This window comes from Myotis nattereri (genome assembly GCF_964212035.1).
Source record: "Myotis nattereri genome assembly, chromosome: 3".
NCBI classification, from domain to species: domain Eukaryota; kingdom Metazoa; phylum Chordata; class Mammalia; order Chiroptera; family Vespertilionidae; genus Myotis; species Myotis nattereri.
In genome coordinates, this window is record NC_138077.1 from 99,792,930 (window position 1) to 99,865,018 (window position 72,089).

Sequence of the window (72,089 nt, forward strand, 5' to 3'; positions counted from 1 at the left end):
AGTACACTAATGATTGTATGTTCAATTAAAATGTATCCAAGTAATTATGTTTTGTGTGGTTTGAGCATTAACCTTCTTATTTTTAATTTGAGTTTCAAGTCTGTTACTAAATAACATGATAGTCTTTTTGATCACTACTGCTTATGCAGTGAGAAAGAGAATCAGAGGCTGGGGCACAGAAACCAACGAGAAAGCCCAAACTCCTTCTAACAGTGTTTGGCAAACACTATTAAATTTGGATTTATCTTTCAACAACTGCTTTTATAGTAATAGAAAAGCAGATGATTGCTCTTGGGAACCTTGTTTGTATTACATGTGTTTAGTATTTCAGTTAAAATGTATTCTAAGTAGATTGACAACTTGTTATCAGTTCTTAGGGCTTCCACAGTCATCTATCAGTAACAGGTCTAAAAAGTCATTTTAAGTTAGTGTTGTCCTCTTTACAGCACTCTAAAATCTAACTGCCTTCACCTGTAACTGCTCCCCTGAGACATTTTATGCTACAAAAAACATACTTTTCAACACCTTTGTCAGTTTCTCAACAAAAGTGTGTAATGATAATAAATATTCTCATTGAGTAATTGCTCAGTCCAACATATGCAAATGAAAATTTGTCATTTCCTCTCAGTTAAATGCATTCTGAAATGTGCTATATGCCATGTTCATAAATATAAATATTATTAGAGAACAAATCAATAAACTATTGATGAAATTCTGTCATTGCTGAGGATAAAGACTTTCTAAATCATTATTAGTTATTTTTTCTTAACACATCAACAAAATTCAAAAATGGATCAATAATAGAATTAATTTTAAAAAAGTATGCTTATGTGCAGATAATAAAGCAAACCAGAAGTAAACTGATATAATTAATTTTTGGAGTTAAGAAATAATAATTGAAATAAGTTTAGGAGCCAGTTTGGTTTCAATGGTAGAAAGAGTTTTTAAATATAAAATAATCAGTTTTACTGATTTTTTTCCACTTTTCAATAAACTATTCGAGCCCTGGGAAATCTAAGATCAAAATTAATTTACAATATTTCATTTGACTTGAACTCAGGACCTCCTGTTACATAATGGAAAGTTCATGATTCTACTCAGATAAGCCAAGTTCGCTAATGTTTTTATTGTGCAATTATATACGGAACGATATTAAGTTACTTTGAAAATGTTCTGCAACAAATCCTAATCAATAAATCCCATTCACTTGAAATAATTATCATCATCCAGGACATTTGTGTCACACTGAACTAACCTCACCTAATAATAATGGTTAAATTGCCTGATTAAAATTTGATCATCACTGAGAACTTCAGCTCATAGTCCAATTCCACAACCAGATGAGGTAAATGTATTTAAACATTGTACCTGTTATATACTAAGCATATGAAAAATTAAAAATTCGCCACAGATACTTCAGAATTATATTATACATTGTATACCATAGAGTGAAATGTTAATATTTATCTTCTTAACACTTTGAAAAATATCTATAAGTTCTATATTTACAAAAGTTGGAAAGGAAAACAAAATAGTTCAATTGGGTGGAGAATACACACACACAAACACAAACATATTGGATAAATGAAATATAGTTAGGTTTTAAGAGCACTACTAAGTTGTCTTGGAATTTGGGTACAAAGATGAATTATAAATTTTTTCACACACTGATATGATATAAAAATAACTTTATGGCTTAAGCTCAGAATCTTGACCATTGATAATATCAAGAGCCAAAGGCTGTGACTTCACTGTGAAAGGCTGGATATGGAGATAGAGGAGCCTTACTCTTAAACTGTGAAAATATTTTACACTGAGCATATTTACCTGCATTGTCTCACTATTATTTAAAAACACCCATGCTGTTGGAATTTGGGTAGAATAAGGCATTTTTATCTGGGGACATGAAAGAGAGGTGTCAATGGTCTAGGTCTAGGACTTGAGAATGTCAGTTTAGAGCAATGGTTCTCAACCTTCCTAATGCTGCGACCCTTTAATACAGTTCCTCATGTTGTGGTGACCCACAATTTCATAGTTACAAATTGAACATAATTAAGGCATAGTGATTAATCACAAAAACAATATGTAATTATATATGTTTTTTCCAATGGTCTTAGGCAACCCCTGTGAAAGGGTCGCTCGACCCCCAAAGGGGTTGCGACCCACAGGTTGAGAACCGCTGGTTTAGAGGATATACTAGAGGGAAGGCAGCGATATTACAGCCTGGGCACCACATTGGGCATCAGACATGATTAGAATCTTAGGTCAGTTTCTTGCTATGTAACCTTGGGCATATACTTTAACTTCTTCAAACATTAGGGTTTGTTTTTTTTGTTTTGTTTTGTTTTTTATCTGCAAAATTATACAATAGCATCTAGTTTGCTGTGTTGTTGTGAGGATAAAAATCTATAATAACAAAAGCATAGTATGCTAATTAGACAGGATGTCCTTCTGGACAACCTCCTGGACCAAGCCTTGGCAGCGGGGGCCAAGGCAGAGGCAGAAACCGCCATGGCGGAGGCCGAGCCCACAGCACAAATTTTATGCATCGGGCCTCTAGTAATATATACAAAGTGTTATTTGAAGGTGTGCTGTTGTTATTAGGACTGAAAACGTAGGCAGCTAGTGATTACAATGAGAAATGGAGGTAAGAATACAGACTCTGAGAAGAAAGAATCAGGTATGATCTAGCTTCAGTTTCTGTCAGCACACTGAAAAAAACGGTTCTATCACATAATCTGTGACCTCCTAATCAACAAATCCCATACAATGCCTCTGCCTCACTCAATTTACAGCTGCAGCACTTGACTGTTGACAATCTTTGTTTCTAGTACCCCTCCTGATTCTTTCCATCTGACTTCACCTGGGTCCCATGCTGGCTCTGAGTTCTTTATTGCCTTCTAAATGTCACCACTTTTTCCCCAAATATTTTGTTCTTGGCCACCTTTAATTAAATTTTATTTTATTTTATTCAGCTCAACTAACTGAGCATTCATTGAACTTATTGATGTGCAAGCACTGAGGGCTGCATGGAAGTCTGGAAGCATGTGTTTAAAGATATGTGAGAGTCAGTCTTGAACCTTAAGAAAGTTTTATTTTAGTGGAAAGTTTTATTTTATTTTATTTTAGGCTGTTAAATTGCGTTGTTTACCCATATCTTCAGAAAAAAAGTCACTTCTGCTGTCGTGGTAAACAACCTGCTTCCCTATTTATAATGGTCTGGCCCTCTAGCAACTTCAGTGCAAAATTATAGCTAATTTGCCTACAAACGTCAGGTGGTCATAATAATCTGGCCACTCAGCGTATATATAGATGATCTGAAGGTTTTTTAAAGCACCTAATCAGGGTGAGTTTTACATATTTATCTCCAGCCTTAACTTCTATCCCAAACTCCAGAATTCAGATTTCAAATGCCCTCTGGACATGTCAAATGAACTATTTTCAAATGTGATCTCATTACATCTCCTTCTAAACAGTGCTTCCTTTCCGTATAACTGGGTGGTTAGTAGTCACATGGTTATCCCTGTTATCAAGATTCACCTTGAATCAGTCCAAACACTTTCAAAATCTTCCAAAAGACTCCCATTTTACTCTCTATTCCATTTCTACTACTTGCTGCCTAACATCAGACCCTCAGTCAGACAATTAGAAGAAACATAAACATGTTTCCCAATCCCTTTTATACAAGTTACCTGTTCAATTTTTACAAAGTACAATTCTAGTCATGTCTCTCACTATTCAAAACTCCCCCATGGCCCTGGCCAGTTTGCTCAGTAGTTAGAGGGTAAACCCACAGACTGAAGAGTTGCAGGTTTGATTCCTGATTAAGGGAGTCTACCTTGATTGCAGGTTCAATCCCCAGCCCCTACGTGCGCCTGAGGGACAACCAATGGATGTGTTTCTCTCACATCAATGTTTCTCTCTCTCCCCCGTTCCCCATCCTCCCTCCTTCCCACTTTCTCTCTAAAAACAATGGATAAAATATCCTCAGATGAGGATTACAACAAAAAAAAGTGTATAGCTCATAAAACAAAATCTGGTCTCTTTTTTGCAGAACTAAAATGCTCCATCATTTGGCCCAACTCTATTCATACTCTTTTCTAACGTTCTCATCATGCTCACTATCTCAGCAATAATTATTAATTCCAGACCTTTAGCAGCTAAATGCCTTTTCTTATGTAATCTCTTACCTCAGCTAACAAAGTGTTTGACTTATTCTATATAATTAAATCATAGCTGATATTTAAGTCCCAGCTCAGATTTCAATTCCACTTGGAGATTCTACCATCATTCCTTTTTTTAGAGTCATAATTAATGGCAAATTTATTTTTTCATCCTATATATTTTTCCTATCTTTATTTATTTAGCTGTAGGTTATGATTAATTATCTGTCATTTTTAGCTCTTCCATGGAAAGGCAGAGCCCTATGTGTAGGTGTATAATAGACATTTGTTGGTCAGGAAAAAAACTAGTAAGTGATGCCCTAACCAGTTTGGCTCAATGGATAGAATGTTGGCCTGCGGACTGAAAGGTCCCAGGTTCGATTCTGGTCAAGGGCATATACCTTGGTTGTGGGCATTTCCCCAGGAGGAGGTGTGTAGGAGGCAGCTGATCAATGTTTCTCTCTCATCGATGTTTCTAACTATCCCTCTCCCTTCCTCTCTGTAAAAAAATCAATAAAATGTATTTAAAAATAAAAAAACTAGTAAGCGAGGAGTACTGGAATGCTAAATAATATTTTGAAAGACCTGCTAAAGAATGTGATACACCCTCACCTCTCACTTTTCCTTCTCCCCAGACAGCCTCATCTATAGACAAGGTTTCAGTTAGCAGCCATATGCTGAGAACAACAAAATATATCCTGGAGCCCAGCTCTCTTTTCTCAACCTGCTTAAAATTGAACTCAGCTTCTTCCTTCCTAAATCTGACTTCTCTTCTTAATATTCTCTCTATAGATGGTACCATTACTCAACCAGTTGCCCAAAGAAAAAACTTGGTGCCATTCCTTATCTCTTCTTTTCCTTCATCTCCTACATCCTGCAGTTATTTTACCTCTTAAATATTTCTCAAGCATGTCTATACCATTGAATGTTTATGTCCTTCCCAAATCCATACATCAATATTCTAACCCACAATGTATTAAGAAGTAGGGCTTTTGTGAGATGATTAGGTCTTGAGGGTGAAGTCCTCATGAATAAGATTAGTGTCCTTTTAAGAGACTCCAGAGAACTCTCCTGCCCCTCCTACCTTGTGAGGACACAGCAAGAAAACACCTAGCTATGAACCAGGAATCACATCCTCACCAGACACTGGATCTGCCAGTACCTTGATCTTGGACTTTCCACCCTCCCGCATTGTAAGAAACAAATATCTACTGTTTATAAGCTACCCAGGGTATGCTATTCTCTTATAGAAGACAACAACAGATAAATCCACAAGTCCACACTTTTTTCCTCTAAAATCTGTAGGGCTGCTACACTGCTTTACATAAATGACTCACCTTCTTTATAACTTCTTCTGCAGTTCCCTATTCCTCTATGAACTGAATCGGTTTTTACAACACATAGTAAAAGACATTCCATGTCCTTTCTTACTGACTTCTCTGGGCTCATTTATGCTACTCTGTGCCTCATTTTCTGTGTTCCTTCTATCCACTGTATTTCCCTCTTTCACTTTGGTAATACATGCCTTAAATATAGATGAGTCATTATATTCAAGGGGAAAATCTTCTACAACTTTCTGAAATTGGTTGTTTCTCATCTTTTTCTCATTAGCAATACCCTATCTTTCCCTTTTGATTATGTTTATCTTCCATAAAAAAACACACAAAATAAGCAAATAACAAACAAACGGAGTTTATTTATGATGGGGAACATATCCAGCTATGTTTGAATTTATTTGTTCTATGGTGACATGGTCAGTTAGCTTGTTAGAAAATTTACTCTGGCCTCAAATAAGAGCTGTCCAAATGTGCATTTCATGGACCTTACACTTTAATTTTAACTAGCTAGTGAATTTGAACTACTTATTCTTGTTTGTCTACAGTTGATTATTCAGGTGCCCTATAATATCACATTCTAACACCCTAAACTGGCCCATTCAAAACCAAAAACTTCCAGAAACTAGATGAAGCATTGAAACTACTTCAGAGAATTTTCTCTTAATCAGTTTATTCTAACCAGACAGGTTCAATTAACATGCAAACAAAATTGATAATATGAATAACAAGGTAATTATAGTTAAAAGGAGTCTAGCTTCCCATTTAAAATTTATTGTTTTCATGGCTAATCAGACATTCACTTCTTACTAGTTGAATTGGGAATTTTTTTGTATCTTAAATCCTACAAAAAGCTCCATTATTCTTTTCATATTTTAGTATTTTTAAGAAAAAAGTTACATATCCTCATTCATCACAAATATATCTACACAAGAGAAAACTTTAATTGATGAAAAAATTAAAATGAATAAGACCATAAACATTCAATAGCTATAGATTCTTTTTGAATGTCTAAATGTCAAAATAGCTTTGATTTACATAATTAAATTTGCCAAATCATTAGCCCATAATGTAATGGCTCTTGGTAATATACAGGGGGAATGAAACAACTAAGCACTTAATGTTCTAAAATTGACTACAACACTAGAAATGATTTCCACGTAATTGCTAGAAAGAGCTAAATAAAAATGATTTATAGACAGTACATTTGAGTGGGTAACAGTTTGTATAGGTCTTGCTTTAAAACATCCAATTAATGTTTCAATTTGGTGTAGCAATTATAGCAGTTTCCCTGGAAAGCATTGTGGCTTAAATGAGGGTATAGCCCAAACTTCAGGAGCACCCTTTCATACATCTGTTCATACACAGTTTCATACAGAATGTAAGATGGAATTTTGATCTTCATCCTTGAAAACTGAGTGTTCACTTGGGAATTAAAGTTTTAGTCTTAACCTTTTAATTCATTATACTTTATGCATGCTTCCTCTGGGATATCCTTAGCACATCTGATACATTCAGTGGTAAAGGACTAGTCACTTTTTTTTTAAACATTTCAAATTCCTTACAGATTATATTTTTGTCAAATATTCTGAAAATGAATTGCAAAAAAACAAAAAAAAATACAAAGACTAACTACACATCAAATTTTTAAATTGCATTTATTGATTTCACAAATATTAAATAACTGGCAATGTGCTATAACCTGGCCAAGGTTTTTCTAGCTCCCACTCTTACAATTGTTAATTAAAACTCAGGAATGGCAGTGTTTTTTATTTACTTACTAACTCTGCTCACTTAATAAAGTACTTCCTTCAACCCAGACAAGGTTTTTGTTTCCTCAGCTAATTATTTAACAAAAGCATTTCCTGAATTTTCTTACATTTGCATTTCAACACCTAAATATTAGGCTTTGTTTTCAAACCTGTATTGCTCTAGGACTTGTCTATCCTGGCACACTAACTATTATGTGGGGAAACCGGGAACCACAGTGCAAAGGCAATGGCAGGAAGAGGAGATACACCTGAGTTAAAAACATACACAGAAAGTACAGCTCAAGACAATACTACCAAGTGCCCATTAGCTGAAGAAATCACAATACAGGGTCAGCCAGTTCTCACTGGCCAACAGTGTACAGAGCAAAATGCTGACCTACTCATATATATGTGGATATATAAGTAATTATGCAAAGCTCTGTAATGGATTATGTAAGTTACATACTTTATATATGAATTATATGTCTATGTAGACTTATGTTTATGTGTAAAAATATGTATATGTATAAATATATGCAAACATGCATTCACATACAAGTTCCTAACAACTCCCCCTTCCCAGAAAATACATCAGAAACAAATAATATTATAATAAACCATTAGAGCATAGATTATGTCAAATGTATATCTTAAATTTAGAACATTTCTCTGAACTCCAAACTCGAATAGTCAAGTGTAATTCTATACTCAATGACTCCCTTAGATTTTTTAAAGGAGCTAAAATATCAAGGTGTCCAAAATTGAGTTCATTTTTTTAACATTATTTTTTATTTTTTAATTACAGTTGACATACAATATTATGTTAATTTCAGGTGTATACCCCAGGGATTAGACATTATAAAACTTACTAAGTGATCATCCCAAAATATTCATACCCACCTGACACCATACGTAGTTATTAGAATATTATTGACTATATCCCATATACTATACTTTACACCCCCATGACCATACTATAACTACTCATTTGTACTTCTAAATCTCTTCACATTTTTCACTCATTCCACCAACCGCCCTCCAATCTGGTAATATGTTTTCTGTATCTATGAGTCTATTTCTGTTCTGCTTGTTTGTTTATTTTGATTTTTAGATTCAGTTGTTGATAGGTATGCACTTATTGCCATTTTATTGTTCATATTTTTGATATTTTTTTCTTCTTTTTCTTAAAGAAGACCCTTCAACATACTGGTTTGGTGGTGATGAACTTCTTTAGCTTTTTCTTATCTGGAAAGCTCTTTGTTTGATCTTCAACTCTAAAGATAGCTCTGCTGGGTAGAGTATTCTTAGTTGTAGGCTTTTGTTTTTCATTACTTTGAATATTTCTTGCCACTCTCTTCTGGTCTTCAAAGTTTCTGTTGAGAAATCACCTGATAGTCTTATGGGTGCTCCCTTATAAGTAACTAACTGCTTTTCTCTTGCAGCTTTCAAGATTCCTTATCTTTGACTTTTGAAATTTTAATTATGATGTGTTTTGGTGTGGGCCTCTTTAGATTCCACTTGTTTGAGACTCTCTGTGCTTCCTGCACTTGTATGACTATTTTTTCATCAGGTAAGGGAAGTTTACTGTCATTAATTTTTCAAATAGGTTTTCAATTTCTTGGTCCCTATCTTCTCCTTGCTGCACCCCCATCATGCTATTGTTGGTATGCTTGGAGTTATCCCAGAGTCTCCTTACACTATCTTCATATTTTCTTAATTCTTTTTTTCTTTTTGCTCTTCTGATTTGGTGTTTTATGCTTCTTCAAGTTCTAAATCACTGATTTAATTTTAGGTGTCATCTACTCTACTATTGATTCCCTTTAAATTATTCTTCACTTCGGTTAGTATATCCTTCACTTCTGACTTTTTCTTTAATGGTTCCTACCTTTTTTGTTGTAGTTATCACTAAATACCTTTAAATTCTCACTAAGTTCCTTGAGCAATTGTATAACCATTGTTTTGGACTCTGTATCTGGTAGTTTTCTTGCTTCCATATCAGTTAGTGCTTTTTCTGGAGATTTCTCCTGTTCTTTCATTTGTGACATGTTTCTTTGTCTCCACATTTTGGCTTCTTCTCTGGGTTTGTTTCTTTATTTTATGTAGAGCTTCCATGTCTCCCAGACTTGGTAGAGTGGTCTTGTGTAACAGGTGTCCTGTAAAGCCCAGGGGTACAACCTCATCAATCACCTCAACTCGGCACCCCAGGTGTGCCCCTGTGTGGGCTGTGTGCACTGCCCTGTTGAGCCTTGATTGCTGTTGGCATCATTATAAAGTATTGACCCCCAGGCCAATGGGCTGTGAGGACCAGCTTCAACTACAGCAAAAGAGCTGCTGTGCAGGTGATGCTCTTACTTATGGAGCAGGACTTGCTGCAGTGGGGCTTTGGTGCACTGGCGCATGTGGAGGTGGTAGGGTTGTAATCTGTTGTGGTCTAAAGCTGTCTACCAAGTGCCCTGTCTCTGGGGCCTCCCAGGAGAAGTAAAGTCAGCTACTGACTGTCCCCTGCCTGGGGCCACTCGGCACAAGCTACTGAGCAATCTGCAGATGGCTGCTATTTGTAATGGGCTTGGAGATGCCAGGAAAGGCCAAGCTGTGAACCAAGGCAAGCTGCTGCTAGTGCCAGGCCTGGGGCTACTTAGTGAGAAGTACAGAGACACTGAGGCCAGCTGCCACTTGTTTGAGATAATTTAGGAAAGTCCAAAGCATGAGGCAAGTGAGACCAGTTGTATGTAAAAGCCAATGGAAATGGCTTGGGTGAGGTGCAGCTGAGTGGGATGGGACCTCAGAGAATCACTAGGTGGAGTGAACAGTGTGAGCCAGATTGAGAGAGACTGAGATATGGTGCCTGCCTTTTGGTGCTGTGGTTGGAAGAGCTCAGCAAAGGAGCAATGGCCTCTGCCAGCACTATTATCTGGAATAAAGCTGACCTCCCCCAGCTCTTGCCCTGATGCCAGACATTTCAGTTCCTCCCTGTATGCCCCTGGTTATTTCAAGTTTCTGCTCCAATACTGGAGCTCAGAGGGAGTGAGTCTGAGTAAATCCATGCATAAGCCCTTTAAGAGGAACTGCCTGATAATCTAGCAGCCTCTGTATTTCTTAGCCTTAATTCCCACTGGTTTTTATAACCCAAAGTTATGGGTACTTGTCTTCTGGGCCACGGACCCTGGGCTGAGAAGTCTGGTGTGGGGCTGGGACCCCTCCCTTCTATGGGGAGATCCCACAGACATAATATCTCTCCTGATTAAAATACACCACACATGGGTGTTGTATCAGCCTGTTCTGCACCACCGCACCTCCTAATAGTCTTCTTTAATGCCATAGTTGTAGGATTTCCATTCAGCTATATTTCAGGTGGTTCTGAATTATGGTTGTATTGTAAATTATTTGTATTTTTTATGTGGTTGTGGGAGAACTTTAATACTACATTTACCTACACTGCCATCTTGACTGGAAGCCCAAAATTGAACTCTTAACTGGCTCCTTGAGCCCCACTTTTTCTAATGAAACCTGTCAGATTGCCCCACTTTAGCAATTTATCTTATGGAAATTCAGAGTCAGTTCATCTTTTTTTATGGAAGCATAATAACTACTGGTAAAAGATTAATTAAATATCTCTATAGCTACTCAATGGGATATTATTCAACTTTTAAATGAAAAAGATAGGTTTTTGTATCCTGACTTGTAAATATATGTTTCAAGATACAATGTTAAGTTAAAAGGCAAATTTCAACATAAGTAAAGTATGATTAAAATTATGTATAATGATAGTAGAAATCTAACCTCTTAATATAGATATAGGTGAAAAACATTTGTAAGAAAACATGTAAAAAGTTCATAGTGGCGATGTCAGGGTACTCAGATGATAGAAAATGTGCACTTTTAGAAGTATTTCTATAATAAATGACTAATTAATTTTTTTTTCATTTTGCAATCAGAAAATTTTTTAAAAGTTCATAAAAGAGGGGAATAAAGATATAAAGAAGTAAAGTGAGCAGTGAGGAACACAGTAAAAAGAAGAGAAACCCAAGATAGGAAACCCATAGAGAAGAAAAAAAATATTAAGCAAAGTAGTGCATGAGACTTAGTTATCATTTGAATTGTGGTTTGCCCAAAGAGAAAGCCAGGTCAGAACCAGAGCTACCATAATGCTGCTAATTTTTAAATGAGAGGCAAATTATTCTTTAAAATGATAAAGAAGCCTTTTGAATTATAACACACATTTTATTGGAACTTCACTGAGTTCCTAATACCCTCAAGCACAAGTGCTCTGTACACTAGTTCAAAACTGCCAAAATGTCTCAGAGGTATGACATTTTCAGTGAGTGAAAAGACAAATGATGAGCATTTAGTCAAAGCTTGAAGTCTCTAAAAACTTGGAAAAATAAATAAAAGGAAATGAGCTCTACAATTGCTCATTACCTTTTTTTTTGGAAAGATGGCCTCATTTTTGGGGCAATTTTAACTGATCTTTATAAGTAATACGTTCAAAATATGGGAAGGTAATGTGTGGTGAGTGACATGATTAAGAGGGCTATGTGTGGTATTTTTGAGAGTGTTTTTTTGTTGGGTTTTTCTTGTTTGTTTGTTTAGAGATGTAAAAGCTAAGGGTACTGACTGTACTTCCTGGAACAAAATATATAATAATGTTTTGATAGGAACGCAATATAGAAAATATTGTTATGCCAATTTTAAGCAACTTTGACCTTACATATAAACATAGAACTTTTAGCTACTGACAGCTACTGTGCTATTTTGGCTTCTACAAGCAATGGGACACTAAGCAAAAAGCAACAAGCCCAGGATTTGTACTTTTAGTCACAAGAATTATTATTTATTTATTTATTTATTATTTATTTATTTATTTATTTATTTATTCATTTTGCAGGGCCCACATTTCACATTTTATTGCACTTTTTCCACAATCACTGAGTCCTGCTGGGCTGTGCCCAGGGCTCTGGAGGCAGGACCTGGAAGGTGAAGCTGCACAGCAAGCCATTCCCGGGAGGGGCTGCCCCAGGGACCCTGTGAGTGTGACCTCGTGGCCATGGTTGGGAGACCCGTCGAGGACTGAACCCCACACCCAGCGCCCACTTAGGTGGCCCTCATGACTCCCATCCCACTCTGCACACCGCCTCCCGGATGCTGAACCCAAACAGGGAAGAATTATTTTTTTTTACGTGCTATCATTAGTTTATTGTACCCATTTTACTATGTTTTATTGTTTACTCTTTGCTGCTTTTGCTTAGTATACTTAAAATTGAGCTGTTTAATAACAAATCAACATGTATTTAGACAGATGCACCAATAATTATTATATCAAAAGCAAGAAGAATATGTCATCATTAACCTAAAAGTTCTAAGAAATTGTCCTGTTTATATTTAAAGCAAATCTTTTTTAGAAAAACTGTAATAATGCCATACAATAAAAACTTATTTTTAAAGAAATTTATCTTAAAATAATTATATTAATCATAATCTTTGGTTCATGACACATTATCAACATCAGTCCATGACTCCCTTCTTTCTTCCCTTCTTTCCTTCCTTCCTTCCTTCCTTCCTTCCTTCCTTCCTTCCTTCCTTCTTTCCTTCCTTCCTTCCTTCCTTCTTCTTGCTCTCTCTTTTTGTTTCTTTCTTTCATCATTTTTTTTTAAATAGTGAAAACAATGAACTCAAACTCAAAAATTAGATTACCAAAACTTATATGGATCTATGTGTTCTTTCCCTACCCTTTGTTTGCTTCTATCAATGAAATAACTAATATTCTCAATTTTTCATTATTCTTTCCTTAAAGAAAAATCAACATATACTACATATATGTATTTATTCCAAAACAACCTATTATTTTCTAAAAAGGAATTTATTTTAGTAACAACTAGCATGTAGTTTTGTAGGAACTGATTTTTTAATTCAACTTCATATTAAGATTATCATTTATTGCTTATAGTTAGTTGTAGTTCATATATGTATAATATTTCACTGTGCACTAGCCTATAGCTGATCTCTTCACTCTCCTGTTGAAAGACTGAGTATTCTCTAATGGCAAAACCCAGCATTTCACCCCTAGGAATATTAACAAGATACATTCTTGTGCATGTGTAGCAAAAATGTTTACAACTATGCTATAAATAACAGCAAAAAAAAAAAAATCAGAAATCCTGATTTTGAACTTTAATCTAAGAAATTTATTTACCACAACTGTCTAACATTCTCATGCAGGTGTCTGTTGTGAAATCAATTGAATATTAAGTATCTTTATTACTATTTTAACATTAATTTTTGGATAAAACTAACTATATTCAAGGAAAATTTTTCTGAATGTATTCACTTATCTTCTCCTACTTTACTAACACTATTGTTACCAATACTATTGTAATTAATCAAGTTACTGACATCAGGAAAGAAGCAAAGGGAAGACCAAATATTATAGACATATCATTTGGGTAGATTGGCCAGGAAGCTAAAGCTTTATACTATACTGCCCAGGGTGCCACCAGTTTATTCTCCTGCAGATCACTGGAGGAAGGACAAGATAGGAGGAAGATGGGCTCATGAGCAGTAAGTTAGGGTGAAGTCAGAAAGGTACTTGCTTGTCAGTCAAAACTGAGAACAGGTCATTGGCCAGAATGGGTGTGGCCACTGCAAGGGCATGAAATTGGGATATTTAATCCCAAAAAAGGAGTTCACTCCCTTGTGTGTTGTGCTTGACTCCTGGTCTGGGAGGCTCTCTCCTTGCTGCTTCCTGGCTGTGGGCCATGGGACACAATGGACTAATGAACTGCTGCTGACCTGATGCCGAACTGGAACTGGATGAAACATTGAAGGGAAAGTCTGGTCACTGGCTCTGCTTCTAGCTCTACTGAAACCCCAGCTACACTTCTTCTATGACTGGAATGGGACTTTGGGAACCAGGGATGTAATTTCATACAAATAAAAACCACTTATCCTCCCATGCAAGTCTCAGACAATTCTTTTTCTAGAGGTATCATAAGGACCCCAACCCAGCATCCAGTTGGGAAGAGGACACCCCAATTTCCCCAACAACATTACCACTATACAAAATGTACAAAATTGATACCTGGTAACCCTATAGCTGTGTTTGATTCCTTGGCATAGACTTCTTATTAATATTTTCCTTGTATTTGATGATTTTCTATCTTTGTACACCTGAACACCACTATATATATCATAACACTGAACAGTGCCTTGCACACAATAGATGGTCAGTAGATATTTGTTGAATGGCTAAGGTATGACCAGTATAGTGTGAATGTATTACAGTGGCTTGATGTTCTCCACACTTCTGTGTGGCTGAAGAGTATTTACTATTTTAGGAATGTAGACACAGTGTTTAAAACATGTTCTGTAATAACAGTATATTCTAACTTTATCAAATATAGGATTCTAACTTCATCAATACAGTACTAGTATATTCTAACTTGATCAAATACAGGATTCTACAATCATCAAATACAGTATTCTTATGTTCAAGTCTGCTAAAATGCAAATAGAATTTTTTTCATCATTTATTAAGTACCTCCATAATTAACTCACAACACTTCTTTTATATTCTGCCAAAAAAATAATAACGTTTTTGGCTGGAAAATGTAAAATTCAACCAAAAGTGGAGCATCTATCTATTTCAGAGGCCTTCTGGTGGTGATTATGGCCTTAATTAACACAGGCTTTCTATAGTGAGAGGGAATTGCTGACACACACAATGGAAGGGGCTCTGTGAGAAAAATGAACAGTAATAAATGTTCACTTTGAAGTTTGCTTGACAGAGTGCTTAGATTATGGAAAGTTGAAACACTATCCCGAATATGGCTGATAAATGGGATTCCTTTCCTGACCCTTGTTTCAATTTTAATGCTGCAGTTTGGGAGCCTTGCCTCTGAAAGTCAAAGATTTATGGTGAGTGAAAAATGTCCATATTAAAAGGTAAGAGGAGAACCGGATGATATTCACTTTTGACCACTATAATTAATAGCTGAATCTTCAGTGGTAACTAATTGCATGGAGGTCAGTATGTTGCCATGGTAATGTCCTAGCCAAGCAATTTTACCCATTTTCCAGTCTGTTGCCCCTTTGCATAACTGAAGTTATAAAATGCTTTAATTGCAAGATTTGCAAATGATGCAACATCTGGGCTCTAATTTACATATAAAGGGAGAAGTTTAGAGGTGTTATTAGCATATCTGTGTGAACTCCTCAATTTTTACACTTAGTTACAAAACCTTCAGTTTTACCAATGAAGTCTGTGTATAATAATAATAATAATAATAATAATTAATAATAATAATAATAAAGCATAATTAGATCTGAGAATCAGGAAGTAAGTTTCCACCATTTTATTTTAGGAAATACAATTTTTTAATGGCAAATTTACTTTGACTCTCTCTTAAGTAATTTAAGAAACTTGGTAAATGTCAGAATTACATAAACATTTAAAGACCTGCATAATTCTCATGACTATATATTACAATAAAAATTTTAAAAATGTGTATAGTGCCCTGGCCAGTGTGCTCAGTGGATAGAATCTCAGTCCAAATGGGTGATGGGTTCGATTCTTAGCCAAGGGCACATACCTGGGTTGCAGGATCAATCCTTGGCCCCAGTTGGGATGTGTGGTAAGCAACCAAATGATGTGTGCCTCTTACATCAGTGTTTCTCTCTCTCTCCCTCTTATTCTCTCCTACTCTTGTCACTCTCCCTTCCACTTTTTCTAAAAATCAATAAAAAATATCCTCAGGTGATGATAAAAAAAAAATGTCTATAGAGTATGCTTTAGAAAATTCAGCAAAAAAAAAAAAAGAAAAAAAAATGTAAACTAATGAAACAATAATGTGATTTATTATTTAGTTATAAGCAGGTGAGAATTCCTGTAACAGTGTTTTACTAAGATAATAGAATATGGAATTTATAAATTAACTAAATTAACTAATTCCAGGTAATACAGATAAGTGGTATTTCTAAAATAATGTTCTAAGAAATAGGAGTAGGTTAAGTGTGTTTATAAGTTTGGTGTTACTGGTGTTTTATGTAAAATAAACAAACAAATAAAACAAATGTCATTAGAATCCGAGTTTATTTTGGCTATTGGGTTCTGGAATGAAGTCTCTCAAGGATCCTCCCAAAGTTTGTAACAGCGTGTAGATGTCCTGCATACCCTCCCAACAATGTGATAGTTACAGTGGAACTACTTGACAGGTCTCAAAAGCAGAAGAATACTGAGAACTGGGAAGAACAGGGCTAGAATGAAAAGAAACAAAAAGCCAGAGCCCCTCACTATCTTTGTAATGGACTTTTTATTTTATAAGCATCATTGAGCTTTCTAGTAGTAATTTGATGCCCAGGGCATCTTTTCCCACCAAAGTCATGACTTTCAACTGTATTTTCCAGGATGCTGACACAGCTCATTATCTGAGACTTCATACCTCTAAATCTCAATGTTTGCAGCAAAGTTGGGTTACAAAAAAACACAAAAAAGAACTAAAATATGAAGGTTTAAACATAAAAATATAAATTTAGGCATATATGTCTTATACTATTAAATTGCATTTAATGTATTCTTTTGTATCTAATAAATATTATGTTAAAAATGTTCATCAGGAAGAAAATTTCATCTGAATGTAAAGTACACAGTACAACACAAAGAGAAAGGGCCTGGAGGACCTGGGACCTGGTGTTCAGAGAGATGGATCACATGTCAGCTCTCTTCTCAGGTAGATTGGGCAACATCCTAACACAGCTCCTGCGTCTGTAAGGTGGGATTGGTAATGCCTACTAACCATCTTGTCATGGAAATTTAACAATGAAAATACAGTCCTTAGTAATATGCCTAATATATGTACATAATAACCTTTAGATAATAGTACATAATATAATTTTAATTATCCACCTCATTTGTGGGTACAACCACTACACCTGTTAGAAGTGACTGAAATTGGTTAGAGAAAGATAAAATCATGACAGGCTGGTAATTCTGAGTTAGCCTGTGGTCTCCTAATGAGAGCATAGTCTTTTACTAATAGCCAATTTGTTGGAAATAAAGCTGCTTTTGAAGTTCTATCTAGGCTCACATTTTTTTCATTGCTGTACTAAATTTTCGTGCTGCTGGGCTATGTTAATCCCACAGAGAACATCGTCCTCCCCTTGGTAAGGCAAAGGTGTCAGAGTAGGCAGTTAGTTAGTTATTAATGGAAGAGAAAAGTGTTCTGGTTGAGCCTGATTAGGAAACGGCAGCTTCACAGTCACTCGGGGTAGTAATCTGCATCGTTCTGGCCACCATCCTGCCTAGTCAAACTGGGCAAGAAAGACAGCCTGGCAGTCACCCAGGTAGATAACCAGCATCACTGAGCCGGATTAACGGGGAAGGAGAAAACAGCGAGGGACTTCCTTTAACTAAGTGCATGCACAGTAGAAGCCAAATGATGACGTGGAATTATGAAGCATGCATAGTAGGAGCCAAAACGACAACCATAAAAGGGGGAGGGCACTACCCTGGGAAAGTCTGGGGAAAGGATCAGATTGGAGAAGGGCACAACCTCCAGAAAATCCAGGAAATAAATGGATTGGGTAAGGGAAGGGCACCTGCATGGGCTGGGAAAAGCCAGGAAAGAGATTGGATAGTTTCCAAACCCAAGGCAGTACATAGAAGCTTAGCAAGGACCTCAGGGCAACCACTATACTAGAGCCTGCCCACTATGCTCTCCGCCTCTCCTTGAGAGTACTGTCACCTGTCACTTTTCCTTTAATAAATCTTGCCACTATCACTTAAAACTCCTCCTATGTGAGTGTCCCTGAAATTCTTTTACTGTGACATCACAGTCAGGAGCCTATGCCTCCGGTAACAAAGGTAGTAGAAATGTTTCCTCAAGAAAAGTCTGGGAGGAACTGTACTTGGCAGGAAGAGGGAGGTGCTGGTTGAGATCAAACAATAGTTTACGAGAATGAGGTACAAGAGTGAGGGAAACGAAAAGCTGAGAACTGGAAAAAACAGGAATCAGTACATTTGTAGATGGTCCCAGAGTAGCTAGAGGCCACACAAAAAGGAAGGCAAGTCCTTTTCATGTATCAATGACCTTAAGAGGAGGAGGCAGAAGGGTTTAGATTAATAAAGAGTTCTAAAGAAAAACATTACCATGCATATTTTTTTCAAGTATAACTAACTTTACCTTTATTTATGCAAACAATTTCTTACTTTCTTCTTGCAATTTTTCAATGCTTAAAAAGCCGTCTAATTCAGATAATAATAGCTCATCATTAACGCCTGAAGACCACTCTTTAAATATATTTTGATTTACTAGTCAGAGCTCTCATTTAATGCAGAGGAAATTAAGACCTAAATAAATTGAGCAGTGCACTCAACAAATGTATATTACGTACTTTTTATTTATATTAACCTGTGAGGATACAAAACTTATAAGACTGAATGCCTCTTCTCCTGTGACATATAGTCTTCTAGGAAGTGGGCATATGAGCCCGCTGGGCCAACCTGAGCACCTCATTGAGAGAGTACAATGGTTCAATGATGGGCATTCCATCCAAAGAGATCCTTCTCTTGATCTTTTGCAGAAATATTGGATTCGCTCTTTTCCTTCAGGAATTAGAACTGGAACCTTAGAGATTCTAGGGTTATTGTTGCCACCTTGTGGGAAAATCCTTTTTGTAGATGACACAGAAGATGAGCTGAGAGTTGCAGGGATACAGATTCCTGATGATTTGTGCATGAGTTTGCATTGATGGCTGAAACCATCATACTTTTCTATTATCATCCAACACCTCCTCTTCCTTAAATACTTAAGCATTTGAGATGGGTTGCTGACTTTTACAAGCAATGTAAGGTTTCTGACTAATAAAATTGATTTAGAACTTGTAAGGGTGGAAATATACAGACAACCACAAATTAATTTTGTTTAACAAAAGCCCTTAACAGCTAAATTTATGTTGAAGCTAATGTGCATGTTTTTACTACACTTTAGCCATCATTAAAGTCTCAGGGTTTAATACTCTTTCCTGTATTTTGTTGAAATTCAAAATAATCTAAGTGCTCCTAAAACAATATTACTCCAATTGATCACGCTATGCTACTTCTTAGACTTTATCTGAACAGTTGTAGAACTTGAAAAATGCTTGCAATTTTAGTGGGTATTTCTATTCCAGAACTCTGCTTAGACACAGTGTGAAGCCACCACTCTAAACCCCATGCCTGTATGTTTGTGGTAAAAATAGAATTTTTTCAAACAAAATGTGATGGCTTGGAAATAACTGCTACCTGCTTGTACCTTCGTGTTGCAAAACTGTCAAGTACTTCAACCTGTTAATTATCACCAACCAGAGCTTGGAATGGTTTCACTAGGAATAGAAACATCTTCCATTAGTGTGTGAGAAAGACGGGGGGGGAGGGAGGGCGGGGGGTGGAGAAAGAGACAGAGGGGAGAGAGAGAGAGAATGAATGAACTCGGTACTCGGTTCCTGGTAAGCCCTCATTATTTAAAAAATAAAAACAAAACTGAAAACTCAGTTTGTACGATTACGAATGCGTGTGGTAAAACTATAGAGAAAGAATGATAAACAGAAATTAGTAAAGTAGCTAGCTCTGAGAGGAAAGGAAATGGGTTGGGAAGAACCACACAGGTGGCATCTAAGTTGATGCAACATTTTATCTTTAAACCAGGTGAGACACAGACCAGTCAGGTGGTCATTGCATTAGTAAACTTTATATCTAATATGTATTTTAATAGGATTTTGTAGTTTCAGTTTTACATTGCTTTTTGTATTCTTGTTTTATCTTTGTTTCCCTAGCATGCCTTTAAAAATAAAATTTAATTTTCTTTTGAATATGTTTATGTTTTTCTAGAAAGGATGAATGGGATGGGAAGATTAAAATATAACAGATAATGAATGTTTGCATATTAGATAAAATAGAACTTAGCCACTTAAATAAGTTGTGTTGTTTTTTGTTTGTTTGTTTTTTGCTCAAGGAAATATTAATATTTTAAATAAGTTCTTAAGCAGGAATAAATAACATAATATATGACCCGACAATTAGTAAGCTTCAATTTGTTTTAATTCCTTGTGTTATTATTTCTAATGGATTTTAACCAGTTTGTTAATGTGGTATTATAGGAACAATATCTTCTCTATTTTTATTTTTAAAAAATAGTTTACTGATTTTTAGAGAGAGAGAAAGGGAAACACAGATTGCTGCCTCTTGCATGCCCCCTACCGGGTATCTAGCTAGCACCCGGGGCATGTGCCATGCCTGGGACTCAAACCAGTAACTTTCAGTGCATGGGATGAAGCCTAACTCACTGAGCCACACCAGCCAGGGCTCTCTTTTTATTTTTATTTGTCCTCTTCCTCTTCCCACTTAAAAACAAAATGAGGCTTCTAACTCTGAGAGCTATTCACATTCCACCTATTTTTTACATACATGTTTCAAAAATAATTTTGAAGCATAGATCATTGATTTAATATCAATTGCTAGTAAAAATGGCCATTTATTTAAATAGATAACAAGGACTTACAGAAATAAGCAATCAATTACACGAATATAAAAAATTATGCTATCACAATATTTTTAAAATCCATTAACCTCAGATATGATTTTGTTTTGTTTTGTTCTGATGGATTTTTTGTTTTTGTTTTTTTACATGGTGTTGTATACAATTTAAGGACTATTATGGACTATTTTCTTGAAATTGGTAAAAATGTTTCTTTCCTTTCTAAAAACAATTATTGGGGTGACATTGGTTAATAGGATCAAATGTACATTTCTATGACACACGATCTGTATCATGGCATTGTGTGCCCACCACCCAAAGTCAACTCATCTTCTGTCACCATATGTTTGGGTCTCTTTACCTTTTACTACCCTTTCATCCCCTTCCCTCTGGTAATTCCCATTCTGTTGTTTGTTAACTATGAGTTTCAATTTTATATTCCACATATGAGTGAAATCTGTGGTTCTTAGCTTTAACTTATTTCTCTTAGCATAATATTCTCAAGATCTACCCATGTTGTCCCAAATGGCTATATTTCATTATTTTTCTTATGGCTGAGTAGCATTTCATAGTATATATGTACCACGTCTACTTTATCCAATCTTCTATCGAAGGACTCAAGTGTTGTCTCCATGTCTTGGCCACCATGAATAATGCTGCAAGGAACATAGGGGTGATATATCTTTGTGAATAAATGTTTTCAAGTTTTTCATGTAGATAACCAGAAGAGGGGTTGCTGGGTCATATGATAATTATATTCTTAATTTTTTGAGGAACTGCCATATTGTTTCCAAAGTGGCTATACTCAGATATGTTTTTAATATCTGTATTTAACCGAAGTGTAACTGTGTCTTTTGTGGCTGGCTTTGCTGTAACAGATTCCTCCTTGGTGTTAGTGTCATAAGTAAGTAAATAAAAACACACTCACAAACCTATTCTGAAAATATTTCTGAAAAGAATTGTTTTTTACTTCATACATATCACAACCCATAGAAACATTTTTATATAACTTTTACCTTAATCTTATTTCCCCAAATTCCTCACCCTATGACACTTGCCAGATAGCTCCCTAGTTTGTCTGTCTCATCCCTCCCAAGACAATGCTCCTCTCCTCTCCTCCCCTCCCACACACCTGATTCCAAATATCTTGTTCACTCACATATCACTCATAAAACAAAAATAGTGCCAAGGGCAAAATCACATAAGGCTGTGCCACCATAGCCTTCATCATACCAACATACTTCTCCAATCACGTACGTAGTTGGAAGGTGCTTTTGATATTTTTTAAAGTTTTACCCATTTTTAAATTATTCTTTTATTTCAGTGTGCAAGCTGCTGTCTCTCAGCTCCAGACTCACCTTTGTGTACTCTGCTTTGTGATGCTGCCACTGCAACTCTGCTAGCTACATCTCTGCCCACTGTTCTCTGAGAGGTTCTGCCAGTAGGGGACCTAGTGGGAGCCTGGAAAACTGGAGGAGGAAGCAGCACTTTGTTCCTTACAATTCCTGGGAGATTCTTCACATGAGTAGCAGCAATTCTTTGGCATAGCAGCAGCCTTTACTTTCCCTCTATACTTGCAGAGCTCGCTACATCATACTTTCTGACCCAGACACTGTCACTAGCCTATAGTTCGCCTTCCCCAGAGGCCTGGGGCCCAGCCTGGGTCCTCTGACCTCAGAGACACCAGACAAGGCAAGCAACACCCCTTCTCTGACGTCTGAGTTCCAGCTTTTCCAAGCTTCTAAGTTTTAACTACTCTGACCTCTTCTCTGAATTCCTCCAGCTAGGGTGGTAATGACTTGCTGAATTGCTAATGGTAATAACCTTGCATTTTTTCATATCTTTTCAGTTACTCAGTCAATAACTTTACACCTACTTAACAATTATTTATATTAAAATCTCTCTGTTCAATCATTTGCTGCTGTTATTGTGTCCTGATTGGATCCTGACTTATGCAACTGTTGTTTGTAGTCCATCTGTCACTTTCAGAGTGGCTCCTCGGCAGTAACAAAGAGTCCACAAAGCTACTGAGCTCAGGTTGATGTGTCTGCATGCAAATCATGGAATGCTGTTATCATTTACTCAGCATTTACTGTGTCCAGGTATTGTGCTAAATGCTTTACTTGCATACTCATGTTTAATCCTTGCTCTAGCACCAAGAGGTAGATGATATTATTCACATTGTACAAGTGGGAGAATGGAGAGGCTCAAACAAGTAGATCATTGGTTTTCAGTCCTGAAGCAGGTAAGGGGAGGCACTGAGATTAGTGCCCTGGCTGTCTGACTCCAATGCCTGTGCTTTAACCACAAGCCTTACCAAAGAGCAGACCATCTGTACCGTAATATCAGAAACTCTGAAATTTCTACAAGTAAACCCTCAATAACCTTCCCTCTCCATCAGTACTGGCCTCCTGTCTGGTCACTATTTCACAGGTAAGTAATCCTGTTTATTTAGTATTTTCACTTATGGCTCAGAAGCTCAGGCTTCCTCAGGACTCCATATCAATGGAAACTCCCTGTCCTAGAGCTCCTCTCTAATCTCACATACAAATCTACACAACTTGACTCTAACAATTTATTCTCCTCCTTAAGGTATTAAAAGGATCTCAGTTACCAGAGGAATCAAGTCCAAAGCCCTTAGCCCAGCATTTCAGAACCTTTGTGACCGACCCAGGCCCAACTTACCTTTTCCCCTCCCAAGCACTGACTACTCTTCACATCAAACCGTTGTAAACATACCCAGGGCACGGGGTCCTTTTCCATTCTTCCCTATACCAAGTGCAGTTCTGGATGTGCAGTACATGATTTGTGAATAAAGGCAAGAATGAATGAAAACCAATACTGTAGTCATTACTAAATGAAGTTGTCATGCTTTTTCTGTTTCCTTAAATTGCTCTCTTCTGATCTATAAAGTCAAATTTCCTCATTTTTTTTTTTTACCCATTCATTTAATCCACAAATTTTTTGAAAGCCTGTAACTAGTCTCATTCTTCAATAACGGTCTCTAATCCTCTAGTGCTTCCTCAATGAAGCCAATCCTGAAACCCCAGGCCACAGACTGCCCTTTCTCTCCCCTCCCTCCTGGCACCAATCTCTCTCTCCTGAGATTTCTTATATCGCTTTCCTTATGGCACTTATATCTATTTTGATGTTGGGTAAAAAATAAAAAATTCCTAAAGGTAAGTACTGTCTCACTCATGTTAATTCCACAAGGAGTCTTTAAAGAAATGTAGACATCCTTTGTTATCTCACCTATAATAAAAAGGTTAGGAATCTAAAAGGAAGTATTATGGGATATATGAACTTTTTGCAATTCCCTGCATGCTTTCATGAAAGAAGATTTTAAATTTTAAAATAGCAGCAGTATTTCATAATTTTAAAACTATTAAGTTTAAAATTAAATTACCAACTAATTACAAATATTTCAGACTAAGACTTCCCTATGGTCTTTAGTTTTTATTTTCACCTGTTCCTGAGAAGCAATGAACTTGGACCCTGGAGACATGGGTTCTGAAGTCAGGCATATTTGATTTTTGAATTGTTGCTGCCATTTCTTGGGACTGTGATGTTGGAATATTACTAAACCATTTTAATCTGCCAATTCCTTGTAAATAAAACAAGAAAATACCAAGTACTCATTTCATTGGGTTGTCATAATGATTAATTAAGATGATGCATATAAAAGGTTTAGCATAATGTCTTCCATATAGTAAGCACATAATTAATGTAAACTATTAATATTAACTGCCTCAACATCTTCTAGTCCATGCAAAGCTCCCCAACACAGCTTTGAATGTGGTTAAGATATTGGAATTTGGTTTCAAAACAATGTCAGCTCTTGAATGGAAAGTGTAGAAAAATAAAAATCCATTATATCTGTGAGGTAGGAGGGTTTGGAGATGGATTATGTGGCTCTCAAAAGTATTAATTATGGTGAAGACTTCATATTAGTCCTAGGGGAAGGTCAGTGCAAGTGGGAATAAAGGTTAGTGATCAAGGGAAGGCAGAAATACATTCATGCAGCTGGTGACACTCTGTGGGTGGCAGTAGTTACTAATATATGGAGGGCCAGGCGCAGAAAAACCCAGAGGACCCAAGGCAACACAGGTCTGCAGCGGAGTGTTCAGGGAATAATCAAGGGTAATCAAGGTGAGTGGGCTGGTCAAATGCAAAGCTAATTTTAATATGTCTAAGTTACTTTGTTTATAGGCAGTTTGTCCTGTGTCCTCAGTTGCCAGGGTGTCTTGAATGGAAAGGCTTTCATGTCACTTGCTTCTGAGATGTGGATAGCTTCAGTCACATGCAGCAGGGTTTCCATATAACTAAGGGGGTGTGCTCCTGGCCTCCACAGCCTTGGTGAGCATGGCTATTAGCTCTGACAAGTAAGGACATTGGCTACCATTATTGACCTTAATGGAAAAGAACAGAGGAAGTGTGTTGTTAGCCAAAGATAAGGTGAGTAGTGTCACATGTAGTTTTTAATATTTAATGAATCTATATGGGTACAATCCATTATGTGACAATTTAATTATATGACAAAAAAGTTTGATAAATAATATTGTGGTAGGACATCTAATTCATTATTTAACAAAGAAATCAATACTTTCATAAATCATCGTTCTCCACAGATGTACTTTTTTCCCCTCCAAGTGTGTAAAAATCCTTATTCAGATTCCATAGGCAATTTATTTTCTGGTCAGGGCAAGTTTGAATGGAAGTTTAATTGGGCCCAGGACAGACATAAATTCTATTTACCTCTTTTTTTTTTTAACCATTGCATGGAAAGGCCTTTGTTACAAGTACTTTTCAGGAAGCCTTAACCATGTACAGAAAGCATTTTCCCATCATGTTTTAAGAGCAGAAAGTAGTGGCAGCCATAACTTATGTATTAAACTATAAGAAAACAAAATAATAGCACAATAATTTTTTTGCATACTATCCTTTATATATAGTATAAAATACATATATAGTAATACATATATATTAACAGCTTTTTTTACTTCAGTATTTTTCAAGTATTAGGTTTTAAACATCACAGAATTTAATGCATTTATTAAATAGATGGCTCCAGATCAGTACTGACTTTAATTGTTTAGATGTTATTCCATCTAGGAGAAAATTATTTTATTCTAGTTTAAATATTTGCAATATATAATATATTACTCTCTCACTTAAATTAAATCCCATCTTATTTTTTAAACTATTATAATTCATCTATTTTATAATTTAATTCACGTTCATCTACTTTATAACTTAATAGTTATGCTTCTTTGTCTGAAATGATATATATTATCACATTCTCATTCTAATCACAAGTGATATTGAACAGAAGAAATCAATTGCGGAATACATTTTTTCCTCCACTTAGGTTGCTTCTGATTGTTGATCATATGTGAGTAAAGTATTTAAGATTCCTGAATTCCTCAAAAGAATTAGCACCTTAAAAATCTATTTCCATTGGTAAAAATGACCTATTTTTTATTAGAGGCTAAAACTACTAATTCTCTATAACAAATTCAGAACCAGCGTGCAGCCATCTAAAGCCTTCTTTGAATGTAACAAAATACATTATTTGTAATTTTTCATCTCATTTTAGCAACTTTATTGCATTAGTAACTGCCTGTCATTATAATTTATTATTAATGATTTTTTCAGAAAGTAATGAAGCATAAAAACCTTTTGGATGCATTTTCATGTTTGAATACAAATATTATCATTTAGTTATTTTGTAAGATCCTACTTAATAGTTCATGTTTTGACATTTGGTTAAAAATTACTGCAGGAGAATGAAGTTTTCTTACATCACTTAGCATCAAACATTGTAAAATAGCATTTTTTTCCCAGAGGTATATTTTATATCATGGTGTAGTACCCTAACAAATGTCAAAGCAGAATTAAGAGCAAATATAAACATTTCTGGATTAACAGAGCCTCAGACCACACAAAATCATAGTGGCTAAGGTCTTGAACTTGAAATCTGGTTCTGCCATTTTCTAACTGGGGGATCTTGGGAAGTTTATTAATCTTTCTGTTCTTCAATATTTTTCCCTGAAAAATGAAGATAATTATACTACCTTTCTCATAGTCAGAGCACTGAAACAATTTTTTAATTTTTAATTTGGAAATAATTTTAGACTTAGAGAAAGTTACAAAAATAGGAGAGAAAGTTCATATAACCCTATGTTAGTGTCCTATAATGCTAACAATGTAAATTAGCAAAGTATAATCCTGAAAGCCAGGAAGTTAAAATTGCTGCAATACTATTAACTGAACCAGAGACCTTATTAGATGGTCACCTAGATTCCTTCAAATGTATATATTTTTTCTATTTCAGAATTAAATCCAGTATTCTACATAGCATGTTATTATGTCTTTTCAGTATTCTTCCAATTTGAAGTAGTTCCTCAAGTCTTCCTTGCATTTCATGGTTTTTGAAATATATATATATATATATTTCAGAGAGGAAGAGAGAGGGAGAAAGATAGAAACATCAATGATGAGAGAGAATCAATGATTGGCTGCCTCCTGCACATGCTACACTGGGGATCGAGCCCATAATCCGGGCATGTGCCCAGACCGGAATCGAATGGTGACTTCCTGGTTCTTAGGTCAGCACTCAACCACTGAGCCATGCTGGCTGGGTATGGTTTTGGCCCTTTTGATGAGATTGGGCAGTTATTTCATGGTTGATATCTTAGTTTTGCTTTATATGTTTTCCTTTAGTTTTTACCTGTATAGTATCCAGTCAATAAACTGCTTTTCAAAGTTAGTCAGGATAGCTTTTCAATATATATATATAATTTTGTGAATTTATTTTCCTAGAACATTTTAAATGTGCCAGAAAAATGTTCTTTTGTTTAATTTAGGTGATATGATGGTGGACAAAAACTCTCTCTAAACCTTTTGGTTTCAGTTTGAGTGTTAGCAAGAGAGCTCTGTGGATTAGAGCTAGACTTATGGATTTAATATTTTTCTTCCTTTGCCCTCCCAAGCCAGATTCCCCCTCAGCTTTGTTCCCCCTTAAAGTTGACAAAATAATATATACCTTGGAATATATTAAAAATGGAAATGAGAAGAAAATGGAGGGACCTAGTACAGTATATTATTGATACCATTCTGGAGTACTTGATAACTTGGGGAATGATTGTGGGCAATAACAGTGTGGGTTAATATCTAATTTTAAGTCTAAAGAAAGGAAACCAAGAGTTAATCATATCCTGAGTCTGAAATACAAAAACAAACTAGTCACAAGTTTTCTGTTTTTAGTTAGTTTGTTTCTTAATATTTTCAGGATAAATTGCAAGCCTAATACATGTTGAAAGATGATAACAGGCAGAAAAGCACTTCAGGTTGATAATAAACTAAAGAAGAGCTGATCTCTATCATTTTGAATTTACCTGAAGATAGCAACACTACACCTGTTATGACTGATTCTAGACACTGCTACTTTCTGGAAAACATGCTGACAAACACCTTTCAATGAATGATTTAAATTATTTTAATAAGTAAGAATTTTATCTTATAATTGGACATAAAATGGACACAAACCTGATTTAAACATTTTTATTCAATGGTAAGTATTTTCCATTACTTTTCTTACTGTGCTAAATAAGAGCATAATTTGGTATTCTGGAGTTAGAGTTAATAAGAATTGTGAAGTACTATGTTCTTTTGAAATATTGACCAATTTTTTTCCTTTAAAATTATTTTGCCCTTTCAATATTTTAAATATTCATGTTCAAAAATGGAATGAGCAACAGAACCATCAGATAATCAAATTACCATCATATCAAGGCTGATGATAAGACTGTCTCTTTCATGAATCATCAGTGATTCATTTCACATAGTTGTAAAAGCATGCAAATGCGTTTATGTGGGGGTCTCCCATAACTGGATAAAAATGTCAGGAGGTTATTTAGGCAGAATTTACTGAACAAAGTTGAAAATCTAAGACTGAATCAAGTCTACATGATAATTTCTTCATGCTTTCAAACACTCTTTAAACAAAAATAAATGTTTAAACAAAAAATAATCTGGTTCTACCACTTAATACTCTAAGAAGTTATAAACTATCAGTTCTCTTCAATTAAATTATATCTTTTATAGTTAATCATTATACCTCTATAAAATTAAAACAAATACTCTACAGCTCATCAACAAATCCTGTTATAGATTCTGTATAAATCTGTTTGATCTCAAATCACATGTTCTGTGAATTTTGGCAGCATTGATTTTATCAGGATAAAAGCTTAGCATTTCCTAGGTTAGTCTCATGGTAGAAGATAATACAGAAAGCTTTTTGAAACCATGTTAATATGTAGTATGGTTTATATAATAGCCAATATTTTCTATTATAATTCAATGGCTTTTCTTTAGTTTTTGAAAGATTCATATTCCATTGAGTTATACAGGGTGAGGCAAAAGTAGGTTTACAGTTGTTCTTATGTAAAATAAAACAATAACTAGTAAATAATAATGCAGAAATATACTCCGCTTCATGTTCTCACGACTATAAACCTACTTTTGCCCTACCCTGTAAAAGATAGTGTGTGTACATAAAAGAGAAGACTGTTAGCTTTCAAATTAAAATAATAATAATAAAATAAATACATGTATGTGGGAAACACTGACCTGAAATTGCAAACTTTAAGGAAAAACTATCCCCCTGCTTCTCCTCACCATCCCCGCCCTGCAGACTGCCTCCCATATGCCACCCTTCCTGCTCCAGTCCCCTGGTGTGGTATAAGCGGGTCTATCCCCAAGTGTCTTTTTTTCAGGTTTCATTTCTAGGGTACTAGAAAGATAAAAGAAATGCAGGTGCACAAAGCATTTGAAAGGGGTCCATTTTCATAGAGTATACACACCAAATTCCCTTCTGTCCTTTGAGCCCAGGTCAACTCAGCTGCAGTTTGAAACTCCTGAAGCTCCTAAATCCACAGGGTTCATCTCCTGCTGGAGGCTTCCTCCTGCTGGTCATCTCCTGTCGTGCAGCCTCACTGGGCTCCTCCCAGCACTGCAGCTGCAGTAGAAACAGCACATAGACCCCCTTCCTGGTTCCAAAATGGCCTTGGAGCTGAATACCATGCACACCTGCAGCTCCCTTCATTTCATACTATTGCACAGGCATGTTGACTATGTCCTGGCCATACAAGCTCACCACTCTCAAATCTTCCCTGATCTCAGCATGGTTCGTCCTCCGTAATTCACACAGTGACAGCATGACTCTGAGGTCACCCTAGTGCCCCAGGAGCTGCAGTGGCTGCCTGACAGCCGCTTGGTGGATAGGTCAAACTTTGGTCAGAGACTAATGAGAAATTTCCCAGCACCCTGCTTGACTCAGACTACTTCCAAGCTTTGCTCATATTATCTCCCTGGTTTCCTTGGCCCCTGTTTGTCTTTGGATGTGGATTTATGAATTCAGTCTAATTTAGATCGTTGCCTGAAGTCACAATGGAGGCTGCTGGCTCACAATGACATGCTCCTGGTGGCCACCGGAAGTCCTCTCCCTGGAAGAGTCCTGTTTCCGTGCTATGGTTCTGCCAGTACCTTTGAATAAGTGCCTTTCAATTTGGGCAACGATCTGGCCCATAACACTGCCCCTTATCATTAATTGCAAAGTCTCTCTACTGGTGGCCTTCACAACTAAATATGACAGCAGATGCCTACTGTAGTCACCAAAATGTGATTAAATAACATTTTTATCACTGCTTTTATACCAAAAAGTGTAACTCAAGCTATTTGCCTCATATCTGGGATCAATAACTATACATTTCCCTTCTATGTCAGTATCGTTACTCCTTTGGGATTAGCACAGTATTTCTAATTTTCAGTATAAGAAAATGAGGATGAATGATACAAGTAAATACATGAAATTATGTACAGTGATATTTTAAAATATTTGTTATTGATATCAGAGAGGAAGGAAGAAGGAGAGAGAGATAGAAATATCAATGATGAGAGAGAATCATTGATCAGCTGCCTCCTGCATGCCCCACACTGGGGATTGAGCCCGCAACCCAAGCATGTGCCCTGACTGGAATCAAACTGTGACCTCCTGGTTCATAGGTCGATGCTCAACCACTGAGCCACACTGGCTGGGCAGTAATTTTTTATAACACGTGCTGTGTGACTATTATTTTATAAAATACTAGAGGCCTGATGCACGAAATTCATGCAAGAGTAGGCCCCCCTTCCTCCAGCTGCCGGCACCAGCTTCCCTCTGGCACTTGGGACCCAGGCTTCCCTCACAGCACCGGCTTCATCTATAAGGACGTCTGGAAGGACATCTGGTCTAATTAGCATATTACACTTTTATTATTATAGATGTTCAAATAATTAAGTGGATAATTAAGTCTCAAACATATCTCCTCTAAGTCATCAACATAGAAACATAATGTGCAAAGTCCCTGTTGGTTGTTAGCAGGACCAGATTAGCAGGCAGAGCTGATAGTCCTTTAAATTTTCCTCTTTCTGTGACCCAGAGTGACCCTGAGGCTTTGCTTTTGCAGCTCTGTTCTAGAGAATTGTTTCAAGCCAGTCAGTGGGCTAGGCAAGCTTCGAAGCCTGACACAAATACAATTTTGTTAAATCTTACAATTTTAATATGTTGGAAGCCAAGTTGAATTGTGTGTCTCTTTGATTATGAACTTATGAGGAAATGTCTCCATACCATCTGAATTTTTAAAAGCCACAGTCTTTCTGAAGACAGACATCAATATGTGTGCCTTTATAATTATTGACCAAATATAAATGAGATAAACACTGACACAGAGGTGGGAAGGTCAAAGACAATGGAAGCTATGGGGCTTGGACAGTAAAGAAAAGATGAACATTCGCTGAGTAACTTCTACTTCACAGACTCCATGCCTGGTCCTTTATACACAACGGGCCATTCAGTTCTCATAGCAGCTTCTTAATTTAGACATTATTAACTTCATTTTACAGTTGAATAGACTAGACATACTCATTGACATATCAAAGGCCCAGCAACAATGTGAAGGAAAGTTAATGTTCTATTTAGAAGTCTTGAGTTGTAGTCACCAAAAGCTCCAGCTAACTTAGGGAAAACAAACAGAGAAACATATGTATCTATGAAGATGACAGGTTGGTTTACAGAATTAAAGAAGTTAAAGACAACTCAGAAAGTTAAGAACCAGGCAGCTCCAGTATTTAGGTAGCAGGTTCCCTCCAACTGAAAGGAAAAGACTTAGCCAAAGTCACACTGTAGCCAAACCAGCTAAGCACTCCCATCATAACTGTAAGTTTAGCGTTTATTATGAACTGAACTCTGTTTTATTTGTCGAAAGCCTAACCCCATGTACATCAGAATATGACTACGTTTGGAGATAGGACCCTTAAATAAGTAATTAAGACAAATATCATATGATCTCACTTGTATGTGGTATCTAATGAACAAAATAAACTGACAAAGTAGGTCTAGAGGCATGGGTACATGGAACAGACAGACAATCTCAGCGGGAAGTGGTAGGGGGGACTGGAGAGATTAGCTAAAGAACATACGTGCATATATGCATAGCCCATGGATACAGACAACAATGTGGTGAAGGTGGGGGGAGGTACTGGGTAAAGGAAAGCAAATGAGGGAGGGGGGAATGGGGGGCATCTGTAATAGTGTCAATAATTTTTTTAAAAAAGCAAAAAAAAAAAAAAGAAGAAGTGGCTAAGTTTAAATGAAGCCATTAAGGTGAGCTCAAATCCAATCTGGCTGGTGTTTTTATAGGAAGAGAAGATTTAGACACAGAGACACCAGGGATGAAAGTGCACAGAGGAAAGCCCATTCAAGGTCACACACAGCGAGAAGGTGCTATCTGCAAGCCAAGAGGAGAGGCCTCAGCAGATCTCTAACCTGCCAACATCTGACCTTGGACTTCTAGCCAGCAGAACTGTGAGAAAACAAATTTCTGTTGTTGAAGCCAGTCTGTAATATTTTATTATACAGTGTTCTTTCCATAACATTATTTCTTTAATTAATGAATCTTATTTAAAAATAATTTTAAGGCCAATATTCTACATAAATGCATCTACTTGTAGACATCCAGTTGACTCTGACTCATTAATGCTTATCTGGGGCTGATGTAGCATAGTGAGTTAGAGTGGAGGCTCTGGGCATGGAAAGCACAAATCCCAGCTCTGACATGTCTTTGCTGGTTTGCTTTGGTCAATATTTTTAATAATTCCCTGCATCATTCTCCATTGGCAAAGGGGATAATAATTGCATGCAACTCATGAAGTTGTACAGATTAATCTATGTAAAGCACTTAGGATGGGGCCTGGTCTAGACTGTTTATTCTAGGTACATCCTTCAGGGGCAGGGAGCAGGTGATTGGAAAAGCATTCTCAGCAGTGCAGTCCATCCAAGCAGGCCCTGTTCCCACATCACAATTGCCATTTGGTTAGTGGTTCCTAAATGAGATCCTTCAAAATTCTAAGCATTTACCCTTCCTCTTCCTTTTTCTCCTTCTTCTTTAAACTTGTCATGGTCTCATGTAAAACTTTAGACAATAAAAAAAAGAACAAACACTTGTCATGGTCGTGTGTGTGTGTGTGTGTGTGTGTGTGTGTGTGTGTGTGTGTGTGAATGAGGAGGAAATGACCATTTTATTTCCTCTCTACATTTTACCCCAAACCCAAAGTGATTCTTTTTGCACTAACTCACAATTTATTCACAAAAATATCACCAACTGAGGATATTCTAAAACTAGTAGGTAAAGTTGCTGAAGCCCTTGCATGTCTGGTTTCATGCACAGAAGCAGGTGATAAATAAACAAATAGGAAAATATTTGTTTTTATTGCTACGCATCTTATAACCTGTTCTATAGTCATCTCTTTTTTTGCATTTTGATACAGCATTTTCATTAAAAACATTAACTGGTATTGACACATTCAAAATACCTTGTTTTGATTAGTTTCAAGCTATATCTCCATTGCAATTTGTACCTTTGAGAGTGTGGGTTTGATTTAAATTCCAAAAATCCTATAGATACATTATGACATCATTTCCTGTGGGCTAAGCAAGTAATATTCACCTGGAAGTTACAATGCTATTATCCATTATTCTTTGTCCTTTCAGCAAGCTGAATTAAAAATGTATTTCCCACAACGTATTCAACTAGAGATTTGATTAACACATTTTTCACTATATTTTTATCATGACAGCAATGGCTCTTACAGCAATTTAGCATAACACATGAAGGGATGGGCCATTCAAACATGTCAGTTACTTTTTACCTACAAAAAATTCAACAACCATATGTATATGAGTTTATGGAATACATTTTTAGCACATATCACACGGTTATTTTTGAGATTTATTCCATGAAAAATCCACTCTTGTGATTATGTTTCTAGTTTGTGTATTATATAAGTTAAAATGCTCTCTAAATTATCTGAATCCTATAGATAGCGATGCTTTTCATGTGACAATGAGTATCTTTTTTTGGTATATTATTTCCAGCTTCTAGTTTTCATATATTTTGAAGGTTTGGTATGAATCTCCAAATTTTATTTCCTTGTTTCTATGACATTTGGTAAGGATTCCACTCTAACTTATCTCACAGTGATGCCAACGTCTTTAGACAACACTCATTAAACTCAGGGAGCCCAAAATGCCAGAGGAACGCATCAACAGGCCAGGCTGGAGGCACTTCGTAGATGTACCTGAACAGACTAATGCACAAAAGCCAGCTCAATATGTGACAGCTTGGCTGTAACAAAGAAACCACATCCATTTCCCAAGTGCTCACCCAGGACTTATGGACAGTCTCGTTTACAGATGAGGACATTATCGAATTTTACTGAGATTAGTGACTACTCCAGTGTCAGGCTGCAGGTTAGTTACAGACAATTCATGTTTATAGCCCACAATCCCAATTTGCAATTCTTCGCTAACCATGCCAAATGATTCTATGGCAGAGAGTATGTTCACATCTCACAGAAAAGTAAACAATTAAAATGTGGCAAATACATCAATGAAGGAATACATGACAGAATTTTTTTATTAAGTGGTTTGTTAAGCCATCTGTAGATAACTATATAAGTTGATATTTGCTTAAGCAATCCCTTATTTTAACCCAAACTCTCTTAGTAGAGCAGAGTGTGAAAATCCTTTATGAATGTGGCTGATTGGCCAACAGTTATTTCTCAGCTGTAACAGCTTTACACAAACACATACACAGAGAAGTAGAAAGAAGGACATATTACTCATGATCTCCTAGTAATTAGAGTTACTCCTTTGCTCTCTCTGGGGAGACGAGGGAGGTGGGGTGACTTATCAACTATCTTAGTCCATTTGGACTGTTGTATCAAAAATACCATACACTGGGATCTTATACACAACAAATATTTAATTCTCACAGTTTGGGAGGTTGGAGTATGTAGATCATGGAGTATGCAGATTCAGTGTCTGGCGAGGCCCCGCCTCCTGCCTAGGCATCTTTTTGCTGTAGCATCACAGGGCAGACGGGTCTGGGAGCTCTGTGGGGCCTCTTTTACAGCACCTCTAATCCCATTCATGCAGGCTCCACCCACATGACCTAAGCTTCTCCCAAAAACCCCACTTTCCTAATGCTGTACCACCACATTGGGCATTAGATTTCAACATATGAATGTTGGGGGGGACACAGATATTCAGTCCATGGCACCAACTGTCTGAGAAGCCAGGTTTAACAATTATTAGGTTTTCGCCAATGCCATGTAGCTGGCAAACAATAGGAAGAGGCAGCTGACACCCTGGCCATGCTCCAAATCCATGCACAGGACTGATTTTTCTGTTTTCTTTACACTCTTTTCAAAACTCCTGATATCAAAGGGGTCAGGATTGTTTTCTTATCTTATTTTTACAGTAAAAAGTTATTTCCAGCTTTCTATTACAACATTCAGACCTTGGATAACTTCCATTTGGATCCAGATCAAACATACAATCCCTGTCCTGCCCTTTGCCCTTGGGACTCAAAATACTTGCTCTTCCCCCAACTCACTCCCCATGAGCTGGAGAAGGAGAACTCTGTTGCTATTGTCCTAGCAAGAGTATCTTGGCCAGAGGCTTGTGCATTTTAATGGTAATACATGCAACAAAATGGGTTTTCCTAAAATTTGTGGCTTGTTTCTATCCAAGGCTGAGCATTGTTATGTAAACCACTGTTTCACTATTTGAATTCTGAAAGATAATTAATATTATTCCATTGATAGAATTGAAATTAGATATAAGTAGATTTTAGTTCCCTCAAAAATAGTGGAATGTATTATAGAATATATTTTTCTCAATTATATTTATTTTACCTTATTTGTCAGTAATTCTGGAAACAAATTTTTAAAAAGTTTAGATATTAAGTCAGGGGGAAAAAACACTAATTTTTCTGAAGGACCCAACTAAGTTTTTTCTCATTCTAGTTCTCTTTCTTGCCCTCTTTCTGGATTGTAGTTTCTTAATTTAAATTCAGTATTAAGTCCTGGCCAGTGTGGCTCAGTTGGTTGGAGTGTCATTCCATATGACAAAAGGTGGCAGCTTCAATTCTCAGTTGGGGGCACATGACCAGGTTATGGATTGGATCTCTGGTTGGGGCACTTGAGGTAAGAAACAGTCACTAAATTTAATTTTAGGATCAAGTTTTAGGATAAACATAGCTTAAGAATCCTGTACTAGAGGTAGATTTAGCCACAGATATTCTAATTGAACTCAGATTATCTGTGCTTTTATAAACATACTAGAGGCCCGGTGCACAAAAATTTGTGCACTGGCATGGGGGGGGGTGTCCCTCAGCCCCACTTGTGCCCTCTCACAGTCTGGGACCCCTCGGGAGATAACGACTGCTGGCTTAGACCCACTCCCCAGTGGCAGAGGGCAAACCCAATCCCTAGGTGCCTGCCCCGCAGCCCCTGGTTGGGCTCAGAGCAAGGCCGACTGGGGAGTTGGGGTGCCACCCCCTGTCACACTCAAGGCAGGGTCGATGGGGAGGTTGCGGCGCCACCCCCTGTCACGCATAGAGCAGGGCGGATCAGGGGGTTGTGGTGCCACCACAGTCACATACAGAGGCAGCCGATGAGGGGGTTGGGGTGCTGCCCCCTGTCACACACAGAGCAGGGCCGATCAGGGGGTTGGGAAGCTTCCCCCTGTCATGCACAGAGCAGGGCCGATCAGGAGGTTGTGATGCCACCCTCAGTCACACTCAGGGTAGGGCCAATTGGGGGGTTGGGGCGCCGCCCCCTGTCACACTCAAGGCATGATCGATGGGGAGATTGGGGCGCCGCCCCATCACCCACAGAGCAGGGCCAATCAGGGGATTGGGGCACTCCTCCCTGTCACACTCAGGGCAGGGCTGATGGGGAGGTTGTGGCTCCACCCTGTCACACACAGAGCAGGGCCCATGAGGGGGTTGGGGGGCCGCACCCTGTCACACACAGAGCAGGGCCGATCAGGGGATTGGGGAGCTCCCCCCATCAGACACAGAGCAGGGCCGATCAGGGGGTTGGGGCACCTTCCCCTGTAACGAACACAACAGGGGGGATAGGGAGGTTGTGGCCTCACCCCCTGTCACACACAGAGCCGCAGGGCGATCAGGGGGTTTGGGTGCTGCCCCCTGTCATGCTGATCCTGGTGCCGGGAGGCATATTACCCTTTTACTATATAGGATAGAGGCTTGGTGCATGGGTGGGGGCCGGCTGGTTTGCCCTGAAGGGTGTCCTGGATCAGGGTGGGGGTCCCACTGGGGTGCCTGGCCAACCTGGGTGAGGGGCTGAGTGCCGTTTTCAGGCTGGCGGGTGACTGAAGCTCCCAACCGCTCCTTTTTTCCTTTTTTTTAATTCTTGGATTTATGGCTGTCACTGGAGCTGAGAGCTGGCTTTAGCTGTGAGACCTTGCTGCTGAAAGCAGGTTTCTGGCTTTGTTTACTTTCTGTATTTGAAACTTTGTTGCGACTCCAGCTCTGAGGTCCGGCTGACTGAAAACAGGTTTCTGGGGTTTTGTTTAGCTTCCATATTTGTAACAATATTTCTTAGCAGCTCAGTGCCCAGCAGTGGTAGGCGGGGAACGTTGGAGTCCTCCATCACTGCAGCAAGCAAGCCTCCTGTTCATGTCAGTAGCCTGACTGCCGGCCGCCATCTTAGCTGGCAGTTAATTTGCATATCACCCTGATTAGCCAATGGGAAGGTTAGCAGATGTACGGCTAATTACCATGTTTCTCTTTTATTAGATAGGACTAGAGGCCAGTGCACATCGGCCAGGCCAGCGGGGGAGGGGGGGGGGTGTCGCAGGTGGTTGGCTGGCCTGCCCCACCCCTGATTGGGGTCGGAAGCCAATCAGGGTGGAGCCGACCACGGGGAGAGCAGCTCCCTCTGTGGTTGGTGTGATTCTCTTAATTTGATCTCTACTTTCTGAGACTGAACCTGGATTTTCCTGTCACTCCTTAACTTCATTCGTGTGCTTTTGATTTGTGTGTGGTAATCTCACTTGGACATTTAGGGCTCCTGTCTTTGAGTTGCTGTGTTGGTTACCACCTCCTCTCCCCACCTCTTCCTCCTTCCCACCACCCCCTTTCCTCCAGCCAGGTTTACTGAGTCAGTAGGTGACTCAACTTGAATGTTGACTCACTAATTAAATCAGTGGGCATTTGTTAATTTGGCTCACAAAAAGGCTCGCAACAAAGGTGTTGGGGGCCAACTGGGGACTGGGCTGGGCGGGGGGCAATCAGGGCTTGAATCAGGCTGGTTAGGTGCCACCGTGTGTGTCAGAGCCACTGGTCATTCTGGTCATTCCACCATAACAGTCACTGGCATATATATATATATATATATATATATATATATATATATATATATATATATAGACTAAAGGCCCAGTTCATGAATTCGTGCATGGGTGGAGTCCAACCAGCCCACCCCAATGAGGGCTGATCTGGGGCCAGGCTGGCCTGAGGGATGGACCACTAGAGGTTGGCCAGCTGGCTCTGCCCCCAATCAGGGGTGTTGGAGGCAGGGCTGGCTGGCTGGAGGGATCACAGGCAGTTGGCCAGCTGGCCCTGCCCCCGATTGGGGGGGGGCAATCAGGGGCCAGGCCTACTGGGGAGAGGGGCCGAGGGAGGTTGGGGGGCCGATTGGGGGCCCCTATTGGGTCAGTTGGCTGCCACAGTGCATGTCATAGCTACTGGTCATTCCGGTCGCTTGACTTTTATATATATAGATGTCTTTTTTTTTTTAAAGGAGATATCTTACACATAAAGAAGTAATTTTGAATCAGCACCTCAAACTTTCTAGTCTTTGTCAATTTCTTCATTGACAAAGCCACTCAGGTGGCTTGGGTCAACATTTCTCCATGGTACCAAAGGAAGTGAAGGATACAATGTAAAGTCAGTTAAAGGAGGAGGCAGCAGCAGAAACACTGCTTAGGTGCTCAGGGCATTGGTCAACAACAGTTAAGAGAAAGAGGGCAAACACAAAAAGGAGGAACATTAAATATGCTATCATGTCAATGTCAACCACCAGAATTTTCAGACAAGGCCAGTAATCTGCTTGGAAGAGAGCACTGGATAATTTGTCTTGAGGGCATATTTTCATAGTTACAAGCATTCTATTTTATTTAGATTACATCAGTGTTCAAGTCTGGTGGTATTATATTTATTCTGGAAAGATGTATCTATCTAATCACATTCTCCCAAAGACTGAAAAGAAAATCAGCTGTGCATAATAAAACAAATTGTTACCATACTGTACACCAGTGCCTCTGAAAAAGAACAATATATGGATTTGGGGTGGACTTTTCCTTACCCTGTACTCCAAGTGATTTTTTGGAATCATCTATGTCGTGGGTCATAACCAGACATGTTATTTACAGGAAACTAGGTAGTTTCTCATAGTTCCAGATCTTTTCTAAAAGTGTGATGTTGGTTTCAAGGGACTTCAGGTGGGTGATGTATAGTCAATGCAATTACATAACCACTTCTGCAAAAGTCTCTCTACATTATGTCAGCTTTTTGTGTGTTCAACACATTGGGAGTGATGAGTAACACATATACGTTCTACAATAAAATTTTCTTCTACTCACCTTATATTAGATTTGTTGAATTGTCATTAACTGTATTTCAAAAACACCTAAAAAGGACATTGCACTGCTTTTTTTGGTAAAGGGAGTCCTGTAAATTACAAATTGCAAAACAATAAAAAAGTGTGAAGTATTAGATATTTCTAGATGTGAGCAAGTAAATTTTTAACGTTTCAGCTGGAAGAAAACACTCACTTTTAACCAGAATTTCACATGTATTTAAATGTTTAAAAAATCTTAGACAAAATAGAATGGCATTTAGATCAAGCAAAAAAATGTTTTCTTTTCAAAGATACATGGAATGACATAGCTGGTAAGATCTGCTTTTTTTTCTTGGAAATTGAATTGGAAAAAGAAATGAATCTTAATAGTTGACAAGGACTAGCTGGGAACTGAAAAAGCACAAACTATGTCGCCAGTAAATAAAAGGATTATATATCAAGGAGGAGGTACCTTTATTCTTGGTCTCATTTAAGTTTGGAAATCATTTTAGGCTGAGTGCTAAAACAAAAAGCTTTATTTCTTCTAACTTATGTTAAATCACATTTTAAAATTTGTGTCCCAAAGGACTTCAAACAAGCACCATAATAATATATTCAAGGTAACTAATTTATATTCATCAGTCATTCCTGCCCTTTTATGGTATCTATGTTTTGAGACTTAGTTTTAGGATTATAGCCAAAATTCACACACATCGGAAAAGAATATTAAACAAGGACAAATATCCCTTAAACCACACAAGGATTAATGACATGTTCAGAGACACCCTTTGCTACACTCCCACTGCAGACATAATTAATGCAGGCAAATAAGTGCGCAGCCCCTGAGATGTGCTTCATGTATACACTGAACTCCTATTACAGTTCCCTTCCCTTCCAAATGCAGCCATTCAGTTCTATACCTTAATATTTTTCTTATCAAGTTTTGGAAAGTCAAATAAAACAATCCTTCAAGGAAATTGAAGCTTAGAATATGCAAATTGTATTAGTTATGCACAAGGATTCTTAGCTATGTATTAACAGTTTAAGGGATTAGAGAGTTGTTTCATCTTCTTATAAATTTGAACTGCTGCAGTAGATGTGAGAAATTCCTGAGAAGCCTACTGAAGCCAGTTGCTTTTACCCATGAATAATATGCCCATCTTGGGGCATGGCTAAGCATTTATCTTTATCCCGTACTTCGTACTTCATGAATATGCGGGACACTTTCGCTCTCTCTGGAACTGTTAGACACAATCCACTTAGATTTGCTCTTTGAGGTGAACGGCAAAGCTCAGATGAAGATTTCATGCTTCAATAACTGACATGTAAATGTAGAGGGTTAGGTTACAGGGTAGTGGGGCTCAAATAAAACCCTGTAAGTGAATTGGTTAATTCAAAAGAGAATGCAAACTAATGATGAAGGAAGTAACAACCAAATTGTGCTTAAGTATTTTTAAAGTTGAAAAAAAGAGAACCCTACACTGATAACATGGGTACTTCAGGAAATACTTTACCTCTAGAAGTGAATAGAGACCTTTCAGCTGTTTGAAATAGAAACATATTGCTCCTTAAGAGTCTAAATGAAAGTAAGTTATGAAAGAGAAGGCACTATGCCTGAAGGCAGATGATCAGTAGATGTGTTGGTTTTAATTTTTATTATTTACACTATACATGCTATGTATTTTTGCCATTTGACCTTGTAACACCATTGGATTTATTTGATCACTTCTTCCATAAAATACTTTCTTCTTTTTCCTGGCTTCCTTGGTAATTTTTGATTTTTTTTTTTTGGCAGTCTTACTTAATAATATCATTTACTTTCCTAACCCAGAACCCGTCTCCCAGACTTTGCTTTGCTATCTACCCTCGTTAGGGTGTCTCACCCTGGATCACACTGTAGATTTGCTCCTTATACTGGAGATGCCCCACTTATAACTCTAGCCCAGATCTCTCCCCAGAGCTCTGCATTTTTATATACAACTTTCTGCTCACATGTTCAAGTGTACATCTAGTGGGTACATCAAATTTAACACATATAACACTAACTCATGACTTCTCTCTCAAAAATACTCTTATGACAGTGTTCTCCTTTTCAATAAATGGGGATCCTGTCTCTTTAGTAGCTCAGAACAGGTACCTTGGAATTATACCATTCTTAAAGTCCTCTTCTACTCCTTGATTTAGCATCAAGCTGTGTTGGCTATATCTGAAAATACATGCTGACCTGAAGTACTTGCCACCATCTTCCTTACGCCTACACTGAATTTTTGAAATAATCCAACTTTCCCATGGATCATTTTACTGGATCAATTGCCTGCCTTGACCTTTGCTCTTTCCACTCAGTCTTTGCAAAATACAAAAGGCAAATAGGTCCTTCCAAAAGATTCATTTTTTTTTTTCTGTGCTCAAAGCCTTCCAATGGCTTCCAATCTCACGCCGAGTGAGAATCAAAGTTTTTAGACCAGTTTCCAAAGTCCTATATTATCTGACCCCCTTCCTTTCCTGCTAATATCCCCTGTATTCTTTTCCACTCAGAACGACTTCCTTGCTGCTTTTCAAACATATCAAGCATATTGATACCCCAGAGCCTTGACTCTGTCAGGAATGCTTTCCTGCTATATCTATCCACACAACCCCCTCCCTTAACCCCATTCAGCTTCTGCTCAAATGTGGCCTCCTCAATGAGGCCTTCCTTAACCACTCTATCTAAAACTCCTTCTCTGTTTCACTGTTTCTGTACACATATTTTTTTTTCTCCATTGCACTTAATACCATCTGACTCAATGCATTTCCTTAATTATTTTTTACTAGTGACCCAGTGCATAAAATTCATGCATGTTAAAAGGGAATTAATTAGAGGAAATATTTTAATATTGCTATTTGCCCTTTATCTAAAATAGAAGTATCAGAGATGAAAGAAAATTAGAAAAATGTATGTGAAAATCTTCCTCCTGTCAGAGTCTGGAGTGCGCCATGGGAACCAGAGTCAAGTTCCCACGCACTCATGTGTGTCTCAAAATTATTGGAGACCCAGACCCGGCTGGCCCCACCCCTGGGCTAGATCCAGACCCGGCTGGCCCAATCACCGTCAACCCCGCTGGGTGCGGGGCACAGCCTGAGGTCCCCCGGCACCTTGAGGTCCCTTGGCCTGGGACAGGGGACATGGCCTGAGGTCCCCTTCAAGCCCTGCCAGACAGGGGGTGCAGCCTCAGGTCCCCTGGCCCTGGGCAGGGTGCATGGCCTGAGGTTCCCTGGCCTGGGCCGGAGCAGTGGGCATGCCTTGAGGTACCTGTCAAGCCCTGCCGGGTTGGGGCATGGCCTCAAGTCTCCCAGCCCCGGCAGGGGTGGGGTAGTGCCTTGAGGTTCCCCATCAAGCCCTATGGGTGGGGGCTGTGGCCTGAGGCTCCCTGTCAAGCCCCACATGGCAGGGGTGTGGCCTCAGGTCCCCCAGCCTGGCACTTGGGCAGGGGGCATAGCTTCAGGCCCTCCGGGCAGGTGCTAGGGCAGGGGGCACAGCCTGAGGTCCCCCATTAAGCCCTGCATGGTGGGGGACACGGCCTCAGGTCCTCCAGCCAGGCACCAGGGTGGGGGCATGGCCTTAGGTCCCCTGTCAAACCCACCGGGCGAGGGGTGCAGACTCAGGTCCCCTGCCCGGCCCAGCTCCACACAACCTCAGGTGCCTGCTGATTGCTCATTAAGGCTCATTATGGGAACTTGGCCTCTGCTTTGGGTACACCCATCTTGTGTTATGGAATCCCTGCCTCTGCTGTGGGCACAGCCATCTTGACCATTATGGCATGACAGTCAATTTGCATATTCCCTCTTTATTAGGTAAGATTTCTTGTCCCCCGCACTCAATGTATGCTCCATGAGCAGGATTTCTAGCTGTATTTAGTGCAGTAATACTGGTGCTTAGAACAGAACCTCATATAACACCTTAACAAGCTACCAGATGAGTATCTTTTGTATGCTTTTTAATTTATATGTTTCACAATACAGATTTCAAAAAGGGAAGGTAGTATAAAAAATAAGTATAAATTAAGGAAAGCAGTGGTTTCTGCACACAGCTGGTTTAACACATTTATTGTTTCTTTTAATAAATATCAAACTCTATTACATGATAAGAGTTTAATTTAAATTAGTGCTTTACAACCAGCTGCTCTGCTATCACGTGGACAAAATAGGATCTCCAAAATTAATAGATGAACTTATGTAATTGTACTAGAAAAGAGATGAGGCAAGGAGATGGATTAAGGCAACTCATTAAATAGATTATGATGAAATAAGATAAACATAAATTTGTGATTAGAAGCTATAGTTAGAAATTATTTACTACTTCATTGGCAAACTTGAAAAATAATTCGTTTTACTATTTACTATTTATTTGTCTTGGTGGTTAGACTATAGAACAAGTATTTTATAAAAATTCACTTTCTAGACCCTATAGTTTTCTTATAAAGACATTCTTGTGGATATTTTCCATACTTTATCAGCAGTCAGAATTTTTTAATGCCCTTCCAATGATTGTGAAATTTCCAACTTTATTAGTCAAGATAGAAAGCAGAAAACTTGGCTCCACAGATACCTTGGAGGCAGTCACTTGACTTGGTGCCACAAATCAGATTTGCCCATATATGACTTTGACCTAGAAGGGAGCAAGTTAAGCACAAACAAGCACCACTTGTCAGGTTCTGTTCTTAGCCCAAGACTAAGTTAATAAATGCATGTGAAATGTAGCAGTCCCTCTATCTTAAATTGCTCATTATAGTTTATATCATGTACAATAAAAACTTATAAAATAGTTTCATGTAATGGTTGAAATGAATAAATTTGCAGCTTTCTTGTATAATGAGATCTAAAACCTGTCTTGGGTGAGAAAACAATCACATTTTTTCTTTAATGGAGAAAGCCTATATCATGATTTATTATATAATCAACAGCCCTTTAACAGTCCTGGGTGCATAGATGCTCAATAGATAATTGACTAATAAAGTCTATTATATTATAATTACAATATACTTTATAAATGTACTCATTAGATATTAAGAACTTGGAGGCCCTATCATCATAAGAAGGGCAAGAATTTAAGAGTCATGCAGCCCTACGGCATAACCTTGAAAGTTTTCTTAACTGCCTTTTGCTTCACTTTCCTCTTTAGTAAAATAGGGATCATGATGCTTATTTGCAGGACTGAGATAATTAAAGCAGGCCATGAATTTTAAAGGAACTGATACCTGATAAGTACTCACATCAAATGGTAACTAGTGCCTACAAACTTAAAGATTTCCAAATAACCTAAATTCTGGAGTTACAAGCAAAGTCCTGTCTGTGTGAGGCTGCAGAGTATGTCATATCTAATTACCTGCAGATCTCCCATAGATTGGACAAAATTTCTTAGGCAGCTGTGAATCCTTACGTGGGTCCAAAATAGCTGGTGTGCATTAACAAATACTTAAGAACTTGGACCTAAATGTTTTTGTCTGTATTAGGACATAAACCATGTAACAGAATGCAAATTATTTAACACCAATTTAATCATGATTTGCAGAGTAATAATATCTATTTTTTCCACCAAGGTTACTCTAATTAGAACCAATGAGACTCATTAAAACTCAAAACCCATCTAGTGCACCAACGCCGTAGTAGACAAAATTAAAATTGGGCACATCGGTGCGATAGCGCTTCTGTTTTCACTTACCTTCAAGTAAGATGTCTCTGTGGTGTTTCTTTGCAATTTGCATTCCTTAATGTACTCAAATGTGTGTATAAAATGTTCTAATCAGTGCACATATTAAAAAAGTATGTGAGCCTGAATTTTTATTATTGTTTCGAGTGTAGAGGATCATGGTAGAAAAGGCTCTAACTCCGTTTTATGCCTGAAGGATTTCAGACAGTAGATGGATTCATGCATCACTGGCTTTTCAGTGAAGAGTGAACCCTACCAGAGGACTGAGAGAGAAAAGGTGAGGTTTTAAGGATCTGTGAAGCACGGCAGGAATGCTCAGTGCGGGCGAACTGAGGGCAGGCTCTCAGACCAGAGGAGCCTGTCAGGGCAGCAGGGCTTAGCAGCCCCTGCCTGGGCCTCAGTGGTAGGGTTTTCTTTCCTGACAGGTGTCTGGAATACATGAAGCCTTCCAGCAGTGTATTTTGGGACTAGAAAGCATATCATAAGCTCGGTCATGAACTATACATAGAAGCTTGGCCGGTGGGCAAGACAAAAAGAGAGTCTAGGCAAAGGAACAATGTGTGCACGATTCTCAGAGGTTTGAAAGAGAATGACTCATTTGGGAAACTCTTCGTGGTCACTGGTTGGAGCCCAGAGGACATTAGGGAAATGATAGGGAATGAAACTGGAAAGATAGACTGGAGCTAGATATTGAAGAATCTTGCCTGCTAAGCTCCCTGGCTCCTTGGCTTCTTGAGTATATGTGGATAATGTGATGGGTGATAGGGGATACGGTTGTGGCTAGATCTCACCTTAGGATCTCCCTTTCCTCTGTGGAGAAGGGTGCAAGTTCAGCGGATAAAGGGAATGGTCAGTGTAGGTCAGGATGTCTCCTTTTGAGGAATTGAATGAGTGGAATAGTAAAGAAGAAATGAGAGAGGGGTCATACCAGAAACTGTGTGGAATATACAGTCATTGATGGTGTCAACTGGCATGTTTGTATGATTAATCAGTAGGCAGGCATTTCAGCATAATAAACATTTTTGTTTGGCATTTTAGTACACATCACTGCCACATTGTGATTTCTTTATATATGTCCAGACTTGAAAAACAAACAAACAATTTTATAAGGTAGACTTACAATAATTTTACTTTAAAATCCCTTTGAGTAAAACTAGTGACAGTAACAAATTATAGCACCTATTTTTTTGGCACTATTGTTCTAAATGCTTTACAAATATTAATTCACTTAAACCTCACAGCAACCCACATGATGGTGACTGTTATTATTTTCATTTTCCAGATGATCTTAGAGAGGTTAAGAATTTGTCCAAAGTTTCATACTAGTAGGTGGTGAGGTTATGATTTGAGCTTAGGTAATTCTATTCACTTGTTCTTAACCATTAGCTTGTGCTTAATAAATTATGTAATAGGATAAAAAATGCCCATAATAACTTGTAACCACCTTGGTTCTATCACCCTCTTATTAATTCTTGCTTTGCTTGAAGAATTTGGGCAAAACCATTTTTAGCATGTAATGCAAAGTAGAATGCAATTATTCACTGAACATTCAGTTTTGTGAGATCCTGTCAGAGTGTAAGGGATGTCTAGCTTCTGAGAAGAGGGGTATAAACGTACACGCAGCAGCACTTATTACATACAATACATGCACAAAGCAGGATAAGTAAGGCAATCAAATGGCATGTTATAAAATATCTAACACATATAAATACATAAGAAATGGAAAAAACAAACAAAAAACAAAAGGATCAGCCTAAATGATTTTTTTTTTTTGCCTAATGAAGAATAAACTAAAAAGGATGTGTGTGTATGTGTGTATGTGTGTGTGTGTGTATGTGTGTATGTGTATATGTGTGTGTATGTGTGTATGTGTGTGTATGTGTGTGTATGTGTGTATGTGTGTATGTGTATGTGTGTATGTGTGTGTGCGTGCGTGCATGTGTGTGTATGTGTGTGTATGTGTGTGCATGCGTGCATGTGTGTGTGTGTGTGTGTGTTTGTGGGGGGGTGGAGGGGGGTGGCAGACCTGCTCCTGGCACAATGACTGCTCTCACATGTCCTCCTTTCTCACCAGCGACCATTCAAGGCCTCAAATGACAACAGATCCACCTGAGAGCACAGGTGACTTCACCATGTTCACTCTCGCACAGTGTCTCAAGTGCTAGGGTTTTTCTGCATGCATCTAAAGTTAAAAACAAAAAATGAATACATTGAGGTTTTGCATTTGCTTCTGTAGAACATATATACTATACCAATGGTTAAGATAGAGAGTGACTATTTTATTTTTATTCAGTACATATCTAGTATCAGTATTTTGTTATTTTCTATGTATAAAATAAGATTAGAGCTGGTCTCTAAGCTTTGGCATTTATTTTCTAACTAAAAAGCTATAAATTTTGCCACTGGTCATAGGTAAAAAAATATTTATTAAATATGTACATAGAAAATAAACATATTTTATTTCATAATTTTGTACCTACTGATTACTGAGCCATTTAAGCTACACAAGTGTTAAACAAGTAAAAATTAGTTTTAGATAATTAGGTGATACATTTTATCATCTTTACTCTTACTTTTATATTCCTGTGCTGAATGAGAGGCTGAAATATCCTCATGTAATTGCACCAAACACAAACGCAGCATCCTCAAACATACTCTTTTGCTTTGCAATAAACCTTTTATTTACAAATGGGTTTTCATTATCTATAGAAAATGCAAATGATGCAAGTGAACTCATTCAAGATTAATTTTATTTGAGAAGTGCAGGATGTGTTGCTCTTCCTTTTCACAGGCAAATACCCATAACATACATTAATGTTTCATGAGAATAAATAGCATATTAAAGGAATCCTTATGGAGAAATGACATTTCATCATATCACATACAAATAATTCTGACATTTGTGGGGACAAAGAAACATGACTTTGACATTACCCTTGGCTAAGGTTTTAAAATAAAACATGGTGTTGTTCTTTTGTTGTTGTTGTTTCATTTAGATAAGTTCACTCAGCATCACTTAAAATCCCCCCACACACTGATTCCAATTTTATGCACAAAAGTATTTAAATGTTCAACTTCCTTAACTGAAATATTTTGTTTGCAAGTCTTAAGCTGAGCACCACTGCTAATACTTTTTTTTTATTATTATTTAATTTGTATGAGTTTTGCCTCGGTTGAAGTAAGATACAATTCCTAAGGAGCCTCATTAGGACTTCCATCTGAATCAGAAAAACAATAATTGTTTTCTCTCAGAATAAATAAACTTGGAGAGCTCAAAGTGATGTTAGGTGCCAATCTTGGTGTCTGAGTTCACCTCAGCTGAATGATTTAACAATTTTGAGTTATATCACCCAGGAGGGCTGTGATGTTATGAATCTATCCTACTCAGTAGGCTCTGCGGTTGAAATTCCTGTCTAATGGTGTGTGCTAATACATAATGATAATGTCCTTCACTGAGTTTCTCTCTAATGGTGTGTGTTACTTTATAATGATAATATGTGAGAGCGAGACAATAACGTTAACATTCCTTCTCTACTGAGCAGAACATACTCCAGATATTACAGCACTCTTGAATGACCTCAACTAGTGGCTCTCTCAAATTGGAAAACAGAAAGTGAATAAAATGGAGAAGAAACATATCTCATTTTAAATTTGCCAAGCAAGTAGAGAAATCGCCCCATGGTAATTCATTAGGATACACAGTATTTTGAAGAACTAGAGGCAGTTTTTTTTTTTCTTTCACTGTCTTTTAACATAGATGCTCAGGGGTTTATATTTACTTCGTCTCCAAGTGCCCCTTGAACATGATTCCCTTTTAGTGGAAAGGATGCTAAGGGAACCACCTGGCCGAATCCCTCCTGGGGGTGAACATGCTGTAGTTTTTCTGTAGATTCTCCCATGATTCTATTCAACTAGCATAGCCCAGAGTAAAAGTAAAAGTGTAAACAAATGTATGATACTTTATGCCAAAGTACTTAGAACTTTATTTACATTGGGAAAGTCATTTAATGAAAGCATCCACATCTTTACTTCTTATTAAGGTCAGTCAGAACACATAAGCAAGAATGCTCTCTGATTTTAAAAGAACAAGTGAGAAAGCAGAACACCTATTTATTCCCCTTGGAGCATTATGGCATAGGAGTCCTCAGGTAAATATGAAGAATCACATACTAAAATACTAAAAGTTGTCAAAAATGCTAACAGCCAGCCCTGGCCAGCATGGTTCAGTGGTTTGAGCATCAGCCCACACACCTAAGGGTCACAGGTTCAGTTCCTGGTCAAGGGCATTCACTTGGGTTACAGGTTTGATCCCCACCTGCAGGAGGCAACCAGTCCAGCTATCTCTCTCACATGGATGTTTCTCTCTCTCTCTCTCTCTCTCTCTCTCTCTCTCTCTCTCTCTCTCTCCTCTCTCTCCCTCTCTCTTTCTCCTCTCTCTCTCTCTTTCTCTCCCCTCACCCCTCACCCCCTTGCACTGTCTCTGAAAAATCAATGGAAGAAGTATCCTTGGGTCAGGATTAAAAAAATTGTGAACAGCCATATATATTTTATAAGGTAAGGTGAGTGAGGTAGTTATTTTATATAAATCTATCTAAGTACTTTATGCCTTGACTTTTCCAGTTTTATTTTTGTGTGTAAAGTTGTCACAATACTACAATTAATAAAACAGTGTTTGTGAAACCCCTATAAACAATTAAACTTTAGTATAACAAGTAGTAATAGTAAAAATAATAGCAACTGCTACCCACTGAATATTTAAAATGTACCAAGAGAAACAAAAAATAAAATAAAATAAAATGTACTGAGAACAAATAAATAAATAAAATAAAACATACCAAGAATAGAGCAGTGTTTTTACATTTATTATCTTATTGAATTCTTTTTTAAATGTTTTTATTGATGTTTAGTTAGCAAGGAAGGGAGAGAGAGAGATGGGAACATCAATAAGAGAATCACATTGATGGGCTTTCTCTTGCACAGGATTAAGCCTGCAACCTGGGCATGTGTCCTGACTGGGAATGGAACCCCAAGGCCTCTTGGATACATGGGACAATGCTCACTCCACTGAGCAACACCAGCCAGGCTGAATTCTTAAAAAAATAATCCTATAATAGAGATACTTTTCCTTATTTCTAAAGTTAATATCAACCTAAATTTCAAATGGATAATAAATGAAATAGCTGATCTTGCCTGTCTCTGGATTGTGAGTCCTAATTATGAATGGAGACAAGGTAAAATCATCTCTCCAGTAAGTTTTGTAAGTTGCCTTTGAGGATCATTTTGCCATGCTTCTTGGAAGTGAAGTGGTCTGTAAATCTGTCACTCTTTATTTACATACAAATTCAAAGTCAATGCCTTGGAATAGAAGGGCTGACTAAAACCAAACAAGCTCTCTAGCTTCCTTGACTAGTCCACGTGGTGGCTATCTTCATAGTCATCCTTTCCATTGCCAATATCTATTCATTATTACGTGAAAAATAAAGGAAGAATAACGGTATTTTATGAGATATACTGAACTCTCTTTTAATAACACTGTAGCAATAAAAGAAATTAAACCAATCCATAGAAAACATATGACCTAGATATGATCTTTACAAGAGGTCAGGCAGAAGTCTTTATCTAGATTACAAAATTAACTAAAATAAAAAATAAATTCTAAATGAAAATAAACTTTAATGGAGGGTCAACCAACTACAAGAAAAAATCTTTAGATGCTATTCTGTGAAGGGTTAATTCAGCAGGCTTGAGGTGTTGAAACCCCGCACATTTCATGAAAGGATGGGTCCTTGATGGGCTCCTAGGGGACAGCCTCTAAGCCTTTGGAATATTCTGGCTGATAACAGTGTCTTTGTACACTAGGGGTTTGGGGTCACATCAGGTAGCTTATGCAAACAATGTGATATATATTGAATTATTGGTTTTTCAGTTTCAGGTTTTTTGTTTTGTTTTTTTCACCTGAAACCTTGGGTCACACTGTACTGATTAGACTTCGGGGGGGGGGGGTGGGGGCTGGAAACTGAGTAGCTAAGGTCAGTCCCAGAAACGATCCATGCCTACTAGTATACTACTGATCCCCATAGGGACTCTGGACTCGAGGCTCAAGGGAGCTTCCCTGGTTAGCAATACTTCATGCGTGTCTTAACTCGTTCTTGCTTAGAAAATTAAGCACTGTTTCTCAAACTCCTAGATTCCACTCTGTGTGCTTTTTGTCTCTGCTGACTTTAAGCTGTATGTCACTGTAATAAACTGTAGCTGTAAGTATAATAGCTTTCCTGAGTTCTGTGAGTTCTACTAAATTGTCAAACTAGAAGATGGTCCTGGGCACCCAGCAAAAATGCTGCTAATAAATTAGGGAAACCACGGAGTGAAGAGCTTCAGACCATGCACGATGGCTCCTGGTAAAGCAGGAGCCCCCTACCTGCTGGACCAACTAAACTGTCCGGAGGCAGATATGGAGAGCTGACCTCAACTCCTTCGATACCCTGGGTATTTCTGACTTCTGAACGTGCTCAGCTTTGGAAGCTTCCCAAGGTCCAGGTATAAAGTACAACTGCAAAGTGCATGCAGAGAAAGAAGAAAAGTTCTATTTGGGGAAAAATAGTAAGACAGTGAATTTGTTAGTACTGTGTCTCCAAAGAATTAGAGTATCAATTTCTAATTCTCTTTTGAAAAGTTAATTTGTAAGAGACATCAAGCTATACTTGATATATACTGACATACAGATATAATTTATATACATTTATATATATTGAAAATATGGTATATTAAGTATTTATATGGTATAGCATATCTTAGAGAGTAATTCAGTTTTACTAGAGACCCAGTTGCTAGCCCATGCTCAGCAACTTGTTAGCTTCAAATTGGGGTGATAAAAATGGTCTGAACTATTTAGGACTCAGGAGGACTCATCTTAGTCCCAACTCTGCTATTGGCTAATTTTGTAAATTAGTTAATTCATTTACACTGTGACCCTCAGGTTTCTCATTCAAAAATAGGGATACTAAATTGTATATCCCATAAATTATGTAAACCCACTTCCACTTTGCAAAGCAAAATGAAAATATACACTTTTATTGCTTTCAATTAATAAAGTAAAACACTTGGTTTGTTTACTGAAGCAGACTATTGTGAGATTATGAGGTATAAAGGCACTAACAAGACTAAAGCATGCACCCACACTTATTGACAAGGCTGATTAAATCTTCCTACTCCAAAAAATCTGTCTTGTTCCTTGCCCACCTCTAGATATAATCTCACATAGCATTTGTTAACGCATTTTCTTGTGACAATTATCTTATTTTTCTTTTCAATATTCTCATTTGTGTTCCTGTAAATAAATTTATTAAGAAGGAAACTCTATATTAAATAGAGCAATTACTATTATTAAACAATTTGATATCCCTGTCCAAGTGAGACCAATAAACTAAATGTACAGTAGTGTTATTAGAGCAGGAATTCTCAACCCTGCCTTTTATTTATGTAGAGGCCCAGTGCACGAAATTCGTGCAGGGGTGGGGGGTGTCCCTCAGCCCAGTCTGTACTCTCTCCAATCTGGGACCCCTTGGGGGATGTCTGACAGGGATCTGGCCTAAACGGGCAGTCGGACATCCCTCTCACAATCCAGGACTGCTGGCTCCCAAATTCTTGCCTGCCTGTCTGCCTGATTGCCCCTAACTGCTTCTGCCTGCCTGCCTGTTCAACCCTTAACCACTCCCTGCCAGCCTGATCGATGCCTAACTGCTCTCTGCTGGCCCGTTTGCTCCCAACTGCCCTTCCCTGCCAGCCTGGTCCCCCCAACTACCCTCCCCTGCCAAAACGATCACCCTTCACTGCCCTCCCCTGCTGGCCTGGTCCCCCTCAACGGCCCTCCCCTGCTGGCCTGATCACCCAAACTGCCCTCCCCTGCCAGCCATCTTGTGGTGGCCATCTTTGACCACATGGGGGCAGCCATCTTGTGCAAGGGTGTGATAGTCAATTTGCATATTACCTCTTTATTTTATAGTATTGCTTAGGAGGGGGGTAAAAATAACAACACCAAATAAAACAAATCAACTGATTTTTTTAAAAAAGCAAAAAATCATTTCAGGCCAATTGATCAGATCTCTAGGAATGAGAAACAAAGCACCTGAATTTTTAAAAAAGGAAAATAAATCTCCCAGATAACTGTGTGCAAATCAAAGAACCCTTGATCCCAAGTCCAAATTTTAGTTTAACTTCCTATTGGTTAAAATTTTGAATATTTAACTAGATGTATGTTAAATTATAAAAATTCAGTTGAATCTTGATCATAATCTTGTTCACAGAAATTGTTCTTGAAAAGTACCAAGTCTGGTGGCAAGGAGCTCAGGAATAAGTGAAGTCTAACTATGTCATCCCAATTTACTTCAAATTATTTATTCACAGACATAAACAATCATTATTTAGTACAGTTAATAACCCATGACAAGTTTCCTTAAAAAATGGGTCCTCGAAATTCAATTTTATTTATTAGCCAATTTGAATTTTTTTTCGTAGGCATTTATCCATCAAACAAGGCACTGTTATTGCACATGCATTATGCAGCATGTCAAATTAAACCATTGTTGATAAAACAAACATTAGTTATTGAAATTATCCAAATGCCAGCTTGAAATGCTGTGTTGTAGCTAATAAATATGCCTAACTTCCAGTACAGAAAGAGTGGGCAAACATGATAATTTGATTTCTATGCCTGTATTTCATAAAAATTAAAAAGATATATATATCTCACAAAGAACAATGGTTTCATCTTCTATTTAGTGCTGGGCACATGGTGCTGGCACAGGTAACTTTTAATGGTAACAAGTATTATCAGCAATGCTAACAAGTTCTCTTATTTTGTTTCTTTATTGGAAAACACATTTTTAACATCTTTAATCATGTGGAAAGGGCTTTCCAGTGCTCAATTTGATATTATTTCTAAGGTGTGCATTTCCTGGAATAAGAGGAATGGCCTGAGATACAGATATTTAGATGAATTATCAAAGAAGGGACCCAAACTTAACAGTTTTGATCACTTATGCAGTAAAGTATTTGTTATATGTAAACTTATTAAATTCATGCTGATAAGCTTATTCAAGGCTCTAAATTTGACCTTGATCCTGTATTTTAGTGAGAAGTACTTGTTGAGATGGCTTTAAGACCATCTATGACAATCTGCCCAGATCTGATACTACAAGATAAATTAAATTTTAAAGTGGCTAGCATTCTCACAAACTATTCTATATACTTAGTGTTTACACCCCTACATCTATCTTCTCCACACTATACCCCAATGGAACTTTCCATTAAAGAACTTTTAAGGGTACTGTAAAGAATGCAATAAACCATTAATATTTTCACCTTTTTTCAAAAATTCCAATTAATACATATATTTTAGATAGAAACATGACCACCATTGTATAATGTAACTAACTGTAGAAAGTGAGATTTAAGTATTAATTTTCTCTTTTTCCTCAACTTTTATAAAGCATACTTCTTAAGCAGACCAAATTCTTTAAAGAGATACATTTTTATTAATAACTTATGTGATTAGGCACTTTACCAAATTCTTCCTCCCTCCTTCCCTTGCTACAAGTGCATATCATGCTCCTACTGGGAGACAGGTAATATTCGGGCATAGGAGATAGTAAACATTACAGACTTGGTCTCTGTCCTCAGAAAGCTTGCTCTCACATGATGAAAACAGACACTTAAACAGGCATCTAATTAAAGGAATATTTATAACCAATGTGTATTTAGGAGGAAGAGATCACTTTGGGAACTTATTCTAAAAGCACTTCAGAATAGACTTCCTAAAGAAAGCAATATTTAACCCAAAATAATCAGAATAAATAATATGTAGCCATCTAAACCACCTTAAAGTGGAGATAAGGGGAGAGTTTCAGATGCACATAAGAGCATTTGCAACAAAGCAATCTGAGACAAAGAGGAAGTGTGCCATGTTCTAAGTATCCTATCTAATAAAGACGGATATGCAAATTGACCATCGCTTCATGACAAAGATGGCAGCGCCCACAGCCAATAAGGAGGGAATATGTAAATTGACATGAAAAAGATGGCAGCAGCCAGGCCAGGGTGCTTGCATTGTCGCCATGGCGACGACGTAGGTGTTCTGCCCTGCTCCGACTGTTCCGGGCCTCTGGGCAGCACGTGAAGGTGGAAAGGTGGCTCTGGGCCAGAGAGAAGGCAGAAAGGCAGTGCCTGCTGGAGTGAAAGTGGTGCCGGCAGCCAGGGGAAGGAAGGCCTATTCTTGCACGAATCTTCATGCATCAGGCCTCTAGTTAAAATATAATGATTTTTAATTCTAAGTGTCTGTAGGAGGGAGTCTCTAACTTGGCATTATTAATAGTTCAGACTGGATAATTCTTTGGTGTGTGTGTGTCTGTGGGGGGAGGGTGCATGTGTATGTGTGTGTATGTGATGTGGGGGGGTTGGTATGCGGGACATGGGGCTTGTTCTGTCCTATCCATTACAGGATATTAAGCAGCATCCCTGACTTCTACCCACTATATGCCTGTGGCAACCTCATACCCAAATTGTGACAAAGATGACTCCATGCATTGTTCCTTGGGAGGTAAAACCATCCCAACTGACAACCTGGTCTACAGGTAAAAGGATTGAAAATGGGATAACAGGAGGCTACAGAGATTAGCAAAGGTGGCTCTTCCACCAGACCTTATTGCCATTTTGTCCTTCCATATTCAATCTGAAGCTTTTTGCTAAAACCTAATTCTCCACAATCCTCTTCTTCTCTCCTTACTCAAGGTATGGGAAGGTTGACAGAATGTAATGCCTCTCAAGAAATACAAGCCATCATTGTCCAAGTCAAAGAGGAAATATCTGGAAGTAATAAAACCAATTAGAATAATAGGTTTATAATCTTAGTGAGAAATGTTTAGGGTTGGAGCTGAATAGCCCTGTATGGATGAAATGAGATTTAAAATATTTTAAGAGATAGCATTAATATTTGTTCATCACAAATTTTTTATATGTGGTGAGGAAGAGGAAGATGTGAAGATAACTTTCAGCCTTACTTGGTGATTAGTGATATCATACTCAAGTTCTGGAAAATAAGTAATATGAATGTTAAAAACTCTATAATATGGGAGACAGAAACTGAGGTAACATAGATTATCCAATTAGGTACTACATGGGACAAAGTGTGAGTAATAAAGAGAAACATTTAGTGGGTTATGCCTTTTTTGAAGGAATAATGCACATCTATGAAAATACTTTTCAATCAAAAATTACTATTATCTATTTTATATATAATTACTATATATATATATATATATATATATATATATATATATATATATTACCTCTAATATATAAACTAGTGGCCTGGTGCATGAAATTCATGCACTGGGTAGGGGACTGTCCCTCAGCCCAGCTTGCACCCTCTCCAATGTGGGACCCATCAGGAGATGTCTGACTGCAGGTCGGACTTCTGGCTCCTAACCACTAACCTGCCTGCCTGCCTGATTGCCCCTAACCACTGCCTGCTGGACTGCTTGCCCCCAACTGCCCCCCCTGCTGGCCTACTCATCCCCAACTGCCCCCTCTGCTGGCCTGTTAGCCCCCACCTGCCCTCCCTGCCAGCCTACTTGCCCCCAACTGCCCCCCCGCCAGGCTGATTGTCCCCAACAGACCCCAACTGACGGCCTGCTTGCCCCTAACTGGCCCCCCCAACTTCTCACTTCCAACTGACCCCCCCACCAGTCTGACCACCCACAACTGCCCTCCCCCCTTGGCCCCTAACCACCTCTACCTCAGCCCCGCCACCATGGCTTTGTCCAGAAGAATGTCTGGAAGGTCTCCTGGAAGTTCTCCCAGTCTAATTAGCATATTACCCTTTTATTAGTATAGATAGAGGCCTGGTGCATGGGTGGGGACCTGCTGATTTGCCCTGAGGGTGTCCCGGATCAGGGTAGGGGTTCCCTTGGGGGATGAGGCAGCCTGGGAAAGAGGCCTTTGGTGGTTTGCATGCCAGCCATGCCCCCATGGGGTGAGGGTCCCCGCTGGGGGTGTGTGGTCAACCTGGGTCAGGGGATGAGGGTTGTTTTCAGGCTGGCCACACCCCCCAGAGGGGACCCTCACCCCATGGGTGTGTGGGTAGCCTGGGTAAGGGGCTGAGGGCCATTTTCAGGCTGGCCACTCCCCCCAGTGAGGACCCTCACCCCATGGTGGCATGGCCAGCCTGGGTGAGAGGATGAGGGTTGTTTGCAGGCCCCTCCCTTGATGGCTAGCCTGGGCGATCCAAGCTTTCCACTTACTCTGGCTGGCTCCATGGCCACCGCCCACAGGCCTCTCCTTCAGTGGCTGGCCCAGGAAGGCGGGAAGCTTGGCGTCCTCCATCACTGGGGGTGATCCAAGCTTCCCGCCAGCTATGACTGGCTCTGTGGCCGCCACCATCTTTGTCTTGCTAATTTGCATATTCCCTCCTGATTGGCTTGTGGTGTTGTGGGGGTAAGGTCAATTTACATATTTGTCTATTATTAGTGTAGATGAGTCCAGTATAACAAAATAGGACCTTCTCCAAAGTAGAAAATATTATAATATGCATTGTGAGATTAATCACTGCTTAACTTCATGATTGCTTTCTTCTTCCTTCCCTTTTTTCCCTGTCTCTATCTATTTTTATAATTTTATATTTAGTTTAAAAAAGGAACAAACAAGTAAAGGAGGAGAGACATCAAGACAGATGCAGAGACAAAAATGAGAAACAGTAGAAGGAGTCAATATTGCTTCCCCAAGGTATGGTATGCCAGACTTTATTTTAGATAATGTGCCATATGAGACATATCTCTCTGGTCTCTAGAGACTTTTGAAATAATTACATTTGGGTCACCCTTCTTTTATCAAGAAGCTGAAGATGCTATCAATGTGTTTCTATTTCACAGAGCTTACAAACCTTCAGTGGAATCTTGGATGTTTTATGGCAAGTATCTTGGATAAAATACACACCATAAAAGTGTTTCTCTATTAATCTTTGGAGTGTTTTGTTCTGCTTTGATCATAGTTCTGGGGATTATATTACAGCGTGTTTACTGTTTGAACTGTATTTTCTAACTGAACCACAGTGTTCAGGGGATGTAGTAGTCTACAGAGTTAGATCAAAATTAGGTTACACAACACAATGAAGCTAACACAGCTTATGCACAGGTGAAAAAAGATCATCCTTTTTCTAAAATGAAATTCAAGAAATCCTTTTATTTCCCTAGTAGAATGAATACACTTCTTTCCCAGAAACACTTATATTCTGCTACAAGGCACACAATGCATACCATATGTACAATATATCCTACTGAATAAATGATAGTGTTATAAGGAATCTTAAGAGATATCTAGTCTATACTGTCTCCAAATAATGAGATTCTGTCTACAGCATCCTTGAAAACAATGATCCTCTTTATGCAAAGTCTCCATTCTTCCTCTTTTCCTTTATGAAAAACTACATGCTAGGTGTGGCAGTGGCCACCTATAGCAGAGTGAGGCTGATGGGGCTCCTACTCTTCTCTACATGCAGCTCCAGGCAACTAGAGAAGAAGACATGTTATGAAGCAAGCGCCGCTGCAAATACAGCAACTGGACTCATTCAAGGAGCAGATTGAGACTCTATAGTGTTCATAGCCAAGATTAAAAAACACTTCTAGAGGGTTTATTTAAGAAAGAAACTGCAGAGCATTATTTTTACCTCATTTAATAGGTATTATAATTCAATGTAATTTTTATTTTAGACTTTAATAGGTATGTCTATTGACCTAAAATATTTTATTTTTATTTTTCCTTAATTATCTTTTTAAATTCTTCAACAATTGGGCAAATACTTATATCATTAAAAAGAAGAAATTGATATATATATCAACATATATATATATGACACATAGGCACAGACAACAGTACAGTGATAGCCAGAAGGAAGGGGGGTGGGTGGAGGTAGAAGTGGGTAAGGGGAGGATAAATGGGGATGGAGAGAGACTTGGGACTTTGGGTGGTGGGTGCATCATGCAGTATGCAGATGATGTTTTATTAAGTTGTGCACTGGAACCCTGTATGGTTTTTTTGACCATCCCAATAAAAGCAATAAAGTAAAAAAAAATAAATAAATAAAAAAGAAGAAAGTGACATAATTTTGCACTTATATTCTTAACAGAATGGATAATTTTATTTTATTTAATATATTTTATTGATTTTTTACAGAGAGGAAGGAAGAGGAATAGAGAGTTAGAAACATCAATGAGAGAGAAACATTGACCAGCTGCCTCCTGCACACCCCCTACTGGGGATGTGCCCGCAACCAAGGTACATGCCCTTGACTGGAATCGAACCTGGGACCCTTCACTCCACAGGCTGACGCTCTATCTACTGAGCCAAACCGGTCAGGGCAGAATCGATAATTTTCTGATAATGAATAAAACATTTACTTGGGTAAGATAGAGTATTTAAAGATTAAATTAGGCAGAATATAGAAGAGGAAGAAGTGTAAAACATCTCCCTTTAACTTGTAATATTAGCCATATGTTCTTGTTTTGGGAAAGATTAAAAATGTACTATGAAATTTACCATGTTTTGATAAATCATTTAAAATTAATATAGGTTTTCTTAAAATAGATTTTTATTTACATAGATCAAATGGGTAGGTTTTACATGTAAAGAGTAATTCAAGATTGGGAGTCACTTTTGGTTGCCTTTAAGTGTTCAGTGAAATTTAAATATAGAATAATGGAATTAGACATAATTTTTATCTTTTGCATTTCAAAGAGCTTCAGACTCTCTTGATTGTTGTTGGTCATAGGGTATAAAGTATTTTGAAATATTAATTGACAAAAGAAGTTTTGAGGAATTAGAAATTATTGCATTGCCATTTTATTTTAGACACTAGAGGCCCAGTGCATGAAATTCATGCATGGGAAGGGGGTCCCTTCAGCCCAGCCTGCACCCTCTCCAATCCCGGACCCCTCTAGGAATGTCCAACTGCCGGTTTAGAATCGGGCCTAAACCGGCAGTCGGACATCCCTCTCACAATCCTGGATCACTGGCTCCTAATCACTCACCTGCCTGCTTGCCTGGTCACCCCTAACTGCCCTCCCATGCCAGCTTGGTCACCTTACTGCCCCCCACGCCAGCCTGGTTGCCCCCAACTACCCCACTTTTCTGGCCTGGTTGCCCCTAACTGCTCCCCCACCGACCTAGTTGCCCGTTGCTGGCTCCCCTGCCAGCTTAATCACCCCAACTGCCCCTCTGCCGGTCTGGTCTCCTCCAACTGCCCCTCCTGCTGGCCTGGGCACACCTTACTGCCCCCCACCGCTGATCTGGTCACCCCACGCAGCCTGCTTGTTCAGTTGTTTGGTCGTCCCTCACTAACCCCCTGCCAGCCTGGTCGTAGGCAGCCATCTTGTGAGGGCATGAGGGTTAATTTGCATATTACCTCTTTATTATATAGGATGGTGATTCTCAGTTTGTCCCACTACGTTTCCCATTGGACATTATTAGATCCCTTCAATTGTACTATCAAGAACTATCAATACAAATAAAACTTCACAAATTACTTTGAAAACTCAAATGATTGCTTTTTTAATTAAAAATTTTTAATTAAATTTTATAGATATAACTATAGATCCACATGCAGTTGTAAGAAATAATACAGAGAGATACTGTGTACCCTTTACCCAGATTCCCCCAGTGTTAACATTTACAAAACTGTTGTCTAAAACCACAACCAGGATATTTACATTTATTCAATCCACTTATCTGATAAAGCTTTACCTGTATTCATGTATGTATATTTAGTTATATACAATTTGTTTGTTTTGTTTTACAGTTGTATTCTTTTTTATTGAACTTATTGGGGTGACATTATCACATGTTAACCCACCACCACATGCAACTGTTCCATCTTCCCAAGGGTCCCTTGGATTGTTCATCATAACCACTCCTGCTTTTCTCGGCCTCCTCTCCCTAATCACTGGCAACCATTGATCTGGTCCCTATTTCAAAAATGTTGACATTTGAAATGTGGAATTATACAGTATGCAAACTTTTAAGATTGGATTTTTTCACTTAATATAATTCCTAGAAAATTCATTTAAGTCACTGAATCTATAAATATGCTGGTCCTTTTTATTGCTAAGTAACATTCCATGGTAGATAGGTATAACAACTTAACCATTCACTCACCCATTGAAGGGTATCTGGGCTAGCTTTGGCAATTATAGAGTTACTATAAATATTTATATCCAAGTTTTCATGTGAATATAGGCTTTTATTTATCAGAATAAGTGCTCAAGAGCAAAATATAGTTTAATCATATGATAATTGCATATTTAAATTTATTTGTTTTGCAGAGTAGCTGTACCATTTTTATATTCTCAACAGTAAGGCACGTGTGACCTAGTTTCTCTGCAATCTTTAAAACATTTAGTAGTGTTCTCTATTTTTAATTTTAGCTGTTGTGATACTTGTATAATGATATCTCATTATGGTTTTAATTTGCTCATCTCTGATGATTTAGGATGTTGAATATCATTTTTTTACCTTTTTATAATAAGATTTTTTTACTGTTGAGTTTAGAGAGTTTATATTTATTCTAGATAGCCCTTTGTTGGATACATTGTAAATATATTCTCCCAAACTTTAGCTTTTCTTTTCATTCTTTTCACATGGTCTTCTACAGAGCAAAAGTTACATTGAGTTTAAACATGATTCGATTTATTATATTTTTTCCTTTTATGAATTATTTTTTGTTTTAATTCTAAAGAACTCTTGCTTAACCTAGATCTTGAAAATGTTCTCCTTTTTTTCTAAAAGTTTAATAATTTTACATTTTTACATAAATCTTTGGTCCATTTTGATTAACTGTATATACAGGGTGGCCCAAAAAACATATACACACTTTAACAGCTAATAGCTCAATTTATGTTTCTTTCTTTTCAGACTTAACCCTTCAGAATCAATAATTATTCAAAGTGTGTATCCATTTTTTGGGTTGTGAAATTTAGGTCAGATATTTTTTTTCCTATGGAAAATTGTTGAATGGCTAATATGTTTCAATATAAATTTTAGTATCTTTATCCCACTGATATGATAGTACTGATAAAGTCAATACCAAATTGATAAAAAGTTTTAAATACTTTTGTTACATTTTTATTCAGAGCAATCCTTTTCATATGTTATGTCAATTGAACCATAAACAGAGTATTGCTATTACACAGTATTTGGCACTGTAATGGCAGTTGTTAAAATTGATGTCTACTCTGTTATCTTTATTAATGGGCCATTGCAGTGAATAGACAAACAGATTGTATCTTCCTTTCGGGAAAGCAGAGCATTTAATCCAGGACTGCTAAGGGACACCAGAACTCTGTCATCAAAGCACAAAATGCTGTTGATTGCCTCTAGTTAAGGTCAAGTTCCAATGAAAGTGAGGGGAAATCTTGTCTTGAGGACCATCTGTGTTTTCTCAGCTTGTGATCTTCACCTGCATCTTACAAATGATGAAGCCAAGGCTCAGAAAGTTAAAGGAACCAGCGATCCACATTTGTTTGGTCAGTAAATGTCAGAGCAAATTCTACCTGCTGCCAAATTCCTACAATCTTTTTAGTGCTCAGAGAGCCTCTCATTGGTTTTTAATTGTCTTCCTAATTTCTAGATGTTTTGCTCTTTCTCACTAGTCTAACTATATTCTTTAACATATTTTCTTATTGCTAATGAGAATACTGGTGCCATTGAATGCAACTGCACAGTAACAGTCTAATCATTGTCCCATTTTAACTTATTTTTCTTCAGATTATTGATAATGGAATATCCCTTATAGATATCAAACCTCTGACTCTAAAGGAGAACAATTAGTAGCAAATGCGGGATTTTGCACTTATTCTCATGTTTGTAGTAGTCTTCTCTATATAAATAGCCATTGTCACAGGGCCATATTGTTCTCCTTTTAATCTTTAAGTCTTTTATTCTTAACACATTTTCAGGAACTAAACATTCTGTGCCAGAGCCCATGCTTTGACTATGGAGGCAAGCTTTGTGTGCATTACAGCAGCCAGGATGTTAATGCTCATCACCAACCTGAGCTGCAGCCTCATAATTGTAGGACAGTTAGTGCCTTTATGGTTTTATGTATTAAACATTCAGAGATGAATTGAATATGTGTCTCAGAGATCTATGACAGAAGGGTTAATACTGAATTGTTGAATTTCAAATGGATTCTCCAAAATTGGAGGAAATGATGTGCCAAGATACATGTGTAATGTGTTTCTTTGGGCACCTTTATGCTGATAATGGCCAAGACCTACAACAATTCCTGACTCCCATTGGAATTCTTGAACTCATAAGAGGCAAAAATGATTTTATAAGGAGCCATATATCAGTGACCTTGGCCTTTATATATGATATATGAATTTTATTTAACTTAAAGTGTTTATCAATTCATGTGTAATCTGTAAATGTTTCTTAAGTTTATTTTGTGGCACTTTTTGTTACAAAAATATTACATAATTTTATATTCTCATTACACATTGTCATTGAATGATTTGTTCCTTACCATTCTCAGTTCCCTCACTACTATAAAGCCCACAGAGATGAGCGCCCTGCAGGTATGAACATGAATCTTGCAATGGACACTATCATTTTTATAAATTATAAGACTCAAATATACTTCTGTGAAATGTTATACTTGTACACAAGAAAATGTAATTATGTAGATGATAAACAATTCCCATTTATATGCACACAATGCATTCTAAATCTTTCTCTCAGTTTGTATGTAACCCACAGAACTTTTTCCATTTGTATATAGAGATATAAATATAAATTGTCTTCACACAGGGCGGGGAGACAGGAGAAGCTGCCAAGGCAGAGAGCTGAGATGCCGCTATGATGTGAGGTGGTGAGTCTAGGGGCAGCGTGCGGCTGCTCAGATAATAGCTGTGGGTAGAGACACTGCTACTACTGTGTAGGAAAGATATGTACTTACCAGCCTATATGTGATTGCTGTGAAGGACTGTCCTGTGTGTTGGCCATGTGGCCACTGGCTTCAGCAATAAAGACTCATTCCTAGATACCCACAACTTCTCATAGCTCCTCTGTCTGAGACCCAGAGTTCAAGGAGGTCCAGCCCCAGGCAGAGGGGCTTGGACCCGGCACCTGTACTTAGTGAGCAGAGGATAAAAGAGGAACTTGGACTAAGTTCCCAACAGTTGTACAGTGGGCAGGGTTCCAGAAGGAACATGCCCTGGTGTAGTTGGGAAGAATTTAGAACATATGGACTCAGAGCAACTCAGAGCCGCGGTGCTGAGCAGTGCTTGTGCAGGGCTCTTGCTGTCTCTGACAGAGTCACAGGTATATCTCCAAAACACTAAAAATAAATTTAAAAGAAAATTACATTAAAATATAGTTCTTAAACATTTTTCTACATTATTTGAATAGGAAAAACATTCCTATTTTGACTGCTATATGCTGAAAAATGCACAATATTTATCTTATTTCTGAAATAAATTGATAGCTTGTGTCTCAAACAAAAAGTAAAATATTGTTTGACACACAAGGTTTACTCTATGGCAAGAGCTGTTAACCTCAGGTCCACAGATACCTAAGAAGTTTGCAGGTAGACAATAGGGGGCTTGTGCTATTGGACAAGAAAAAAATATTTATTTTCAATAACTTCTGTAAAAAGTGGAAAACAAGCTACAAAACTATTAGGGGTATACATGGCTTAGACATCACAATAATTTTCCTATTATATTACGATCGTTGGAGGTATCTCAACATATATTTTATGATGAGCATTATTTTGAAACTTTGTTGGTTATTCATCCTGAAATGAGATCTTGTCATTTAATGTGTTGATAACAAATTTCAGATCTATGATACCACATGTTTAATCACATAATAATTTGATAAATATTTCAATACACTTTGAAGGTATTTTATTATACATATTTTAAAACACTATTTTTATAGTGTGTTTATAAGCTGTACAGAATTTCCAAAGTGGTTGATGTCCCAAACAAAGAAATATTAAACTCCTTGGGTGAGTATCCAAAGGAAAAAAACAACACTAACTTGAAAAGATATATGCCATGCTGCCTGCCATATTCACTGAAGCATTATTTACAATAACCAAGACATAGAAGCAACCTGAGTGTCATCAACAGATGAATGGATTGAGAATATGTGATCACATATACATATGCGATGGAATATTATTCAGCTGTAAAAAAAAGAAAACCTTGTCATTTGTGACGCTATGGATGGACCTTGAAGGCATTATCCTAAGTACAATAAGTCAAGCAAAGAAAAACAAATACCATATGATCTCACTTATATGTGGAATCTAAAACAAAAATAGAACTCTGAACTCATAGATACAGAAAACAGATAGATAGTTACCAGAAGTGGGGGATGGGGAGGAGCCCGTATAATGGGTAAAGAGGGTTGGAAGGTACACATTTTCAGTCATAAAATAAATAAGTCAAGTGAATGTAATGTACAGCAAAGTGACTGTAGTTAATAATACTGTATTGTATATTTGAAAGTTGCTCAGAGGGTAGATTTTAAAAGTTTTCATCACAAGAAAATAAATTTGTAACTATGGCAATAGGCGTTAACTATAATTATTGTGCTAACAATTTCACAATATTTTTATAAAAATATTGAATCATGATGTTGTATCCTTGAAACTAATTTAATGCTATGTCTCCATCATATTTAAATAAAAAATAGCACTCCTTATTCAATCCCCCCCTTGGATTATTATAATTATGTTATGTTTGATGGCGTCTTAAGGAGATTTCTACAAAAAAATTCCCAAAAATATATTCCCCTTTGGCAGATAAGTATGATACAAACGTCCATCCTCTAAAGTTGAAGTTCTTTTCAGAATAAACTCAAACATTTTACCCTGTCATTTAGTTGATGTGTTGCTGTCTAAAATATTGATTGATGGTTGACAGCATTGATGTCATAAATTATGCATGCCAATTTAGTGAACACAATTAAACTGAGGCAGTATGGGTAATTTCAATAATTACACATATAAATAGTATTATTAGTCTTGTCAAAATCTGCACCTATACTAAATGTCAGCATTTAGTATCAACAAAGTGTATTAAGATTCAGTATGTAATGCCCTTTGGTTGGGAGACTGATTTCAAATTCAATGACTTGTTAAAATAAAATTAGCATACATTGGTCTGACAATTTTTGTTGTTTTTTTTTTTACTTATATTTGAAGTTTGAGTGAGAATGTGCACTCTAGATTCTTGGTTACTTCTATTGTTTAATGGTATAGAGAAGTTAAAAATGAGCCATTTATAATACATGGGAGAATTCTTTTTTTTTTTTTTTAGTTTATCTTTATTGTTGAAAGCATTACACATGTCCCCTTTGTTTGTTTGTTTTTCTCATTGAACCACTTCACCCTGCACCTGCCCCTTCCAGGCCTTCACCACTCTATTGTCTGTGTCCATGGGCTATGCATATAAGTTCTTGGGTTAATAATCTCCACTAACCCCCTACTCCAGACTTCCCTCTGAAATTTTTCAGTCTGTTCCATGCTTCTATGTCTCTGGATCTATTTTGTTCACCAGTTTATTTTGTTCATTAGATTCTATATATGAGTGAGATCCTGTGATACTTATATTTCTCTGCCTGGCATATTTCACTCAGCATAATACTCTCCAGGTCCATCCATGCTGTTGCAAATGGTAAGAGTTCTTTCTTTTTTATAGCTGCATAGTATTCCATTGTGTAGATGTACCACAGCTTTTTTTATCCACTCATCTGCTGATAGGTACTTGGGATGTTTCCAAATCTTAGCTATTGTAAATTGTGCTGCTATGAATACAGGAGTGCATACGTACTTTCTGATCAGTGTTTCTGGTTTCTTAGGATATATTTCTAGAAGTGGGATTACTGGGTGAAATGGGAGCTTCGTTTTTAATTTTTTGAGGAAACTCCATACTATCTTCCACAGTGTCTGCACCAGTCTGCATTCCTACCAGCAGTGAACTAGGGTTTCCTTTTCTCCACATCTTCACCAGCACTTGTTGTTTGTTGATATCTTGATGATAGTCAGTCTGACAGGTGTAAGGTGATACCTCATTGTAGTTTTAATTTGCATCTCTCTTATGACCAGTGACTTTGAGCATGTTTTCATTTGTCTCTTGGCCTTCTTCATGACTACTTTGGAGAAGTGTCTATTTAGGTCCTTTGCCCTTTTTTTTAATTGGATTATTTGTCCTCCTTTTGTTAGGTTATATGAGTTCCTTATATATTTTGGAAATTAATCCCTTATCAGATGCATCATTGGCAGATATGTTCTCCTATGCAGTGGGCTCTCTTTTCATTTTGTTAATGGTTTCTTTAGCTGTGCAGAGCTTTTTATTTTGATGTAGTCCCATTTCTTTATTTTCTCCTTAGTTTTCTTTGCCTTTCAGTGGTCGGCTAACTGTGGCTTGGCAAACCACTGCTCGCGAGCCACATGCAGCTCTTTGGCCCCTTGAGTGTGGCTCTTCCACAAAATACCAGCTCTTCCACAAATGTTAGGAACTGACTTCAGATCATTTGAAACTCCAATATCTGTTAGTTTCACTCATTCATTCTGATGAATATATTTTACATTCAAAGAGACATTATATATTCACTTGGGTAAAATAAAATTCACTTCAAATTAGATGACTTAGTAATGATATGTTATTACCAATTTTAACCCATTTGATTGATATTTACAGAATGCCAAGTATACCTTCAACTCAAAAATATACATTTTTCACAGAAAATGACTTTATGCAAGATAATTTAATCTACATATACAAAAGCCCAGAGATCAGAACAACTGAAAGACTGGTTGCTATGATGCACACTGCAGCGGCCAACTGGCCCAGTTGGCCTCTGCCAACTGTCCACAGCCCCTCCATCCAGCCAGCCCCACCCCTGATCAGCTGCCCTACCCCAATTGGGGGTGGAGCTGGCCAGCCAACCTCCTGCCTCCCCTCCCCACTGCTGGGCCCCCCAGACCGCACCTGTGCACAAATTTGTGCACTGGGCCTCTAGTCTATATATATATAAAAGGCTAAGTGACCAACAGGCCATCCATCCAACTGTCCAACCAACCAGCTGGTACATATGATGCACACTAGCAATTTAAAATAGACGTTGAGCCCTAAGTGGTTTGGCTCAGTGGATAGAGTGTTGGCCTGCAGAGTGAAAGGTCCCAGGTTAGATTCTGGTTAAGGGCATGTACCTTGGTTGTAGGCACATCCCCAGTAGGAGGTGTGCAGGAGGCAGCTGATTGATGTTTCTCTCTCATCAATGTTTCTAACTCTTTATCCCTCTCCCTTCATCTCTGTAAAAAATCAATAAAATATATTTAAAATAGACGTTGACTTGTGCATGTGCAATGCATACAAAGCTCTTGAGATGGATATTATTGAAACCCCCTGTGAAATGATTTGTAATGGATCTATTATTGAAGCTACCTTTGGAAATAGTATATCTATAAATAATATTAAAAATATATCTAAATGTACAATTCTTTGTCCCCAAAATGAGCACGTTCATAAATTAAACGAAGAAATTTTGGATCTACCTGATGGAGATTTTCAAACCTATTTGAGTGATGATTCCATCGATTCAACGGATGATGCCCAAAAAGGAAAATTTTCCCATTGAATTTCCTAATAGTATTACTCCTTCAGGAATGTCATGTCATAAATTAAAATTGAAAGTAGGTGCAATCATCATGCTACTGAGAAATCTTAATAGTAAATGGTACTAAATTTGTAATGGTACTAAATTTATTATAATAGTAAATGGTACTAAATTTGTAATGGTACTAAATTTATTATCAAAAGATTGCAAGCTAACATTATTGAAGCTGAAGTATTAACAGGAACTTCAGAAGGAGAGGTTGTTCTGATTCCAAGAATTGATCTGTCCCCATCTGACACTGGCCTCCCATTTAAATTAATTTGAAGACAGTTTCCTGTGATGCCAGCATTTGTGGTGACTATTAATAAATCACAAGGACAAACTCTAGACAGAGTAGGAATATTCCTACCTGAACCCATTTTTGGATATGGTCAGTTATATGTTGCTTTCTTTTGAGTTTGAAGAGCATGTGATGTTAAAGTTGTAAATACTTTATCACAAGGGAAATTAGTCAAGCACTCTGAAAGTGTTTTTACTCTTAATGTGGTGTACAGAGAGATATTAGAATAAGTTTAATCAATTTATCAGTCATTGTTTTTATCAATGTTGTTTTTCTATCATGTCTTTGTTATTATATTGTGTTGTTTATTTATTAATAAATTTATATATTATTTTCATATACATACAATATAGAAGCATTGTACTAATTTTCTTTCATCTCTGACACTTCTATAATAGAGGAAGGGCGAATACTGATATTAAAATATTTCTTCTAATTAATTTCTTTTCAATGTGCATGAATCCGTGCACCAGGCTACTAGTCTTAAATAATATAATATGTAATGTTTTCCAAAGTAATTTAAATCAGAAAATCACTATTTAAAAGTCTCTGTTAAACATGATATTTTTTGTCTTATATTTAACAATAAACTTTTGTACACATGTTTAATTTTAAAATAAAAGTTGTAGAATCAGCTGTGAAAATTATTATTGCCTATGTGCTCTACAAGACTAAGTAAGTTGGTGATTGGAACATAAAAATTCTGAATTGCACTGAATAAGTTAGAAGACTATTTGAAATACAGAAACAAATCTATTAAAGGGGAATTTTTTAGATCCTCTCCTTAATCAAGGCTCTGAATTTTACTCATTAGGGATTTTCTGTCAGGTTGGCAATTGCACTTATATATGACACAGTCACATACTCTGGCAAACTTGCATACAGTTAAATTTCCAAAAGAGTGATACAGAGAGAAAGCTATACAGGCTCATGAGAAGAGAAAGAGCAAATGTAATCTGGAAGCAGGGTGGCCCCCTTGAAGATCAGTAACTTTAAAAGAAGGAAAAGTCTTTTTTATTCACTATCCATGCATGAGACACACATATACCTATTTAGTAGTTTGAAACATTTGTAATTTTATAAATTATAATATATGACAAGTAATCATTCCAAAAACTCTATGAAATAAAGTCATTCACCTCCATTCAGTAACTAAATTGTCTCAGACATAGAGTTATATGTAATTACCCAGGGCAAGTGAATAGGAAGGGGAGGACCATCTACACTATGAGCCCTACCCTCCGACTACCACACAATGCCAGAAGAAATACGGAAAGGAAAAATGTGCAATGACTGTGTAGTATAAAAACTGTTCTAAATGGATGACCTAGAGAAAAAAAAATATTTTCTGACATATAAAGAACTCATTAAGGGTGAAAATAAAGTATTTATTCACTTGGGTACTTACAAATTTGCACATGTATTAGAAATACAGCAGTAAATTGAACAGTCAAGGAAAGTCCCTAATCCCATGAGGCTTACATTAAGTGGAAAAACAAATGCATAAAGAAAAAAAGAATATGGTAATGGGTATGAAATGGGCTCAAAGGAAGCCATTTTAGACAGGAAAAATTAGCATAGTAATGATACAAACTTATAGAAGTCCATCCACCATCCTTCCTTGCTTAGTGGCAAATGTAGAAACAATTGTATCATGTATTTGGACTCAACAAGTTAAAAATTAGCAGACTTACAGTTCTACAAAACCATAAATCTGACTCCAATGAAGACTGTCAGAGCCACAGGCTGAGGCTTGTCAGCATGCATCTCCCTCCACCTTTTGAGTACTAGCCTCTCAGTTCACATTCTTGTCTGTTCTCTGGAGACAACATCAGTGTGTCAAGCTTCTACAATCTGGGATCATTTCTTTGCATTTGTAAATGGCACTCCTATTTTAATAAGTGTACTTTTAGCTAAAAATAAAAAAATCTCCTCATAGTCCATGACAAATGCTTACAATTTTCCTCTCAAGCAAATGCATAAGAGGAAATGGTATGCTCTGACACTGTGCTCCCCAACAGGGTAGCTCCTTGGCACATGGCCACTGAGCACTTGGACTGTGGCTGGTCTGAACTAAGATGTACTGCCACAATACTAGTATAGTTTTAAGACTTTGAAAACATTGGGTTAAATAAAATCATTTAATTTATTTGTTTATACTCTATAAAATATGACTACAAAAATATTTAGTTATGTATATGACTCATTACAATTCCGGTCTAGAGGGAAGAGACTCAAAGACTGAGGATTAGGCCTAATCTCTAATGAATGGCTCTAAACCCAGAAAAATAATCCCAACAGCATGTATTCCTCTAGCCTCTTAAAAATTAAAGAAATTGGCACTGTTCTATTGACAGTATTGTGAATTATATGTATAACTATGGCTAACTCATGTCATCCACAAACTGTAACGTGCATGAATTCCTTAATGGCTATTTGCATGTACTTATTGCCAAAAGCAGTTGAGTTGTACATTTTTGCTTTCTAAGGACCACTCTTATTTTGCAGTTATCCTGCACACTTAAAAATGTTAATCTGGCAAGGAGTATCTTAAAGCAATATTTTGAACCTCTTGAGATCCTTCTAAATCATTGTTGAATAC